The 57,853-nt window shown below is 43.8% G+C and overlaps 3 protein-coding genes and 1 pseudogene across 12 annotated transcripts; 2 read left to right on the top strand and 2 right to left on the bottom strand.

Moving 5' to 3' along the window:
- Positions 1 to 20,997: 20,997 nt before the first annotated feature.
- On the bottom strand, positions 20,998 to 23,449 carry pigh (phosphatidylinositol glycan anchor biosynthesis, class H). The gene is made up of 5 exons (XM_036549815.1): positions 23,035 to 23,449; positions 22,705 to 22,914; positions 22,343 to 22,426; positions 21,942 to 22,025; positions 20,998 to 21,468 (listed from the first exon to the last, which is right to left on the bottom strand). Exons 1-4 carry the CDS (start codon positions 23,209 to 23,211, stop codon positions 21,954 to 21,956), a joined length of 543 nt encoding a protein of 180 aa, XP_036405708.1. The 5' UTR covers positions 23,212 to 23,449; the 3' UTR covers positions 20,998 to 21,468; positions 21,942 to 21,953.
- A 495-nt stretch (positions 23,450 to 23,944) lies between these two features.
- Positions 23,945 to 39,315, top strand: LOC118792093 (zinc finger FYVE domain-containing protein 1-like). 9 transcript variants are annotated; one of them, XR_005005586.1, is made up of 13 exons: positions 23,945 to 24,130; positions 24,900 to 25,429; positions 25,632 to 26,127; positions 28,152 to 28,366; positions 28,520 to 28,626; positions 28,705 to 28,813; positions 29,304 to 29,401; positions 29,681 to 29,798; positions 30,148 to 30,318; positions 30,759 to 30,939; positions 31,109 to 31,231; positions 31,540 to 31,831; positions 37,276 to 39,236. XR_005005586.1 is itself a non-coding variant. In XM_036549804.1 (12 exons), exons 1-12 carry the CDS (start codon positions 24,941 to 24,943, stop codon positions 37,299 to 37,301), a joined length of 2,253 nt encoding a protein of 750 aa, XP_036405697.1. In that variant the 5' UTR covers positions 24,139 to 24,940; the 3' UTR covers positions 37,302 to 39,236. The 9 variants fall into 9 exon arrangements, 3 of the variants coding, with proteins under 3 accessions (XP_036405697.1, XP_036405698.1, XP_036405696.1); XR_005005587.1 differs by lacking the exon at positions 23,945 to 24,130 and adding an exon at positions 39,280 to 39,315 and having other exon boundaries at positions 24,139 to 25,429; positions 37,276 to 39,043; XR_005005585.1 differs by lacking the exon at positions 23,945 to 24,130 and adding an exon at positions 39,280 to 39,309 and having other exon boundaries at positions 24,139 to 25,429; positions 37,276 to 39,077.
- On the top strand, positions 38,931 to 40,037 carry LOC118791868 (annotated as a pseudogene).
- A 760-nt stretch (positions 40,038 to 40,797) lies between these two features.
- wdr21 (WD repeat domain 21) lies at positions 40,798 to 48,011 on the bottom strand. Of its 2 annotated transcripts, XM_036549808.1 has the most exons (13): positions 47,354 to 48,011; positions 46,598 to 46,692; positions 46,005 to 46,162; positions 45,692 to 45,774; positions 45,148 to 45,250; positions 44,414 to 44,557; positions 44,141 to 44,190; positions 43,897 to 43,976; positions 42,314 to 42,406; positions 42,127 to 42,224; positions 41,671 to 41,847; positions 41,434 to 41,548; positions 40,798 to 41,063 (listed from the first exon to the last, which is right to left on the bottom strand). In XM_036549808.1, exons 1-13 carry the CDS (start codon positions 47,455 to 47,457, stop codon positions 40,822 to 40,824), a joined length of 1,542 nt encoding a protein of 513 aa, XP_036405701.1. In that variant the 5' UTR covers positions 47,458 to 48,011; the 3' UTR covers positions 40,798 to 40,821. The 2 variants fall into 2 exon arrangements, with proteins under 2 accessions (XP_036405701.1, XP_036405702.1); XM_036549809.1 differs by lacking the exons at positions 46,598 to 46,692; positions 47,354 to 48,011 and having other exon boundaries at positions 45,994 to 46,068.
- Between the last annotated feature and the right edge of the window lie 9,842 nt (positions 48,012 to 57,853).

The following is a 57,853-nucleotide window of genomic DNA, read 5'->3' as shown; positions in this document are numbered from 1 at the left end:
AAGATTCTTCTCCAAAGAGGAGGGTAGGAACACCTCAAAGTGCTGCCTGCTTCAGGGGTGGCCCATCCTACTTTCCATCTTCTCCTTTACCACTAAAACTTGTCATTAAACAGGGAAATCAGGTCGCCAGAACAAATGCAAAACTACTGGATTTAATGCGTTGTGGGTATCCGAGATGGAAAGAACACCTTGGAGACTGTTCAGCCAGCACAGCTCAGAGGGGTCTGGAAGTCCTGCATGAGCCATGATTTATGCACTCTCGATGTGGGACACATAAGAAAAGGTGAATACTGTATTTATGTAACCCCCTGTAGTCTGTGACCTACACCATTGCCCTCACCCCCACCCGAAGAGTGAGGAGTTCCCCCACACATGGCCTACGTGCAGAGCTTAGCATACTGATGATTTTACATGCTCACACAGAAACAAGTTTTATTTTATTGTAATATTTCACCACACTGTTTACACTCCATCTCAGTGTACGAGCTGCTTTGCTGTTTGTTATGTTATGTTAAGTGTAGCCAATGACAACTTTACATTGCAGCATTACAACATTTTTAACTCACAATTGGCCCCACTGTCCTGAGTCATCAACTAAACTGCAGCCAGGGTGTACATCTGTTTGATCTGAGCAGATCTGTTTGATTGATGGTCCTGGAGCCTCAGAATGACTAACCGAATATGTATGTAACTTTCAGTCAAGATGTACTGTAGAACCTGACTTCTGATCAAAAAATGCATGGTGCTCGTGTGTTTTGAAACCAATGACTGTGACTAAACATCCATGGTGACCCCATCACATTTTTCACATGACTGGAGCATATTTCACACAGCCATCATCCTGCAGTATGTCTTCCACCCAGAGGTCCAAGTGTACACCATGGAGAGAAGATCTGTCCAGGTTTACAATGGGTAATCCATTCAAACCAACTGTGCTATAGGAAGTAAATCAGTCCCACATTGTGAGGTACTTAACAACAAGTGACCTCATCAGCTCACACAATCAATTCAGTCAAATCAAAGGACTATGACATCAATGACTCCTGCACCTAAATAAACGATGTTTCTTTGAGAAATGTAGGTCTACAGACAGTCAGTCAGAATACTCTAACAGATTGAATATGAATTCATTCAAATATTTCAGTATAACCCTGGAATGTTTACAATTAATCGTCCTGATTTTGCTTTTAAGATTCTTTGGTCTGGTTTGTTTTTGAAATGTAGGCCTTTCTGTCATGGAGATTTGTCTGAAGATTAATAAACAGTGACTGACTAGAGCAGATCATTACATTCACATTTACATTTATTCATTTGGCAGATGCTTTTATCCAAAGCGACTTACAAGTGAGGTAGAGTACAACCATAGGGAGTCAACAGTAATAGTAGCGCTGCATGACCAGGTTTCAATGGTTAGCCAGACAAAGTACAAGCTGGCTAGTAGAGCTAACAAGCGTGTTAAACCATTATATTACTTTTTTAATATAGTTTAGTAGGAAAAACTTTTGAGACATGAGAAATTCCTTTAGAAGTTTCTTTTAGTGTTTCATGTGCCCAGGTGAGAGCGGAAGAGCTGTGTCTTCACATGTTTCTTGAAGATAGAGATGGACAGGGCAGAACAAATGAAGTGTGGAAGGTCATTCCACCATCAGGGGACAACGGCAGAGAAAGTTCTGGATAGTGGTTTTGCGCCCCAATGTGATGGGACCACCAGACGCCGTTCGGTAGCAGAGCATAGTGGTCGGGAGGGAACATAAGGTTGCAGTAGTGAGCTCAGGTAGGTAGGTGCACTTTTGTTGTACACAAGCATCAAGATCTTGAACATGATGTGGGCAGTTACAGGGAACCAGTCGAGCGAGACCAAGAGAGGTGTAATGTGAGCCCTTTTTGGTTGGTTGAAAACCAGACGCACAGCTGCATTCTGTATTAACTGCAGAGGCTTAATAGAACATGTAAGTAGGCCAGCCAAGAGAGCATTGCTATAGTCCACCCTTGAGATGACCAGAGCCTGGCCAAGGAGCTGAGCAGCATACTCAGATAGGTAGAGCCTGATTTTCCTATTGTTATACAGCACAAATCTGCATGATCTAGCAATGAAAGATCACATGGTGTTTTCTTCCATGGGAAACAGGGAGTGGCCTTGTTCTCACCCTCTGATTCTGGGGATGTTGTGGGGAGTTGGCATGACAGTTTGGTGGCACATAGAGACACAGGCACCCTGTAAACCACTGCCATCCTCTGACCCTTCCCTCCAATGGAACAGGGCGAAGGCACGTGCCTGGCTATTTACATGGGGCCCTTTGTGGATTTCCCACAGTTTGGTGACAGTAAGCCATGAACTTATGCACCCACGTGACAATCAGTTTGGGGCTGCATGGCTTCCAAAAGGCATGTTATAACACGTCATGAATGATTGGTCCAGTGACCTGTTACTCACACTGGGTCTTAGCTTACAGATCATCTGTGCCTGTTTGTCAGTGAGAGTTGGGGTGGTTTCTTTTTATGTGTGCTCATTGTCCATGACAGACCTCTGTGCTGCAATAAGCTGGACAAGGAGAGCTGGCACTCCAAAGCTCTTCCTGTTTTACAGAAAAAAAAAACAATTTACAATTTGGCATTTCGCAGACACTTTTAAACCAGAGCGACTTACAATTGGTGAATCAATCAGGTTTAGCTGACTTTCTCATAGGTAAAAGATCGCAGTAGGAATGCAAATTAATTATTTACAGTACCATGCTCCTGGATATCCTGCAACAATAAGACAGAAATCTCCAAACAAAACCTGCAATATAGAGACAGGGTTAGTACAGAATTATTTTGTTTTAGAGGCCTGAAAGGTTACACAATAGGGGACAGGTGGATTCTGAAAAGGTGGGTTTTCAGGCTCCTGCAGAAGATGGCGAGTGATTCCACAGTTCTGATTGGGTGAGGAAGGTCATTCCACCACTGCAGAACGAGTTCAGAAAAAAGACATGGCTGAGTGGAATGGCTACCAGGTTCCCGAAGTGAGGTAACATGAGAGTGTTTTGGGACATTGAAAACCAGGCCTACAGCTGTATTCTGAACCAGCTGAAGCTGCCCGTTGCAGTAGTCAAGGCGGGAGATGACCAGTGCTTGAACTAGGAGCTGGGTTGCTTGTTGGGTAAAGAAAGGGCAGATCCTCCTGATGTTGTAGAGGGAGAATCTGCAGGACCGGGTGACCGCCGCGATGTGGCTTGAGAAGTTTAACTGGTCATCCAGGGTCACGCCCATGTTTTTGGCTGACCTGGAGGGGGCCACCACAGAACCCTCAATGGTGATCGGAGTGTTGATCATTGGGGAGTTCTTTGCTGGAAAAAAAGACGCGCAGTCTTCTCCAGATTGAGCTTAAGATGGTGAGTGGACATCCAGGAGGCAATGTCGGCTAGGCAGGCTGCAATGCGTGGCTGGACCTGAGAGTTGGAAGGGGAGAAAGAGAAGAACAACTGTGTGTCATCTGCATAGCAGTGGTAGGAAAGACCGTGGGCAGAGATTACCTGACCAAGTGATTTAGTGTAAAGGGAGAAAAGGAGTGGGCCAAGTACAGAACCTTGTGGGACCCTGGACTGGAAAGGGCGTGGGCAGGAGACTGATTCCCTCCAAGATACCTGACAGGAACAGTCAGACAGGTAGGATTCAAACCATGTGAGCACAGATCCTGAGAAGCCCATCCCAGCAAGGGATGAGAGAAGAATCTGGTGGTTCACAGTGTCGAATGCTGCGGAGAGGTCAAGTAGTATGAGGACAGAGCTGAGTGACTTCGCTCTGGCCAAGTGAAGCACTTCTGTGACTGTGAGGAGGGCAATCTCAGTGGAGTGGCCAACTTTGAATCCCGACTGGTTCGGGTCCAGGAGGTTATTCTGGAGGAGATAAGGAGAAAGTTGGTCATAGACTGCGCATTCAAGGGTTTTGGAGAGAAATGGTAGAAGAGACACTGGACGGTAGCTTCTGACATCAGCTGGATTTAAAGTGGGTTTCTTTAGCAGTGGCATGACCCATGCCCTCTTCAGAGTAGAGGGAACTGGAGATTTTGATTTCTGCCATCTCCTTTCAGCCGCACAAAGTATGGCTCTGTCTGCACGAATGTAGTCTGTCAGCCAGGGACTGGGAGGGAGCAGGCGAGCTGGTTTGGTAATAGGGGGACAGGTGGTGACCAGGGAGAAAGACAGCACAGAGAGGACAGTAGAGGATTTCTCCTCAACAGAGAGAAGTGAGAAGGATTCAGCAGAAGGGAGAGAAGAGCACACAGCAGAAGAGAAGGCACTTGGGGAGAGGGTGTGAAGTTTGTGGGTGGGTAACGGGGTGGGAACAAAGGATTTAGGGAAGGATATGAGTGGAAGGGAGAAGAATAGGAAGTAGTGATCAGAGGTGTGGAGAGGTGTGATCGTGAGATCAGGAGCAGGGCAGCCTCTTGTGAAGATAAGGTCCAGCTGGTTGCCAGCCTTGTGTGTTGGTGGGGACTCCACCAGGGTGAAGTCAAAGGACTGAAGGAGGCGGAGGAGACCAGCAGACTGAGTGGAGTTCAGTGGAGGATTGAAGTCCCCAAGCAGCAGGATGGAAGTGCCGTCCTCAAGGAAGCAGCTGAGGAGGGTGTCTAGTTCATCTAGAAATGACTGCAGAGGGCCTGGTGGACGATAGAGAACAGTCATGTGCAGTTTACAAGGGGAAGAAACAGTAACAGCATGAAATTCAAAAGAGATGGGGGAGATGGAAGGGAGGGATGTGACATGGAAACTCCACGAGGGGGAGATCAGAAAACCAAGGGTTTGGGGGAGTGGGAGTAGGTGAAGGCAGAGGAGAGGGCAGCGGGGGTGGCGGTGTTCTCCAGTGCAATCCACGTCTCAGTGAGGGCTAGGAAGTGAAGGGACAGCATGGAAGCCTGAGCAGAGATGAAGTTGGCCTTCTGCACTGCTGATTGGCAGTTCCAGGGGCCACCGGGAATGACAACAGTAATATCAGTAGAATGAGGTGGAAGAATAAGGTTAGACAGGTTACAACTGCAAGGTTGCCACCTGCGAAGATTGGGAGGGGAGATGAATAGTGTATGTGTGGGAGAGGGACAAGACAATGCAGAACAACAGGTGTTATTAGCACCAACTCAGGAGATATACAAAATGGACGAATGAACCAGAAAAGCAACACAACAACTAGAGCACACAGACTGAGAGAAAAACCAACCACAGGGTAGCTAGCGAGCAGACCGCAGTATTGCCCCTCGTCGCCCTTCCTCCATACGACGAGACAAGGAAGACGAGACCACTCCAGCTGCCACCACAGCTGCCGCTGAGTGGAAACACTACTAAAGAGCCTTGTGGCTCACACACTCGCAGCTAACGGGCTGGCTACAGTCCCGCCCCCTCAGGAACTAGAATAAACTGGAAATTGGCCATGGCAAAAAACTACCAAACTAACAAACAAACGCAAATTAGCAACTCAACAGCTAACGCAACAGTAACCAAGACTACCAAGTAACATAAACTAGCAATACTACCAAACAAGACATACGGTTATAAATTGACAATGAATCCTAACCAGAGTAAACAGAATGCATGGCTACTCTAAGCCAAACTACCAAGCAAAGCCTTACCTAGATCCTGCTCTGAAAAAGAAACACAACCTTCTATGATGCACGCACTGACAGCAAACGCGTTAGGGAATGGTATTAAACAGGCTGGCTACAGTCGCCCCCTCAGGAACCAGAACAAACCAGAAATTGGCTGTGGCAAAAAAATACCAAACTAACAAACAAATGGAAATTAGCAACTCAACAGCTAACGCCACAGTAACTAAGACTACCAAGTAACATAAACTAGAAACGCTACCAAAACATCTTGACAGTATAAGTCAGCTAGGTTGTGACAGGAGAAAATTAATGATACTTTTGAATGACAGTGTTGCAAAACTGACATGACAACACAGTGGTAAAAATGACACAACATTCCCAATTTGTCAGCTTCTCAGACTTCCTCTCAGAGCTTTTCCTTTTTGCTCTAAATTGACCCAGAATTTCTTTAATCTGTAGATCCCAGAAAACAATTTTCAGAATATGCACTGGCCTCTTTCTTTAATTTAACTTTTGCAGTCAACATTTTAGCACATTATGCTCTGTGTTGCTAAAACACTGTTGAAAGGCTTACTTTGATGCACCATCACGTATCATTTGTGGCATGTTTACCCGAGACGGTGATGTCATGACGGATGGGTGACGCAGTGTAAGAATGTGGAGAGAGCAGCCATTAGCAGCGTGCATCAAGGCAGAGCAGAAATTTACAGACCTTGGGTATCTAGGCCACATGGTTATGTGACATTCTGATATTGACTAAACTATTGGCACATGTGTAAAGAATAAGTAGTATGTGGGACTGCAGGGTGATGCCAGCTGTTGTTATGCTGCCTCTGACAGTTCTGGGCTCTGGGTTCTGGTGCAGGATGATTTTGTTGGATGAGCCCAGTACATTATCACATAAATGGATGGTGGTGCCTCCCACACCAAGACAGCCAAATGGAGTGACCTCTCATCCCTGGTAACACCTGTGACCTTGTTACATATTTAAACCAACAGGCACAAACAACAAATCATAAGGGAGGAGATGTTTTACCAAAAATGCTTAAAGACAATCACTTGAAAAGCGTCATAAACTTAATGTTAGGCAAAATAATGGAATTGAGAGATCTGAAGTTCTCAACACACCTTATCTACTGTTACTACAACACAATCTAAGTGATGTATCTACAGTGGCATACAACAACATTAGGCCAGGGAATTCTGTCTTCAGACAGTTGTCTCCATTTGAGCATCACTTGTTTAAAAAGCCCCTATATCACTTATTCAGTCACCTTCCATTCCAAGGATGATCAGCAGTGGGATAAGAAATGAAGTCACAGTCTATTGCAGTCAAAGGTGTTTTCTACACCACCTCATAACCTTTTCCGTTCTGTGTATTCATGTGGTCACAATTTATGTCTTATCCCTTGGTGATTTCTATCATACCTTGGACTATCAGTGGCCAAGGTCTTGTTTACATTTAGATTCCATTTTTCTAAGAAGATGGCCTTATCCAGAGCAACTTACACAGCTTACAACTCTTCAACATCATTGCATATACATACTATGTATGGATACTGTGACAACTGGAGTCTTAAAAGTATGTTACCCTATTGAGTACCAGGAAAAAAACACTTAAGGTACACTATATGGACAAAAGTATTTGGACACCTGACCATTACATTGTAATGACATTGTATTCAAATACATATACTTTAATACGGAGTTGGTCCCCCTTTTGCAGCTAGAACAGCTTCCACTCTTCTTGGAACGCTTTCCACAAGATTTTGGAGTGTTTCTGTGGGAATTTGTGCCCATTCATTCTGTAGAGCATTTATGAGGTCAGGCACTGGACGAGAAGGCCTGGCTCGCAATCTCTGTTCCAGTTCATCCCAAAGGTGCTCAATGGGGTTGAGGTCAGGGCTCTGTGCGGGCCAGTCAAGTTCTTCCACACCGAAAACATCAAACCATGTCTTTATAGTCCTTGCTTTGTGCACTGGGGCACAGTCATGTTGGAATAGAAAAGGGCCTTCCCCAAACTGTTGCCAAAAAGTTGGATGTATAGCATTGTCCAAAATGTCTTGGTATGCTGAAGCATTAAGATTGCCCTTCACTGGAGATAAGGGGCCTAGCCCAAACCCAAAAAACAGGTGTGGCCAAATACTTTTGTCCATATAGTGTATATTAGTCATATGTTAGCCCATTGATACTCTCATCAAGTCCTCCTCTCACCCAACCGGTTCGACAAGGCACTGAGTTATGACAGCGGGCTCCACAAGCTGTGTTCTTTTCAGAACGACTACACTGGATAGAGTGGGGACTTCCACACTAGTTAGGGCCCTGCCACTCCAATTAAAGAGGACACTGCCATGGTAGTTAAGACACTACCATGCCAGTTAAAGAGGGCACTGCCATTACAGAGGGAGCCAGAATGTTAAAACTGAGCACTGTGTCAATGTCTGTGTTCCCTCAAACCTATTTCTGTATATAGCAGGGCTTACCTTTGTTGTGTAGCCACAGTCATAACTGTTGCAGACCGCTGCTGCAGTACAATATGCTTCTGTCATTCATAGTGATTTTCATCCTTTCTTTCAGGCCACTATAGTAAAATTCATGAGGGAGGCCAGACAAATGGTGCCAAAGGCCTATGTGATCTTGTGACTACTCTCATGGACTTCCAAGGGAGAGGAGCACAGGGTGTGCATTTGGGCTTTCATGTTAAAACCCAGTGAGGAAATCTCATTAGATCATCAACATATTTTTGATTCATTGACAGCTTTACAATCCTGTTGCTGTACCACTGTCTCACTTAAGGACAGCACTGCTCTAATAATAAACTGAAAATGTTCTCCACCTTGGTGGCAAACCAAGGACACAGAGATCCTGTATAAGAGTGCACCCAAGAACACCTTTGAGTATGAACTGTACCTGTATAACCAACAAGAGCTCAGTTTACTCTTTTAATATGCAAATCTGCCCTCACAATATACAGACTGCACCTACTTTGTATAATTGGAAATCAATCTTCAACATAATATCGATCTGTCCTAAACTCCCACTCTGCCAAATTTGCATGGCCAGCTGGCATCCAGGCCTGGAGTTGACCACATCCTCCCATAGACTGCAGGTGTGCACCATGACAGGCATTTAAATAGGCTAGCATGAGGGGGTCAGACAGGTGAAGCACCACTCCACAGACCCAATGGAGAAGAAAGAAGCCCTGCCACCACCAGCACCACCACCCCCACCACCCTGAAGCCCATACTGTGTGTTCACAGCAAACAAAGATCTCCCGATGCTGATGGTATTGTCCACAGAAAATAAGAGCTGAGCCCATAGGCGAGTTTAGGCTATTTTCAGGGGTGCTGAAGCACCCCTAAATCTCAGCTCAGCACCCCTGAAAGATAAAGTGATTATCATTATGATTTTGTGAAGTCGTGTAGTCCTAAAACCTTAGATTATGCGGAATTGCTTTAGGTTCAAATGGACCAATAAAATAAATGAGATTACGTGCAGGAGTCGGATGTGTCTCTGATTGGTGGGCGTCTGGGAAACTGACTGTTCAAAATTCAAATTGTCATTCTGCGCTCGTAACTTTGAGTTAACGTGGAACAATCAGAACTGATGGCGATTTTTCATCAATAAAATGTTAAGGTAGTCCTAATAACTGAAATGTAATGGAAGTACAAATGTGGACATTTATGTAAATGGTTTATTGATTATTAGCCTGTTTATTACGTAGTCTATTTCTGCAGACTTGGTTACAGTAGCTTACTGACTATTAGCCTACAACGAGTTTTAAGGTGGGCTATATTGCCGATAATGTTTAAAGTAATGTTAGATGCTCATTTATCTTCATGTAAGCAAAATATGACCACTTTTGTTTTGTAAATATGGCTGTTTCATTTGTCCTTTGACTAAACTGCGGGACTACTTGATTAGTTGATTACAATATGTTTGTATGTGATTGCCAGTGCAAAGAGAGAGAGAGGAGGATGGAGAGGGAGAGGACAAAGAGAGAGAGCAAGACCTGGAAGAACCAGGTGAGAAAGTGGACACACTGTATGAGGTTGTTATGGGGGCAAAACAGTTAACTGTTTAGCTTAGAGAAGAAAGCATTCAATTCACATTATATTCACATGCATTTCATGGATGACTCTTCCTACTTTAAAAGCTTTTTGCTTGTTTTACTATACAAGGAGAGAGAGAAGAACAGGGAGAGTATCTGGCAAGTGCGAGGGAGAGTGAGCAGACCAGAGAGGAAAATGAAGAAGCAGAGAGAGCAGCATACTGGACAGCAAGCTGAAGCATCAGTATCTGCAGATATGTGTTATGATTTAGGGGACAAAGACACAGGTCCTAAACAGCTTAAACTGTATCAGTACCCACAAGATCAGTTTGGCACACAAAAGAGAGCCTTCCAGCATAACTGGTTCCAAAGTTTTAAATGGCTGGAATATTCCTCTAGGAGGAATGCAGCATTCTGCTTTGCTTGTAGGGTGTTAGGCAAAAAAAATTAAAACAGGATGTATTTGTGAATGGTGGACTAAAAAATTGGAGAAAGGCATTGAGCTTGTCTCAAAAGCATGAAGGCACACAATCTCACAAAGACAGTGTAGTTTGCTGGCAGAGCTATAAGGCAAGTTTGTTGAAAGGCAGTGTTGTGCATCAAATAGAGACCGCAAGTTCTTTGGAGATAAATGAAAGGAGGGAGTACTTGAAATGTGTTGTAGCAGTGACCTGTATGCTGGGGAAACAGGGGATGCCATTTAGAGGTCATGGCCTGAAAGCCACAACAAAGGCAGTTTTTTGGAGTGTATGGCACTTCTGAAACAGTTTGACCCTTTCTTGCAAAGGTATGCTCCCCCATCAAATAGCACCAATCTCTCATCTGCCAGTCAGAATGAAATGATAGAGTGTTGTTCACAGGAGGTAATGGCAACTATTGTTAGTGAAATGAGGGAGTCAAAGATGTATGCCATCATGGCTGATGAGGCCAGAGATGGAAAAACAGAACAGTTGGCACTCTGTGTGAGATATGTTTCTGATGGTAATTTGAGGGAAAGGTTCCTAGCCCTTACAGAGATGTCCAGTTTTGATGCTGCATCAATAACCTCTGCAAATGAAGATCAATTAGTGATGAAAAGTATTGAAGTCATGAGACGCCTACTGCGGGGTTGAGCTCATTACCGCATCACCGCAATTATTTAGTTATTTTAGGGCTGTCAACATTAACGCGTTAACGCTCGTTCGCGATTAATCTGGAAACTTTAACGCCTTACGCAAATGAATCATATTATCAAATTTGACTGCAACTTGCTTCCGTAATTCCAGTGCGGATATTTAGGCTACCTGGCTGAATTACTGAAAGGCGTGGCAAACGCAGATGTGCTGAAGGGCAAATTTCGTTTTAACCCTTTCGCATGTAACTTATTTGTTATGGTATGTAGCGCGCGTGTTACCTTATATGGTTCGTTATGTTTTCAGTTGCGTTATTAAGTTTCTTATAGATTTCAGTTAGCATTTGCTATATTTTTAGAGTTAAATCGCCGTTTCCTCAAAGCTAAAATTGGCTAGAATTTCTCCAATCTAGTGTTCTAATCGCACCAGTTTTAGCATATGCGCTAAACGGCTAATCACACCGATGTGACCTTAGGCGCAAAAGGGTTAAAACGAAATTTGCCGTTCAGCACATCTGCGTTTGCCATGTAAAATAAAAAGACCTTAAAGTAAAGAATGAGTACATTTCGACTTTTTTCAGCACTTTATACAAGCAGTGATTATAATAGATAGCCTACGGACATCATGAATGTTGAAATTATGAAATTATGCTGCATGGTTAAAAACCATTAGCCTAATGTTCCCTTACCATCTTCTTATTTGTCATTATAAAAATAATGACAAATAAGAAGATGGTAAAATAATTAAAACTGTTTTAATGCGGCTACATATAGCCTACCTGTTCATGCTGCTTCAGACACCATAATTGTATAGCCTACAGAATTATGTGAATTAAAATATAAAATATTAAAATGTTAACTGTAAAAATGTTAAAATGTAAAATATTTGTAAGTTTGCAATCACTTTCTAAGTTGTAATCAGCCTTCCCGAGAATTTTGCAGAAAAATACACAAGTTATGCAAGCGTTATGGGTTGGCTTTTTGTGTTGTGCGGGGGTTGGGGTAAACCGCCAAATCGTGGTAATTTGTTGCTTTATTACCGCGGGAAGAAAAAATCATTACCGTCACAGCCCTACTTGAAATGTGTGGCACAGACTTATGACGGGGCATCTGTCATGAGTGGGGCAGTTGGGGGCGTGCAAGCCCAATTTCGAAAGCAGCACTCTGAAGCAATATATGTGCATTGTTATGCTCATGAATTGAATCTTGTCTTATGTCACACATGCAGAGCAATTCCTGAGGGCACAGAGTTTTTTAGCATGCTGGAAAGTGTCCATTCTTTTTTTAGTGTCTCATTTGTTAATCATCATAAGTTTGTAGTCACTCAAAAGAAATTAGGATTACAGCCAAGTGAACTTGTCCAGTTGTCAAACATACGTTGGGCATGCCAGATTCATTCAATGAATGCAGTAATTGACAACTTTCCTGCCGAGTGTCTCTCTGCCATCAACACACCTATGTCTGTGGGATTGAAGGCAAATTCTCATCAGTGTATTTGCTGTTTGTTTTCCAAGATCTACTGTCTGCAACAGCAGGTTTACACAAATACCTACAGAAGGAGATCTTGCCCAAACAGTGACGTACAAAAATGCAGTGACTGACTCCCTGCTGCAGATCTTCATGCCAAAGCTATGGCCTTATGTGAGGCTAACCAGATAGCAGTCCCAGAGCCACCTTCAGTACAGAGGCGCAAGGTAAAACGAATGGATGGATTTGTTGTTGAGTCGGCTTGCGGGGAAGTTAGTGAACTTAGTGATTGTTCCAAGTTAGAAGAGCTTAAAAGGAAATTATTATTTCCTTGTTTGGACAGGATGGTCTCTGAACTTGAGAATCGTTTTTCTGATGTCAGTGAAGAAATCAGGCCACTTCTTGTCAACACTTCACTTGCCAAAAACTATCTGAGGCACAAGAGAGAGGCTGGTACTTCTGTTGAAGACATGCTCACTGTATACAACTTACTGGATGCTGATATGTTCCCTTCACTAAAAGCTACTATTCAGGTTGCATTGACCATACCAGTTAGCAGCTGTAGCTGTGAGAGGTCTTTCAGTGCCTTGCGCCATTTCCATACCTGGCTCAGGAGGAGCATGGGGCAAGGCAGACTCCAGCACCTGGCAGTGATGTCTATTGAGAGGGAGCTGCTTGAGAGAGTGAATCATGAAGATGTCATTGATAGATTTGCCACCCTTAAGGTCAGGCGACACGGTTTAATTCTCCCAAAGTAGAGGGGATAATTTTCACAGATGTTTTAAGACGGGATAGTGATATTGGATCTTGAATGAAAATGGGTTAGGTTTTGGTTAAGTTACTTTATTTGTCCCAAAGGGAGATTTAACCTGTCTGTGGCAATGTACACACATACACACAGACACACTAGGAGTAGTGAGCTCATGAGGAGCACACACACACACACACACACAGAATGGAGTGAGTTGAGCTGATGTTAAAAAGATCTTCATTCACCATTCATTTATTGTTTATTATTATATTTGACTTTTATTAACAGTCATTTGTTTTTTATTTGCTTCCTTGGATTTACTACCTATGTTGCATAATAAAAACCAAGTGATAGTTGTGTGGCTCACCATCAAAGTAAGTTTTCTCCGATTTGTTGATGTCCTTCTGGTCATATAATTGAATGATTGTTTTTTGTAAGAGCAAATGCTTTTACTATAGGTTCAGGCTCTGAGCAATGGTGGATTTTCCCCATGTGATTCAGAGACATTATTACATAACATTGTCATTTAGTTGACATTCTTATCCAGAGTGCCTTATAGTGAAATAACTACAGTACAGAGACAGTACCCCTTGAGCAATTGAGGGTTAAGTGTCTTGGTCAGAAGCACATTGGTGACAGTCCCCGGGATCAAACTCATGACTTTTTGCTGGTGTTCCCTGCTCCCTAACCACTAGACCACAAATACCACATATTACTAGTGCATCACCACCCAGAGACAAACACATACGAAACATGAGTAAGTTCATAAGTTCATGTTTTACTTAATTCGGACAGTTCTGGTCATTATGATTTAATCTTCTCAACTTACATAAACAAACATTTAGAAAGGGTCCTTTCTAAAACAATTGTATGCTATTGAAATCTGTGATTGTTCACTCTTAACCATTATTGAGAAGTGTTAGAAACATATAAGCCACAGAAATGACAGATTTAACAGGGGGTTGAATGTCAGTGCAGTTCGTCCATATGGGTAGATGGGGAAGGACCCCACGAAAAAGATTCATCCACTTATCATCATAGATCCTTGTTCAATTAGATTTTGTTTGTTAACGTAGGCCTATTATAAAAGTTCTTTATACCGGGTAGCCCCATCTCTCATCTTAAGAATCACTGTCACCTAGCGAGGGGCTGAGCCCCCCTAAAGATGGAATCCTAGAATCGCCCCTGGCTGAGCCCCTTTCAGACATGCACTTGTAGCCAGCGAGCAGCACACTAACAGGAAGGAGCTTTCCTATTGGCTCGCAGACACAATAAAAAAAGTTTTGATCAGGCAGTGAGGGAAGGTCCAATGGTTGCGGTCCTTACCTTGCTGTAGCAGCGCTGCTGGCATTCGGTGCGTGTGGGACGCGGATGTTTAAGGTAGGCGCCGTTTAAATTTAACTGTGTGTTTGGTAGAGCTTTTTGATTAATCTGTCTGTATTTGTATATAGGGTTGCCCTATCCTACATGGTGCGGCAGTCCCGGGGACTATATTTTTGTAACCGTTGTGTGCAGGTAAAGGATCGCGAATTCAGGGCAATCGGGGACGTAGACATACTGTTCGCTTTTCCTTTTCCATCATTTTCCGGTCAAAGAATTTGGAGAGTCGTACGGGAGTGTGCGTGCCGGACCGAGTTCTCTAGTTTCTGGCCGGAATGGTAATGTGGATATTGCATGTGGACATTTTCTTTTAGTTGTTTGTGTATAATGGCTCAAATGTTTTTATTTTTTTGATCTTAGGCATGTGAATGTTCGATCGCTGTTCCTCTGATGTACTGATTTGTAAGTCCAGCTAGCCAGTAGCCACGCTGAGCGCGTTTGTGTAGCGCTCTATCCTTTTGCTATGCTTTGATCTAGAGTTTCGGCGGGCTGGTTAGCTGGATCAACTGCTTTTTTTGCCTAACCATTTCCCACGTTGTCATTGCTAGCTAATCCACTCTGCGGCTTGTGCATGCAGCTATAGAAAAGGGGGTTTACCTTTCTGCGGCTTGCTGTGTATTTTTTTTTTTTTTTTTTTTTTGCGTTTGCTGTGCTGGGCTATCTGCTTTATTTGCATGGCCTCCACATTCTGCTTGCGTGCAGTTTATTTCACTTGCAGTGTGCTGTACCAGTATACACGTGTGACGAGCGACTTCTCCCCTTTTCTAGCAGGAGCACCACGCGGAGCTATGAATCTTGGGGCTAGCTTAGCTCTGAGAAGTGTGGCAAGTATAGTGTGTAAGGGTGTGCGGATGTTTATTGCTCTCGCCTTATCCTTTAGGGTTGTAATAATAAAGTATCATGTTTATATTTACGATTTCAGCCTCTTCATTAAGAAAAAGGGGTCCACGGAGCTCCCTCCTCCTGGTGTTCGAGAGGGTGGCATAGCGGCTTTACTCTGAAGGGTGTTACACACTGAAAGCCAGAACTTATCTGGCCATTAGCCGGAGGAGCTGTATGTGAGAACGCAAATGTCCGAATCAGTCGGACTGGACATGAGACGGACTTCGTTCTGCCAGCTCCCTAGTACAAAGTCCGTCTCATGTCGGAGTGAGTCCATAGCCGTTTTCAAATGTGAATTCCGGACAAAGTGCGGAGAATCAGGTCCGCAACTTGGCCGGAATTGCCCTTTCACACATGTAGCACGCAACAGGAGATTGTCCGTGTGAGACGCGTTCTCACCTACTGGAAATACTCCAGTTTGGTTTAGGTGAGGGGCGGTGCCTGGGTATTGCGTGCGGGAGGCAGGACATGACGCATAAAGTGCGCTGCAGAAATCACAGTGGCTGTATTCGAAACCTACTGCATACTGTGTACTGCGTACTACACAAGTGTATATACTGTATACTGCATGCTATTTTTCAGTGTAGTGCCCAGTATGCGACCATTAATAATTACATTTGTAGTATGTTACATTGTCGCATCATTGCGAGTTTAAGCGGGGTTAACTGACACGACACATTATTGAGTCATTATTTTGTTTTTGTCTTTAAGGAGCTGTGCGGGCAAACGTCAAAGATGCCACAGATGCTGACATCTGTACAGCCAAAAAATTTGGCTGCGGTATGCTAAAAATCGTGAATGAGGGAGCAAGGCGAGGAACGCAAGTTTTAGTTAAGTTCCTAAAAGTAGCCTACTGTATTTTAAATGCAATTGTATTCTAAACATGTTCTGTCATTTGTGTTTGTGTATGTAGTTTGTCATGGTTTAGCCTGTTAAATTGTTTCAAATACATTTCTTAACTTTGTTTTAGCTATTTATTCCATTTTAAAACCCTGTTAATTAAAAAAACGATTTATTAAAAACATTGTTTTTGTCTTTTTTTTTCACGTTAACTTAGTCTAATATAGGCCACTCGTTTCCTCTCCTTGATATCTCCAACAACTACGTTGATACAGATAATCACTTCTCCAACCTTAAATTCTGAATGGAAATTTCTTGTGTAGTGCAGCATTTTTCTGCAAATGTGATATGTTGGACATAAAGGGCATATAATTGTTTCTGCCTGCTTCAGAAGACCAAAATGTTGTATTTATCCTAGTAGACTACCGTGTCGACTAACAAATGCTTCTTTGCTGTAGAAAAAAATGACATTGAAACCAAATGGTAGGCTAATCAGTGACGGTTGGCTGGCGACTTTGGACCACCGGTGTTAGCGTAACGTTCTGTAACCAAATACTGCTCTGTGCAGAATATCATGGATTATAACTGGCTTCCGACGTTAGGCCAACCGTGCAGATAAACGGTTGGGCCACCGTAGTAGGAACGAAAGAGTGTGACGTTGGGCCAACGTCGAACCGATGAGCAAAAACAACGGTTGCCCAACGTTGAAAAATGACAATGGGCCAACGTTGGACCAACGCAAATTGTTTACTGGGAACTAGCCAATTGCTGAAATGCTAAAACTCTGGAAGCACCCCCCACTGGCCATCTCGGCACAGCTGACGATGTGGGACAATGCAAAAGATCCGGTGACTACGAAGACTCTAATCTCCCCCTACTTACCTGATGAGCTGTTGACAAGTTCCTCAGTTCACCAGTTCCTTCAGACTCCAAAGATTCACTGACTTTGAAGACCTGGTGACTACGTGTTGCCAGAATCGCTAGTTCTCAGTATAGCAGGCTTGGTCTACATCCGCCATTGATTGTGACAATGAAAAAGGAATCAGAACCCCTCCGAGACATTATAGGAATTACAAATATTAAATATTATTTTGCTCACCTAACTGCAATATTTATATTTATTTTTTTAGCAGTAGCATATTTTAGGTGCGCACAATGTATCGCAGTTGTTTATCACAACTGCAATTTTACATGGCTACGATTTATTTAATGTTGACATCACGTTTCCTTTTAACGTGAATAAAGTCCTTATTAATAAATACTGACAAAACATAGTAGGCTACAAAACAAAACAAATGCGATGCATAAGCCTATGCTTCACATTTGTAGCGTACTATGTCTACATTAACAACAAATAAAAATACGACATCACTGACTAGGCCTACAAGTATATTAAAATGTTTGGGCTCAGATAGTTAACTTGTAAAACGAAGTTTTTCGCTTCGGGTGGCTCTTTTTTTAGTTTTAGCAAATGACATGTAGCTACTTAGGCTATTATACGTGTTAAAATGTGGAGTTCGTTTTTAGGAAGGTAATAGAAGTATACTTTGCGGCTGCATGATTGTTTGAATAGCATGGTGCAGTTTCACGTAATGAACATTACGATTTAATTATTATTACTTTCATTGACATTTGGTTTCACACGTGCTGTTTTGCCACAGAGCAAGCTAATAATGGACATGATGTTTGGAACAATGTAGAGTAACTTTTAAAATGCAATAAAACTATTTACAGATTCGTGTATGCCGCCCGACCGGATATGGAAATGAACGAATCAGAGTCAAAGATTCCAATCATTTTATTGAACTAAACGAAAGGAACCGAATCAATAAAAATAATCGTTTTGAACACCACTACTGGGTACAACACTGAAAAATAGCATGCAGTATACAGTATATACTTGTGTAGTACGCAGTACACAGTATGCAGTAGGCGGTTTCGAATACAGCCACTGTGATTTCTACAGCATCATGCATCTTGCGTCATGTCCTGTCTCCTGCACGCTCCACTCAGGCGCCGCCCCTCGCCTAAACCAGCAGGAATATTTCCAATATGTGAGAACGTATCTGTCACGGACAATCTCCTGTTGTGTGCTACGTGTGTGAAAGGGCAATTCCGGCCAATTTCCGGACCCGATTCTCCAGACATTTGTCCGGAATTCATATGTGAAAACGGCTCTGGTGAGCTAAATGCCGCAAAGCAAGCTCAGGTGATTTCCAAAACAGAAGGAAGGAGAGCATCTTCCTGGAAGGCAGAATGCTCTCGCAATCCAAAAAGCAGACTGGAATACTGGAATACATAATGAACTTATCATCACAGCTGGATGTACTGAGAGAGGCAGACATGCTGGACGGAGAGGCAGAGATACTGTACAGAGAGGCTGAGATGGCTGAGGCAGAGGTAGAGATGCTGGAGGGAGAGAGGTTAAGACACTGAAGAGAGAAGCTGAGATGCCTGAGAGAAAGGCAGAAATGCTGTATAGAGAGGCTGAGATGCCTGAACAAGAGGCAGAGATGCTGGACGGAGAAGTTCAGATGCTTGATGGGGAGAGTTCCGATGCAACTTGAAGACAGAATTGTTTCTTTGTGAGGTTGAAACAAAGACAGCTGAAAGTAAGGTTTGTTGTGACACTGGCATTCTGTATAAAAGGCTAATATATAGGGTTTTTAAAGGTAGAACCTATAATATTACACATCTTTACTATTCAGAGTAAAAAAATCCATCAGGTGTGCAAAATATTATTTGTATTGTGATTTGTAATTGTACTCTGACTGTTTATATATTGTTTGCATATTTTTTGCATTTCTGTAGTGACTTTATCACAACAATATAGATATGCATATAGGCCTAATGTGACGTGTGTGGCGGTTTACTTCATAAATTATTGAAAAACTCAATTGATGCATCCGGAGGAGACAACAGAGGACATACGTCTCCTACACAGTTGCAGTTGTCCATAAGTAGGCAACCAGTTATCAATTTCCAGGTCATAGTAGATGCAAACATGTAAGAATCAAGAAAAGGATGCAATTTGACACTACTGGGGTGTAGCCCAGCCTGGGGAGCCCTGCCCCCCACCTCCCACCCCCCTCAGGCACACATTGGCAATTATCTTACAACTGAGTAGCCCAAAACAGCCCCAAGAAATTTAACCCCTCCAGGGCTCACAAGTTGGGACTTACTGAAAGTTACTAAAAGTCTGCAGAAACGGAAAGGCTACAAGGTTCATGAACTATGTACAGTATGATCACACTCAAATTGTTTTCCTACTCTGACACGATCCAGGAGTGCTGTTGTGAAGGGTGTCAAGTAATTCTAGTTCTTTAATGAAATGAAGCATTACTGAGTTTCATTGCATAGTGATGCTGGAAGAGGCTTTAGTTTCTGGTAACAATGCACTGAAAAAAAAAACAGGACTTCGATTCTCAGCATGGCCTTCATTTCTGAAACCTGCCTAACCTGTGGAACTGCTTTGGTGAGAGGAAAGATCACCACAAACAGAAAATGCTTTCAAGCTATGCAAAAATCAAAAAACATGATGTTCGAGAAAGTGATAAAAAGGATGAAATGATAAAAATCATTAAAGAGACAGTGATGACATCAGATCACACTAACCACATAATTAGCTTCACCGCTGCCATGTGGAATGGAAGTTGTTGCCCCAGTGTTTTTGGCTTCCTGTGAACAGGGCCATTGAGTAATTAACAGATGGATTAAGGTTAAATCTAGTAAAATGAACAGCATTCGGTTTCTGAAGGGCTGTGCAGTCAGAATCAGGCCTGTAGGTCCACATAGGGAAACATATTCTCCATGCTCAGGGAGCTCTGAACTCCAGCGTGTGACAAAGTCATATGTTCTTGGATTTTTTAACAGCGCAATTCAATTTAACAAGAAAGTTCTTGGAAATTTTAACAGGAATTCAGAGTGACCTAGGAGAGTGTGGATCTCTACCTTTTTTTTAAAACAGTATTTCAGATGAGAGCCTGTTTGGTTCACACAAAAAACACAAACTCACTTTATGCATCTCTTAATTTGCCAGACTCCCATGTACTGCTGCTAGCAGAACAATCAGAAAACACACAGAAAATCCCTTTCAACTGTTGGGACTGTTTTCAGGTGGACAGCCACACACCTAGTTCCTCCTTTTCCACCGTTTATCTAGAGGAAGGGGGGCTTTTGCATATGGCATGCTTAGCAGCTGTTCTAACCCACTCTTCACCACTGGAGTGTATCAGCTCCAGACCCATTTGATGAGTTGCCATTTTATGAAAACCTGAGACAGGCTTGACTGGAATATATTTTGAAAGTAAAATGATGCCATGGGAGGAGCTGCATGTTGAATTCAGCATGTCATTTCTGGAAAATCACAACCACCACTTGGACACAGTCCAAACAGTACACTGAGAAATACTGACTGTGTATTACTGCCAGCATCCAGGATTATGGGAAAGACTGAACCTGAGACCCTATTTAGGCCAAAACCTGTTGCATCATCTGTTTTCTCTGAAACCAACCCTGATAGGATTTCCAAACAGGTTTCCCAAGTGAAACAACTTGCAGCAGCGGTTTACATATTAGCACATTAACTCTTTCAACTGCCCTAATGCAACATGGAGGATAAAGTGGCGTTTGCTGCCCCCTGATGGATAAAAAGTGAAACATTGCTTTCATCCCCGGAAACTGTGACATCTGCATTAAAAGAATGTGTCAGAAACTCAGAGACAAGCTTACACAGTACAAACTAATAGCTTTATTTATTTTTTAATGTACACTTCAAAAAAAGGTAAACCCCCCACACACATTTGACAACATTAGGGAATCAATAGTAATGACTAACTTCAACTACACATTCAAATCGCATCACTTAAGATGTCTTTATAAATACAACACTACAATGTGATGCAGTTATACATGATTAACATTTAAAACGTGGAGCTGTTTTTTTTTCCGTTGGACAGAATGGACAGGTATATAGCTGTGCTGTTTAAACCATTACCAAAATACTCGAGGTAGTAATCAATCAAGCACCGTAGCACTCCTGTGGCCCCAAACATAAGGTCTTACAGTTTGGTTGTAAAGGGAGAAATATGACAGGAACCAAGAGTGCATGTCTTTATTTACTTTACAAAGTTACCTTCATTAAACACACAAAGTCTGTTGAAGGCTATGCAAATGACTAGTCTACCCATCAGAAACACAAGGCAACTGCTCCGCTTACACTTCAAACACAGAATCAGAGCATCCTGTATGCTCAAACCAAAGAGGCATAGGTTGTTTGGGGTGGATTGTTGTTCCAGCCAAAATACCAGACATTTTTCTAGCAGACAGCAATTCAAAAAATGGCAAGCAATAAGGTACAATATACAACAGACTCAGTCCTTCAAGGTACCACTCCATCCAGTCCATTCCTGTTAAGTTAAAACAGTATGCATTGCATTACATTAGATTACATTATTATCATGATGCAGATGCTCTTATCCAGAGCAATTTACAAAAGTTAGAATTTTTATTTGTTATGCATTTACTCAGCTGGATTTTTACTGGGGAGATTCTGGGTTAAGTACCTTGCCCTGGGATACAGCGGCAGTGCCCCAGCAGGGAGTCAAACCAGCAACCTTTTGGTTACTAGCTGTACTCCTTCCCACTACACTACACTGCTGCCCTATATTTGTATAAGCCAAAATATACAATGATGCCAGGGTAGCCAAAGCTCGTCTGCACTGGTCCCTGTTCAATTTGGAATAAACAGTAAAAGATCCAAGTCCAGAGGCAAAGCACTAGAGAGACTTTGGCGGATCACAAATGTGGACAAGCATAACACAGCAACATCTTAGCAAGGGCTGTTAGGAGTGATTCTCACCACGAACATAGTCCAGCATACCTTTACTGCCTGTTAGCACTGAGCAAGGATTTCTTGGCAACTTCTATATACTTTTACCAAGCAATTCAACCTTGGCTTAGAACTCTGGAAGAAAAAAACACAAACAATGAGGGTGTTACCGACAGACATAACGTGGAGCACCACAGGTAAATTGACATTCCTCTATTTTCCATTCTGTAGGCTCTTTGAGGACCTTGTTATGTAAGGCACTACTGCACTAGTTCCAATTCCAAACGATCAGTATGTAATGTATGCTCCTTTCCCCAATAAGATACATTGTGTTGCAAATGATCTCCAGCTGCACTGCAGAACCACAATGCCAGCATGCACTTCAAACAGCAAGCTATGGGAGATGCTCTCATCATAAGTTAGTAAGTTGGACAAATATGAGCTTGATGTACCTGAAAAAGTGGGACCACTGTGGACACTGCATCTGGATCTGAGGGATCTTTTAGTAAAATACATAAGGAGTAGATGACCCTTTGCTGAAATGATAGAAAGAATAAAATAGTACGAGAAAGAAAAGAGTACGACCAATTCACAGCAATAACTTTGGGTTTGCATTCCCATAGGATACACTCCTGTGGCTACATATTATCTGTAGCAGAATTTCGGGAAATATTGCTTCCATAAACGGAATTATTTTAATTCTCACAAATTGACACAGTTCAGAATAGCTGTCAGAGTGGCTAAGACTTTGTGTTTTATGAGCTGAATAGGCGTTATCTGCCAAATTTCTTCGAGATATTTACTGACTCCTTACCATATAAATGGCCTCATTAATGACGATATCTTTGATCTTGCTCATCTCAATGAAGGTGGTGCTTTCCCTGCCGGACGCATAGGACGAGGACACCTGGACGCCCAGGGACCCGACAATGAGCAGCGTCTCGTGGTCGATTTTCACTAAGTGGATATGAAGCATCATTCCCACCAGTGTGATGAATATGGCACTCGACAGGACAGCAGTATTCTGCAACACATTTCACGGATCTTCACTATACACTGAATATATTTGGTTGAAATGTGAACAGAACGTGCATGAAAACAACAGCATGCTTGCTTCGGCTTAGCAGTTTGCAACACATCTTACCTGTGTGAGGAAAAACACAACGTAAGCAACCAGCCACACTGAGCAAGTGTATACCATTATTCTGCGCAGCGATAGTTTGGGAGCGCTCACGGTGAACTCCCTGCAAAAATTTGAATGACTCTGGCATTGCAAAGAAATCGCTTTGCCGTTAATGTCTGTGAATTCGTCTTCTGCCATACTAACTATTCCTTAAAACGTCTCACTAACGAAGATAGCTACTTAGCTACCTAACTAGCCTGCCAGCTAATTTGAACTAAAAATGCTAATGCGGGTTGGAGAACGATGTTAGATAATACTGTCAGCGAGAAAAAGATATCTACCTGTAGCAACAATCTATCGAGACGCAGGAAAAAAAATATACGGTTTTAAAACGCCCAGGATAGGAAAACCCTACTCTAACCCCGATTGGGGACAAAAACATATAACCTCTGAACTTCACAGTGCATACTGGGAAATAGAGTCAGCACTTGTTCCATGTCACCAAAAAGCAACAATGGAGTAGCTAAACTGTGAGAATGGTTTATTTTCCAAAATATGTTATCAAGGAGGCACATTGAATGTACAAACCTCATTCGTATTATTGATCACAATTGAATCGGTTTATATGCAAGTATAAGTATGTATTGATGTGGATAGGCTACACTTGCAGTCCAAAACACACTGCTCAGATCAAGTTTGATCAAGAATATCTATTTAAATAACTCGCTAGTCAACATTTTATATAATAAAGGCATACATTTTTGTAACTCACTTTAGCATATAGTCATCGCTGCACTATTTTCATTTCGATACCCAACTAGACTAACGCAAGCGTCCGATTAGACAGGACTACATTTCCCAGGACACTCTCAGGCGCCTAACTCTGGTCCATGACTCAAAACATCTGATCAGCTGATTTGACGGGCAACAACATCCAGTAAGAAGCATGGAAACTCGTGGGATTAGTGAGGAGACTAATTATAACCAAACATTAATTTTATACTAATAGTTAGGCCTTAATAGCTATGAAAAATACTTCAGCGCTTGTTGTGTGGAAACGGATATCGTAGCTTCGTATCGCCGAAAAGCCGTCTCCAGCCAATGTCGACATAGCTGTGTAAGATGAGTTTGTATGCTAGTTCTTGTCCTGTGATCGCAAATCGGTATGGTCGCGGGTTAAACATTTGACTTCAGATGTCGTCTTGCCAGATGTAACTTGGAAAAAAACTGTGGCCTGCCAGCCGAACAGATTTTCTGAAAATTATTTAAAATTGATTACTACTGGTAATGGGTTGCCTAAAATGAAATTAATTTAGCTAGCAAGAAATGTCAGTCCTCGCTAGCTGCATTATTGCATGAAGAATGGTATTAGGAAATGTCAATTCTATGCTTGTATCTTGTCGTGATCGCCGAGCTAGCCAACTACGCAGCTAATTATCGAGGAAGTAATGACGACCATGTCATCACTAATTGGATTTTTAAAAATAAATCGTCCTGAAAAGGTGGCTTGAAAATCCCACTGAAATAAAATAATTGTCGATTACCAACGATGACAAACGAAGGAGTTGCTGAGTCTTTTCAAATGTAGCGACTGTGATGTGAAAAATTATAAGATAGCTGGGGAATTAAACATGTCATCGTTTTTTGCTTATTCACAGGGCATTATCTACTTAGTGTTTAGGCAGTGATACCTTGTGTGATTTCACGCTGTTTCCATTTTTTTAGTTCAATGAATTTCACTAACTTGTGCAAACTATGATATTGTAAGCTGTCGTATAACGCTCAAACGTCATAGTGTAACTTTACAGTAGTACTGTATATTTAAAAGTGACTAATTTAACAAGTGGTAAATGAGTGTTTGGAGTGTATCACACTTCTTTTGACAGGATAATAATGTGCACAGACAAATAAGCTACGCCTAGGGACAATGAGCGAGCCAGATCCAATGCTGGAGAAGGGAGTGAATAGCGGTTTAGCTTGCCAGGAGAGTTATGCCTGCGGGGGCTCAAACGAGGCGGTGTTTGAGTGTGACGAGTGCGGCAGTCTGCAGTGCGTCCGCTGCGAGCTGGAGCTCCATCGCCTGGAGCGGCTGCAGAACCACGAGCGGATTCGCATAAGGCCAGGGCACGTGCCGCTTTGCGACTCCTGCAAGGACAGCAACGGCGGCCTGGTGAGCAGCGGGCGGCAGAGGGCCGTGGTCCGCTGCCAGGGGTGCAAAGTCAACTTGTGTCTGGACTGTCAGAAACGCACCCACAGCGGGGTGAACAAAAGGAAGCACATGATCATCCCCTACCCGCCACCCAAACCAGAAGAGGGTGGCTCAGGTGCCCCACGGGATGAGGTGGAGGAACAGATGGTCAGACTTCTAGAGAAGGTCTGCTGCTTCCTACTGGTAGATGAAGACGAGGAGATGCATGTGAGTGACAGTTTTTGGACTGGTTTTCAAGTAGTAATACAGCAGCACCTGTCCTGCATTAGCTAATCATTGACAAACCTCTATAAACCTGTTGGCTCACATTGGTTTAAAAATAATTTGAAAGGGTTTCTTCATATTAAATTGTACACAGCTGTTAAATGGAATAACGTATAGCCAGAGTGCACCTGTGGGCTGTTTTCAGGTGAGGAATGAGGTTGAGTTTGTGGAGAAACTTGGCTGTCAGCCTGATGAGCTGCTGAAGGTGGTCTCCATCTTTGGGAACACTGGGGAGGGCAAGTCCCACACACTCAACCACACCTTCTTCCTGGGTCGGGAGGTCTTCAAGACTGCACCCACTCAGGAGTCCTGCACTGTGGGTGTGTGGGCAGCACTGGACCCTGTACACAAGGTGGTGCTTATGGATACAGAGGGGACCGCCTCTGACTCAGGCCAGCGCACTCGCCTGCTGCTGAAGGTGCTGGCTGTATCTGACCTGGTCATCTACCGCACACGCTCCGACCAGCTCCATGACAACCTGTTCAAGTTCCTGGGCGAGGCCTCGGATGCCTACCTGAAGCACTTTGCCAGGGAGCTGAAAGCCACCACCACCCGCTGTGGCCTGGATGTGCCCCTCTCCACCCTGGGGCCCGCTGTCATCATCTTCCATGAGACGGCCCATACCAAGCTGCTGGGCTCAGGTCAGTGAGGCTGTGTGTGGCATAACCTCTGCTTTAATCATACTGATCACTGTCGCTAAGGTCAGTGTGGCTCTGTGTGGCACAACCCCTGGTTTAGCCATGTTAGAGTCATCAGTCAATCTGGATTGGGTCAACAGATGAATTTCGACTTCTCCGAGTCCCTCTCTGTCTTCAAGAAACATCTGAAGACACAGCTCTCCCACTCTCACCTGAAACACCACCCCCTAAAAGAACTTCATGTCTCAAACTGCCTTTTACTAAACTGTAAAATAAAATTGTATATACAGTATCTATTATAAATATCACGTGCAGACCCAGACACTGAACTGCCTCAACCACTGTCAGCCCACCACAACGCGAGACCAGGTAACTAGCAAAAAATAACTTATTTGCACCGGTAGGGCTAAAAACTTACACAATAAAAATTCATTGACAGCACACTCTGGAGTCACCCCTTTTCGCCTGCTCTTCCCACTGTAAGCCCCAGCAGGAACATAACCTCTCCCTCCCCAAGGATAGCGCCCCCACAGGTAAGTGCACACATTCCAAATTCACAGCACACAGTGGTCCCCTCACACCCTCACTCTCTGGCAGGCAGTAAGCACTGCGATTCCCTCACAAGCTGCAGTTGGCGCCTCCCTCTGGCTGGGGTGAGTCAGTCCCGCAACGGGGCTGCCCAGGTGGGGGTCACAGACTGCCACTGGGAGTGCTCACACATGCACGCACGCACACACACTTTTACAGAACAGGCGTTGCTGCTGATCACCCCTCCCCAAGTAGCAGCACCAAAAATAAAAATAAAAAAACAATTAATCTAACGGAAAAAATCCCCCAAAACATCATTGTGTACCATAAAATAGATTCTCTTGGTGTCCAGACGCCAAGCTCCACATAGTCGTGCTGCCGGGTGGAATTGCGCTGCCTCCCTGATCTGTTCCCTCATCGCACTCTGCACTCCTGCAAACGCGAAGAGGGAACTGAGAAGCACAACGGAGCCATCCCTGGTCACACACACACACCTTGTGCAGGACGAAATGCACCACTTTCCTTACAGTAAGCAGGGCGGACGTTCCTGCTGTTTGCGCCAGTCGACCAGCTGGGCAGCAGCTTCTCCACAGTGGGTTCACGGTCGACAATCTTCCTCTTTCCCAGCTCTTGGCTCCAGCGACGCTCCGCCCTGCAGAAGTCCCGCACGAACACAAACATGCAGACAATCCCAAATGAAAGAAAAACCCCAAAAACTAATAACTCAAAAAGCAACTCAAACGATGCCCAGACAGAGCGCTTCCCCATGCACTCCTGCTGCTTTCTCTAGGCGGCTGTCCCTCTCCACCCCAACCCGCTGCCCTTTAAGAGGCGCAAAGCTCCCCTACATGCCCCGCTCACAGGTGCCTGGCATCACTCGCTCGTTATTCTATTATTGAATGAATACTGCGCCCCGCCCACACGCAACTCCCCTGCCCAAACCACCACCCGACATTTCTATGTATTCTAATGATTTAATGCACTAGTTAGCTTTACTTGCTAGTTTGTACCTTGCCTGGCCAACCTTTGAAACCTGGTTATGCAGGGCTTCTAATACTGTTGACTCCATATGGTTTTTCGCTTGTGTTGTATTGTATTGTAAGTCAATTTGGATAAATGTTAGTCGCTATCACTAAGGCCAATTTGGTTCTGCATGACACAGCCCCTGGTTTACCCATGCTGGTCTCCATTGCCATGGTCAGTACAGCTCTGTGTGGCATAGTTCTTGCTTTACCCATGCTGGCCTCCACTGCTGAGATCCTGTAGCTGCTACAGGTGGTCCACACTTTCAAGGTCTTTGTTCTATCACTGGTCTTAAGTACTTAATTGTGGCCATTGTTTGGATAAGAACTCCAGTGTCCTGTTGTTCCAGATGCCAGTCTGCTGGGGGTTGAAGTAAATCTCTGAAACTCTCAGGATTGTTAGTGGCCACTGGATTAGGCAGAATGTCTGTGTTTTCCACTAAGGTGATGCTCACTGCTCTTCATCTCCCCCTCAAGACAAGCCGTCAGAGTCGGTGGAGCTGCTGCTGCAGGAGCGCTTCCAGAAACTGGGCAGTTTCCCAGAAGCCTTCAGCTGCGTCCAGTACCGTGGCACCCGCACGTACAACCCCCCCACCGACTTCAGCGGCCTCCAACGCAGCCTGGAGCAGCTGCTGGATAACAACACCACACGCTCCCCACGTACTGCCCACGTCATCTACAAGGCCCTGCGGGTGTGTATGTGGTGTGTATGTGGTGTGTGTGTGTGTGTGTGTGTGTGTGTGTGTGTGTGTGTGTGTGTGTGTGTGTGTGTGTGTGTGTGTGTGTGTGTGTGTGTGTGTGCGTGCATGCATGTGTAATGGTGGTTCATCTCTGTCTCTTCCCAGGCCCTGAGTGAGCGCTTCAATGAGGAGATCTCGGATGATTGGCTAGGCCAAACCTCCTTCTTCCCTGAAGAGTACTTCACCTGCTCCAGCATCTGCCTCAGCTGTGGGTGGGTTTCTCCCTCTATCCCCTCGGCGCCTGCTTAGTGTCAACATGGAAACCTCACACTTTTGTCTCTCAATCTCAGCTCTGGCTGCAGGAACAGCATGAACCACCTGCGGGAAGGCATCTCACACATGGCCAGACACAACTGTCACTATTCTGAGACCCATGACAACCGCATCCTCACCTGTAAGGTACATCTGCTGACTATGGCAACCACATTGTCATCTCTAAGGTACATCTGCTCACTACGGCAAATGCATCTTCACTTGTAAGGCACATCTGCTCACTATAGCAACTGCATACTCACCTGTAAGGTGCATCTGTTCACTACGACAACTGCAGCCTCATCTTTAAGGTACATCTGCTCACTATGACAACCGCACCATCACCCCTAAGGTACATTTGCTCACTACAACCACATCCTCACCTGTAAGGTACATCTGCTCACTACAACAATCGCATCCTCATCTGTAAGGTACGTCTGCTTACCATCACAGCCAAATCATCACCTGTAAGGTTGCTGACTACAGCAACCGCATCCTCATCTGTGAGGTGTATCTGCCTACTAAAACAGCTGCTGCTCATTATGTCATCTGTAATGTATATACATGCACATATACACAAGAAACTCTGTATTCACTTGCTTTAGTCTGGACTAAGTGTCCATGCTGGCTTCCCCAGGCCTGCTATGAGAGGGGGGAGGAGGTGGTTGTGGTCCCCAAAACGTCTGCGTCCTCCGACTCAGCCTGGCTTGGCCTGGCCATATATGCCTGGTCAGGGTGAGTAGGGATGTGACACCTGAGTTCACAGGGAGAGGACAGGGGTTGCTGTCAATTTATGACATGCAGCCCAGATTCAAACTGCACTAGTAAATGGTAAGACACGATTCCCAGCCCACATCCAGCCTCGTTATCTCCACAACTCAGTACCTGTATGTATCAGACAGCAGTGTGGACCATGAGGTGTCTGCTAGATTTCAGCCTCCTCTTAAAATAGCGCTAAGCTAAAATTGTTCACAGAGAGAGGAGCCTAGTGCCTAAACTAAGGTGTAATTCCAGGTATGTGATTGAGTGTCCAAACTGCTCAGTTATCTATCGGAGCAGGCAGTACTGGTACGGCAACCAGGACCCAGCGGACACGGTGGTCCGCACAGAGATCCACCATGTCTGGTCGGGGGTAAGAAGCGCTGTGCATCACTTCCTGCTCCACTTACTGTTCAGATCGGGGTGCCCTCCAAAGATCTTCACGGGAGCCTGTTTAGTGGATTCTACAGCTCCCATTGGACACTAGAGTCCTTCCAGTGCTAGAAGTTTCATCAGAGTTGTTTAGTAGACTCAACATCTGTAGCCATCCCAGACCAAAACCAGCAGCTTTTTGTAGTTCCTGATTCAGACTGTAGATTCATGATAGAGGTATAAATACTAATGTGTGGAGAGCACCCATTTGCTCATATACAGGCTTGTAAACCAGGACCCTCTAATGAGCAGTGCCATGCCCTGAAAACCCCACTCCCTTTCCCCAACAGTCGGACAGCTTTCTGAGGGACAGTCGCAATGCGGCACAGCGGGTGTTGGACGGGGTCACCCTGGTGGCACAGTCGGTGTCTGAGCTCAGTGTCAGGCCTGCCAAGGCTGTCACCTCCTGGCTCACGGATCAGATCGCTCCGGCCTACTGGAAGCCCAACTCCCTCATCACAGTGAGTGACCATGGGCTCTGAAGACATCCAGCACACATAAATATCAGCAGATCTGTCTGACTCTTGAAAACGCCCAAACAATGCCAAAACTAGGCACGGCCTGTGTCCGAAATCACAAACAAACATACTGCATACTAAAGTGCTGCATATTATGTACTGTATAATAACTCTCTTAGTACATATCACTAAGTATGCAAGTACACAGTATGCATCAGTTTTTCCATTTTGAACTCTGCCATATGCCCGGCCCCTTTTATTTTCCAATGAATTTTGAGGCAGGAGACACAAAATAGTTCAATTCAATACTACAATTGCTAAGTGTACTATGTACTATGCTAGTGTCTGGTTTGGCACACAGCCACAATTCAATATCCCAGAGAGCTCTGGAAAAGTTAGGTGTTGCCAGTGACCCGTTTCCCTGTTCTGGTTACCTCTCTCAGGAGTGCCACCAGTGCGGCGAGGCCTTCCAGGACAGTGACACCAAGCACCACTGCCGGGCCTGCGGAGAGGGTTTCTGCAATGGTTGCTCTTCCAAGACTCGCCCCGTCCCAGAGAGGGGCTGGGGCCTCTCCGCTGTGCGGGTGTGTGACACCTGCTTTGAGCGGAGGCCTGGCAGCAAAGGTATGGCCTCTAGAGTTTGCCTCACCACACCTGTCTCTCCCCCGGGCTAACATATGAATGTGTTTCCACGCTCTGCATTTTCCCTGTGGCTAATATATGAATATGTTCCTGCTGGCTGTGTTTCTGTTGGATGTGCTGACCCTGTGGCTAACATATCAATGTGCTTAAGCTGCAGGGCTGTCCGAGGCAGTGTTGGAAGAAGAGGAGGGCGGGACCCTGATAGCCAGGAAGGTGGGAGAGGTGGTGCAGAGCACACTGGGAGCTGTGGTCACAGCTATAGACATCCCCCTCGGTGAGAGATTCTGACCATGGCAGCCCATGTACTTTGCTGTTCCTAAGACCCCTACAAAAGATCTGCATGTGTGTTTGTGTGTGTGTGTGTGTGTGTGTATTTGTATATTATTTATAATAGAACATATGCCAGTATGTTCATTTTTGATGTATTGCTCCCCTTTAGTGCCTAATGGATGGTGTTATTTGGTATTTATAGTTTTTCCACTTGTATTCAAGTTGTATAAAAATTTTATATAAGTTGTTATTTCATAATGTATTTATCATCAGAAACAAAAGTGTGTCTGTGTGTATGTGTATGTGGTGAAGGCCTGGTGAAGGACGCAGCCCGCCCTGCTTACTGGGTCCCAGACCAGAACATCCTGTTGTGCAGCTGCTGCCAGCGTGACTTCACTGCCCGCATGTCCAAGCATCATTGCCGTGCATGTGGTGAGGGTGTGTGTGATGACTGCTCCCCCAAGCGCCGTGCTGTGCCCTCCCGCGGCTGGGACCATCCCGTGCGGGTCTGTGCCATCTGCAGCCAAAGGCCTGGGGACCTCTAGCAGGGTCAGACCATGAAGGAACACAGCCCTGCTCATCACTGCCCATCACCTCTGTTGATGTAATGGTTCAGCCCTCTGGAGTGGGGAGCCCCTCTGTACAAGCAGCTTTCATGGGAGGCTGTTTTTAGAATGTCGGCACATTTAGGGCCTTTGTGTGTAATGAGTCAGCACAGTTTTGGCTTTTTAGTTTAGGGTGCTGGTGTAGTTAGGGCTTTTCACATAGCACAACCTCTTCCAAGTTAGAGAATGGCAGGTTCTGAAGCAATTTAGTTATCTAAAGACAGTGTCTGTATACAGTAGGCTTGGGTGGTTTCTGTTTTTTTATATGTTCATACCTTCCCGACATTTCACCGGGGTATACGGTATAAGATGGAAAAAATGGAAAAGCTGAGCTACTGGTGTCTAACTAGCCTACAATGCTGTGTGTCTAATATCCAAGTAGCCTACTTAAACAAATTTTTCTGGGCCTGTTTTTCTATCTTTTGTGTTCAGCCAAAATAATAATAATAATGTGTGGCGACTCACAGAAACCCATCGGATGTCACTGACGTTCGATTTTGGGAAAAGGCCAAAAAACATCGAAAATGAATTTTTGGTCATAACTGAGGTGTCATCATAATTTGTCGGTTTAAATTCTATACTTTTCTGAAAAACATTGATAAATATGTTGAAAGTAACACGTTTATTTTAGACATTTTTGGACTGATCAGCCTAGCTAGCTGGCTATCTTCCTCACACTAATGTTAACTACCCGTAGTAACCAAGCTAGCTAGCTAGCGAGTTCGCTTGATAATAATTAGCTACTTATTCTAAATTTGGTTAAATCCTCCAACATAGATTGCTGGCTAGCTAACAAATGCATTCACAAAACATCAAGTCTTGACTATCAAGCAGACTACAGTACATGGTGAATGGTTATATAATAATCACTGGACTGGATGTGACTCTAGCCCGCTGCTATAATAACAGCCCTCAATTCCTTCACAACTACTTAAGGAAAGTTGTGGAATTAAAAAAAAAAAACACCATTTCCACTTTACAGAGGGATCAGGATGTCTGAAGTAGTTATCAGGCAGTGACATGGAAGAGCAGCACCTGCTCAAAGACGAACTGAATGGAATTACAACGTAATGCAATGGAATCTTTAAATGCTGTTTTCTGAGTTTGCTGTGAGGTGTGACTGGAGGTTTGACGTGTTACCCCTTTAGCCACAACTCTCTTGAGGCAAATAGTGCACACAGCTTCGTCCAGAATAGCTGGCTCACCTTTATCATCGGGACGAAACCTAAAATACTCCCAAACCATAGGTGTTTTTTTTTTTTTTTTAACTAGTCCTGTAACGTTATCCCCACCACTCGCATTCACCGTCTCTCTCACCAGTAGACTGACCTCTGGTGGCGTGTGCTGTGCAATACATCACCTCAATAAAACATCTCCGTATCAGTTTAATAGAAAGAGGAGCATCTGTATTTTTGACGGTATTGAAAATCATACCTTCGAGATTTCTAAATACTGTATACTGTAACACCTTGATACCGCCCAAGCCTAGCACTATACAGTAGTTAGTTTAGCTATTCATAATAGTTGTTCCCTAATGTTGGCAGCTAGGTAATTGTCAGGAACACTGTATGGAAACAATTAATTTCTGCCCTGTAGTGACATTAAACAATAGCTGGAAGATGCAAAGTTCACAAGTTAGCAGAAAATTTCATCCCTCTTATATCTAGCAGCTGAAACTGAAATAGCAAAGTGCTAATAGCGTAAAAACATTCTGTATTTGAATTGTTTGTAACTGGAATGTATGTTTGATGTGAAGCAACCATAAGAGTGTCACTGGGTAACATATAATTAGTTACATGACAATAGGACCAGAGATGTGGAGTGAAACAAATATAAATAATTAAATCTGCATCAAACATCAACTGAAACTCCTTTCTGTGGTTCAGGCTTTGACACACACAGTATAGTTCAAATCCAAATGGGGTGGGTGATACACACTCTTTATGGAGGATTCTGCTTTATTCCACTTCATAATTACTATAGTTATGCTTTCCTATCAAGATCTGATCAAAGCTTATCCTAGTTTTAACTAAAGGACTATGTGGACAGATGGTGCTTCATGAAACCTTCATAGTTCTGTACCTCTGCAAATGTTATTTTAAGCCATCCCCCCTCTGAATAATGGACTGGACCGTTCTGCAACACACCTGAACAGAAACTACAGTCAAAGCATGCACAGTCCATGCTGTCATTTCTACAGTCTGCGGTTCCTCCAGACCTCATACATCCTCTCTGAGGGTGCTTAAGAAACACTGTGAGAGGGTCTCTGAAATCTGTCGGTTATACACCAAGCAAGAACTTCAGCCATGTTTTCTGAATCTCATATGCTGATACATTAAAACCTAAGAACATGTGGACACATTTGTGAGCTCATGTGTGATATCACAGCATTTTCCAGACATTTTCCAGTTCCAATAAAAAATTATGCAGGCGTTCAACAGTCATCATATAATAGATAAGTGTTTATTACTTTCACATCGCTTCAAAAAATGGCAACACATTGGAACTCACAAAACACATTCTTGCAAACCATCACTTATCATTCTTTATTATTATTTTTTTAATCTAGATAATTACCAAAAACTGAACATGTTTAAAACCAACAAATTCATCCATCATAATGGCACTTTCTGAGGTTGTCTTTATAAGGGTTTCACTTGTGGTAGGTGCAAATGCAACCATGTGGGGCTTAATGCGTGGGCTTCTGAGTAATTCTCCAAAGTGTTTTCCACACACCAGGGGAAAGACCCAATGTCATTACCAGATCCGTGCCTGCTGCCCTATCTGTTCTGCACATGCGTGTACATGCGTACTCGGCAACACAACATATTCTGATCCATGCCTGCTGCCCAATCCATTCTGCACATGTGCTTGCTTGCACACTCGGAAACACAACATATTCCTGCCCGATTTGTACCAAGCATGTGTGAACATTTTACGGTGTTGAAACACTTGACGGCCGCCAGCGAGTTTACGTAACCGGAAACACCTGGCAGTTCACAGCGAGAGTGTTTAAAAATATTTAATGCTTGTTATTGAAGATCTGAAACCGCTTCGTGTCGTCTATGCATTACCACTTTTTTTTTTTTTTTTGTGACGTGGCCGATATCAGCCAAAATAAAAGCACAGATAGGTTGTATGACTGTTCTTGTTTTATTAACATCGATTGTGAAAAGATGTTTTACTAAAATTATGTTGTGATCAATACAGAAATGATCACACAAGGCCGCTGAAAAGATGTCGCATCACACACTGCCATTTAGGCTACCTGCCTTTACCTGTGGTGAATGTACCATAGAGAATGGAGTCTGACCCTCTCCCACTCTTTCCGTGAGCACCTTTTGGCAACCCATTCTCCAAGGGCCTCCTACCTGGCTCTCCCCACTCCCCTTTTGCCCCTTTTCCACCAAGGCAGTTCGAGGGCCAGTTCGTAGCCTGTGCCTAATCTTGAACCAGTTCTTTGTGTTTCGACAGCCAAAGAACCGGTTCTTGGCCAGGAAAACTGGTTTGAGAGCGGCACCAACACTTTGCTGGTCTAGAACAAAGAACTGCTAGGCTGGGGGCGGGAAACTTTTTGACCACCATTAAAAAAAAAAGCAGAACTAGTGTAACGTCTAGTCTGTCTAAAAAGAAGAAGAAAAACCAGTGTTTTATTTTTCAAATGTTTCGCCATGTTGCCAGCCAGCTATGTATTTCTTAGCTGTCTAGCAAGCTACTAATGTCTCACATCAATGTTACGGGCTAGCTAGCTGTTGGTCACCTAACATTACCCAAGCAAGCATAGCTACTAATTTCTCACATCAATGTTATGTTCGGCATTCATATCATTGATGTGAAAAATTAGTAGCTATGCTTGCTTGGGTAATGTTAGCTGACAAACAGCTAGCTAGCCAGCTACCGTAACCTTGGAAACAGTAGCTAATGTTAGCATGCTACTTTCTAACATTGCCATTGACTCACCTAACAATGTCACTTAACATTTGGTAGGTGAAGAAAGAGCTAACAATGGCAATTTGAATAATTAAGTGGCAAGTAATCCCAAAGCTAGCTTTAGAACACAGACCTCACAAAAGCTGTGATGTGTCATGAGCATTTAAGGTAATTTAAATTGATAAATGCCATCCTTGTTAAACAATCCTTGTTAATCTCACGTTGTAGCTTTCGCAAGCTCACAAACTACAGACAATCTGCACTGTTTCGCGAGCATAATCATTTCCTCTATTCACGCGATTGGTGTCAATTATTTTGTTTTATTGTTAATCAAGGAGGATAAAGGGGAATGGTTTGAAAGTAATGACAGATTTAAAGGTAGTGTTTGGGCTTCCCTTGTGTCCAGCTCAACAGCCACCACTGCTAGCTTGGTGCTAGTGTGAAAGCGGAGACGTATACAGTGACATAATGACGTGGCTCTATGGTGGCTCTCTAGCCCGTGGAAAAGCAAACTGGTTCTTAGGTTTGCAAGTTGAACCAACTCCGAACTGGCACTAGCACCAGCCCAGAACTAGCACCTAGTTCACGCTGGTGGAAAAAGAGGCCTTTGTGATGGAATTTGCTGTTGTGGGGCCCTACTGACTATCACTCTATCATTCCACTGTTATTAACCCTCAAATTAAAGATAGTTGCTGTTGGATGCTTGTGATACTGTCACCCTTATCAGTGATGGACATGAACACTGATTGAAATAATTTTGTCATGTATTCTTTTTAAGATTTTTTACTTCATACATTATCATAGACAAATGTGATCATACACCAACACAGTGTTTAAATGATATACATTTATTGACACACACACAACAGTTTACCTAATTACACCATATCCCATCATTATACGAGCGAGAGAATGCAATCTATTTATTGCAGTTCTTATTTATATTCACATGTGATTTCCAGGCCAGATTTAACAGCATTGGGTTTGGTGAGGAGTCTTGATCTATGTCTTTCATAACGAGGGCCTCCATTCTAATCCAGTACACTTTTTGTCAAATTCAGCTCACAGTTTGTGGTTACACTTTGGGCCGAAAGACTTTGGCTGGTGCAAATGATAACTTTAGAAATCAACTATTGATAACTTAGCGACAGTAGCTGGTGGGCCAGAACGTTAACTTCAAGCCCTTTTTTGACTAACGTCAGGGAACGTTAACTTAGCTAGCGATAACTGGCTAACGTTAGTTAGCCTACCTTTTAGGACATAGTTATCAGCCACCCGGGTGACTTTCTTTCGCCCAACCTTGTCTAATAGTGATGCTGTTATTTTCCGGCTCTCTAGATATTGCCGGAGGTCTGCGTAGAACTCACTTTCAGACATATTTGTTGTACAGCATACACATACAGCTAATTTACCTTTTATTCTTTCTCACATTTATACTTGCATCAGCCAGAAATATGTGTTTTCAGTAAATCCCAGTCATTCTAAACAAAAGCAGCTCTCCTGTCATTCACAGGAGGAAACGCAATCGAGACAACCTGAGGCCTCTCCCTGCTCCCTCAGATGTACCCTTCTGCTTCCCAGTTGGCCTCTGGAACTGTCAGTCCGCGGTCAACACGGCTGACTTTATCCCCGCCTTTGCCGCCCAGTCCTCCCTCCAACTCTTGGCTCTGACCGAGACCTGGATTCGTCCAGAGAACACAGCAACTCCAGCAGCTCTCTCTACCACCTTCACCTTCTCCCACACTCCTTGCTCAATTGGGAACAGGTTTGCTGATTTCCAACACCTGGAAATTCAGTCCTCTCACTTCTCTATGCAACAGTACCTCCCTTGAATACCATATAATCACTGTTTCTGAACCTATCAAAATGTATTTTGTTGTTGTCATTTACTGTCCTCCAGGTCAACTGGGTAACTTCATCGAAGAGCTGGATGTATTACTGTCCTTGTTCCCTGAGGATGGCAGCCCGCCTGTCATCCTCGGTGAACTGAACATCCACCTTGACAAACCTCAAGCTGCAGACCTTCTCACTCTTCTGGCTTCTTTCGACCTGAAACGTGTCGGCACTCCAGCAACTCACAAAGCAGGAAACCAGCTGGATGTCATCCTGACACGTAACTGTATCACTGACAACCTCCTTGTCACTCCACTACACATATCTGATCACTACTTCATTTAGTTCATATTGTGTCTCCTTCCATCTCCACCATCCTCCCCTCCTCCTGTTTCCTTTAGCCGCAACCTCCGCTTCCTCTCACCCACTTACTTTTCCTCCCTGATCACTGCCTCTCTGCCCCCTCCCAGCCACTTCTCCTAACTAAATGTAGATGACGCCACAACATTCTCTGCTCCACCCTAACCGCCTGCCTCAACACCATCTACCCTCTCTCGTCCAGGCCTGCATGCACGACAACCCTCCAACCCTTGGCTTTCTGAGGTTGTCTGCGACCATCGGACTGAGCTCAGGGCTGCCGAGAGGAAATGGTGCAAATCCAGGGACCCCGCTGATCTGACTACGTATCAGTCTCTCCTTTCCTCTTTCTCATCACACATCCCTTCTACTAAGGCTGCTTACTACAAGGACAAAATCAACAGCACCTCAGACGCACGCAAACTATTCACAATGTTCAACACTCTCCTCTGCCCACCACCACCCCCACCCCCCACCTCACTGACTGCTGATGACTTTGCCACTTTTTTCACTGGAAAGGTGGATGCCATCAGCAGTCAGTTCTCCACTCCACACATTCACAGTCTCCACCCACATGCAATAAACTACTGTCCACTTTCTCTCATATCTCTGGGACTGACATCTCTAAGCTGCTACTCTCCAACCGACCCACCACCTGCCCCCTGGAACCTATCCCCTCCCATCTCTCTCCCCCACACTCTTGCCTGCACTCACTCACATTATCAACACATCACTCACAACTGGCACCTTCCCTTCCGTGTTTAACCAGGCTAAGGTAACCCCACTGCTCAAAAAATCTATGCTTAGCCCCTCCCAAATAGAAAACTACAGACCCATCTCACTCCTCCCGTTCCCCGAGCTGTTTTCACCCAGAACAACTTGTTGGACTCCAATCAGTTGGGATTCAAAACCAGCCACTCCACCAAAACGGCCCTCCTGTCTGTTGTCGACACCCCGCAGGTGGCAAGAGCTGCCCCCATGTCGTCCACCCTCATCCTTCTAGACCTGTCCATCGCATTCGACACCGTGAACCACCAGATCCTCCTGTCCACCCTTGCTGAACTGGGCATCACCGGCACTGCACTTTGCTGGTTCGAATCCTACCTCACAGACAGATCATTTCAGGTATCCTGGAGGGGAGGGGAGTCCAAGCCCCACCTGCTAACCACTGGGGTACCTCAGGGATAGGTGCTTGGCCCTCTCCTCTTCTCTCTATATACAACTGCTCTGGGTCTGATCATCCAGGCGCATGGCTTCTCCTACCACTGCTATGCAGATGACACCCAGCTCTGAGCTGTCTCAGTGCGGATCTCTGCCTGTCTTTCAGATATCTCAGCCTGGATGGGAGAGCGCCACCTTCAACTCAACTTACCCAAGACTGAGCTCCTAGTGATCCCAGCCAGCCTGACGATCGAGCATGACATCACCATTCAGCTCGGCTCAACGACACTGACTGCATCCAGGTCTGCAAGGGACCTGGGGGTAGTGATTGATGACCAGTTGAAATTTACTGACCACATCGCTACGACTACCAGATCATGCAGATTTGCGTTGTACAATATCTGGAAGATCAGGCCCTACCTATCTGAGTATGCTGCACAGCTCCTTGTCCAGGCACTGGTCATCTGAAGACTGGACTACTGCAATGCTCTTTTGGCCGGCCTACCTGCAAGCACTATCAAACCTCTGCAGTTGATACTGAACGCAGCTGCACGTCTGGTTTTCAACCAACCAAAAAGGGCTCATGTTGCACCCCTCTTAGTCTCACTCCACTGGCACCCTGTAGCTGCCCGCATCATGTTCAAGTCCTTGATGCTTGTATATAGGGTGACCAACAAAACTGCACCTAAGTACCTGAACTCACTGCCGCAACCCTGTGTTCGCTCCCGACTGCTACACCCTGCCACCGAACGGCACCTGGTGGTCCCATCGCATCGTAGCATTAAATCACTATCCAGGACTTTCTCCGCCGTTGTCCCCCGTTGGTGGAATGAACTTCCATACCTCATCCGTTCTGCTGAGTCCCTATCTGTCTTCAAGAGACATCTGAAGACACAACTCTTCTGCTCTAACCTGAGCACCTGAAACGCCTCCCTCTATGTCCTATTAAACTATATTAAGAAAATGTAATGGTTTGACTGCAGCAGTCTAACGTATTGATTTGGTGTAATGGTTTGGTTGTAATGGTTTAAACGTAAAGGTTTGGTTGTAATGGTTTGGTTGCAATGACTTTAACACACTCACTAGCTTTTCCTGCTAGTGGTACCTTGCCTGGCCAATCTTGAACTTTGTCATGTAGTACTTCTAATATTGTGACTCTATACGTTTTTTTGCTTGTGCTGTATTGTACCTCACTTGTAAGTCGTTTTGGATAAAAGCGTCTGCCAAATGAATAAATGTAAATGTAAATGGAAATCCAACCGATACCAACTCCTGCTGAGAATTAAAGCGATGTAAAAAATCCTGCATGCGTGGGATGGATCGGGCAGTGTCGTAAAGGAGGTTAAATTCTACGCATGCACTTACTTTTGCGCATGTGCAGAACGGATCGGGCAGCAGGCACAGATTGGGTAATGACAGCCAACCTCTCTTGTCTTTCCCTGCAGAGCTCCACTGCTCGCCATTCTTTCCCTGTGTGAGTCTTCTCTTCCATGATCCCCTTCAACTCTGTCCATCTCTATCCTTTCCCCATGCAACTCCGCCTCTTTGTGATCCCTGCATAGCACTGCCTTTCTGTTGTTCTCCACATAGTTCTGCCTCTCCCCATCACCACTTATGGAACACAGGTAGCCGTGTGCCAATCTTGGATGTAGATTGGGCTTGTGGCTGTCTCATGTCTCTGGTATTAAAGCAGAGAGCAGTAGGCCTGTTAGCTCCCCCCTGAGGATGCTGAGAGAAGGCTCCCGTCTTGGTAGTCACAGTTGTAGGGGAAGTAGTAGAGGTCGTGTCGGACAGCCATGAGCAGGCCGGGAAGGCCACGCCGGCCACCCAGCTGCGAGGAGAAGACCACACTGGGAATGGAGTCCTTCCCCGCAGGATGGGGGGATGGCACAGTCCGCAGCAGGCGTCTGTCGCCAAGGCTCCAGAGCCGCGTGTAGCAGTCTTGACCCACTGAAGAGGCCATGACACAGAGCTGTCACACACAGACATACACAACCACTCACGCATAAACACATGCTCATACATATAGGGCCATCATGCACACACACTCATACACACATCTTATACAGGCTACACACACACTCAAACACAGAGACATCATGCATTCATAGAACTTACACACATACTGTCATACAGCTTACACACACACGCACTCATAAACACAAAGTGATGACACATTTATACAACTTAGACACACACACTCACATATAAACAATAAAGACAAAAATAATCAACTGTAATAATACTGATGACAGAGCCTACACTGCACTCCACATGGTCTTCAAAGAGTAAAAAGCATGCAGATGGGGGTAGCACTCACCGGCCAGCAGCAGCCCCTCCGGCTCGTTGACGTGCAGCGGCAGGTAAGTATGCTCATTATGGTGGCCCTCGTACTGCTGTACAGCACGGGTGACACGCAGGTCCCACAGCTTAATCTGAGGGACACGCACACAGGAGACAGCATAGTAGGCCAGTGTTAGAGACATAGAACCCACAGACAGGCGCTGTTTCCTCTATGGCCTTGGGGGGGTGGGGTGGGGGGGTGGTGGTGGCTGACCTTTCCCAGCATGTCAGCGGCGAGGAGGTAGTTCTCATCCTGTAGGATGCGGACAGAGGTGATTGCCGACTCCTGGTACAAGCGGCAGCCCTTCCAGCTGGTGCCACGGCGGGCCCTCTGGCGCAGGTCGATGCTGAAGATCTCCCCTGAGCGACAGCCATTGTACAGCACTGGGGCCTGGCGGAGCGAGGCAGACAGGAGTCACCACAGAAGGGCATTTTTCATCACATGCAAACAGAAAGTAATACTGCTTTAATTTTTTTTTACTTATTTTAAGAAATACTTCTTCAAGATGCTGCAATTTTTCTTTGAAAGAATAAATGGCTTCATTAACAAAGAGGAAACACAAGCTGTCATGTTTGTTGAATGAACATATGCTCCCATCGAAGAGAGTCCTCCATAGGGCATATTTTCCCTAAGGAGACCCTCAGTGTGTGATTTTCTGCCACCACTCACCCGCAGGGCAAACTGCTGTGCCAGCACGTCGCTGCTGATGCCGTACGTCTGTCTCCGCCCTGTCACTGCGTCCGTCACAATGACACGCCGTGACAGGCCTGGGGGGGCAAACACACACTCATCAGGGGAGTCTTGTGATCTGAAACAGAGTGGGGCTGCGTGATTATGGGGGAACATGGGTACTCACCCGTGCTGAAGTTCTTATCAGCCTGCGGGTTCAGGCACCAGGCACACGACCAGGCTGTGGATATTTTAAAACTGCACAGCATGCCTGGCTGGTCTGCAGACACATAGAGAATACTGCCATGAGGGAAATATATACACTCAATGACCATTTTATTAGGTACACCTGCTCGTTGATGCAAATATCTAATCAGCCAATTATCTGGCAGCAACTCAGTGCATAAAATCATAAAGACATAGTAAAGAGGTTCAGTTGCTGTTCATACCAAACATCACAATGGGTAGGAAATCTGATTTAAGTGACTTTGACCATGGGATGATTGTTGGTGCCAGACAGGGTGGTCTGAGTATCTCAGAAACTGCTGATCTCCAGGTGATTTTCACGCACAACGGTCTCTAGAGTGTATAGACAATGGTGCAAAAAACAAAAAACATCCAGCGAATGGCAGTTCTGTGGGTGAAAACGCCTTCTTGATGACAGAGGGTCAGAGGAGAATGGCCAGACTGGTCCAAGCTGACAGGAGGGCGACAGTAACCCAAATAATCACACGTTACAACAGTGCTACGCAGAAAAGCATTTCTGAACATACAACACATCGAACATTGAGGTGGATGGGCTACATCAGCAGAAGACCCCTCCAGGTACCACTCCTGTCAGGTAAGAACAGGAAACTGAGGCTACAGTGGGCACAGGCTCACCAAAACTGGACAGTAGACGATTGGAAAAACATTGCCTGAATGAATCTCGATTGCTGCTGCGACATGCAGACGGTAGGGTCAGAATTTAGCATTAACAACCTACTTCCAGCAGGATAACGCGCCATTCCACAAAGCACACGTCATTTCAGACTGGTTCCAGGAACATGACAATGAGTTCAGTGTACTAGAACTTCTACAGTCACCAGATCTCAAAGCAATAAAGCACCTTTGGGATGTGGTGGAACAGGACATTCGCAGCATGAATGTGCAGCTGACAAATCTGCAGCAACTGCATGATGCCATCATGTCAGCATCGAGCAGAATCTCCAAGGAATGTTTCCAGCACCTTGTTAAATCCATGCCACAAAGAATTCAGGCCGTTCTGGGGGCAAAGAGGGGGTTCTACCTAGTATTAGAGAGGTGTACCTAATAAAGTTGCCACTGAGTGTACTTTCACTCAGTCACTAACCAGATGCATAGAAAAGGTCTGAGCCTTACTGTCATGAGGGAAACATCCATCTTTAACTTCTTTGACAAATAAAGCAATGTTTGTATTTCACATACTTGATTTGTCACATTACACCAACAAAGGTTAATTACTGATAGTGAAGCTCACAGATTATTGCAGATAGACTCTTAGTCTGTAATCCTTATCATTTGGGCTTCTGCTTGAAAAAGGGTGAGACATAAAAATGGGTTTCTCTTTAATCTCAGCTTAGTTGTCTTTGCTTTGAGGATGTGACTGGAAGTTGGGAAAACCAAGCGTTGGATGACAGTCAAGGGGTGTTCCATGTATATTTATCTCACTTAAGTGCACAGTTGGCACCTTTGTGGGTGTAGTGTGTGTGTAGTGTATGTAGTGTGTATGTTTTGGGGGGCTGCTCTTACCTGGGTAAGAGTTGCTGAACAGGGAGGCTGGTAGCAAGCTGACGCAACCTGGCGTCTCTGCAATCCCCACCAGACACAATCTGATTCAGGCTGTCAGGGACACACACCCTCTCTGAGACACAACCATTCAATAGCACAGCAATGCACCTAGCAGAGAGGGCCCATCTGGGCTACAACCCTACCCCAGGCAGTCTGTTAGCACAGCAGGGAGATGGCCAAATGCCCACCACTGGGTAAAGGATACAGCACATGGGAGTCGGAGTGGGTCACCGAGGCCCAGCAGATGGAATTCACCTGTACAAAAAGAGCTGTAGTTCTGTCTCTGGAAGCAATCTATTACCCTCTCTTCAATCACAGAGACCACAGAACCCTCCAGCCTGACTCCTGAGTGTCTGCAGCCAAGGCGTGACCCCCCCCCATCTACCTTGCCAATGGTGAAGTACAGGTTGCTCAGTTGCTTGCAGTTGGTACTTTATAGGATGCTCACCTCTCGGTTGGTCATGTACAGGTTGCTCACCTTGCGGTTGGTGAAGTACAGGTTGTCGCACATTTCCACTGAAAGTGAGCCCTTGCTGCAACCACGGAAGTTCATGATGCCGTATTTGCACCCACCGTGCTCCACGTCATTGACGGTGAAAACGCGCTCACAGGCCGAGTCCGCCTGGGTAGGAACAACGTCGCTACTTAGGGGCTAAACTCCATCCCACAAAAAACTGTGCTAACAACCAAATAGGCAGAAGGTGGGTAGTGTCCAAACCAGAAAAACATGACCGCCAGCATCAAGGAGCAAAACAGTAAAAAAAAAAAAAACTAAGAGAAATGACTCTTTACTCATTACACAGTTACATATGAAAAGATTTATGATGGATCCATACAGCTTTACTGTCAAATTACACTTTCTGGAAAAAGACAGAACTATGGAGTCTACAGCCCATAAACAAAGGCCACGACATGTCCACATAAAGAAAGAAATCCTGTTATAAATGTCTTGCACGAGAGACAACACCAGCTGAAGGGCGCTGAATGTGACCCTCTAACCAGTGGTTCAGGAAGTGCATGTCGAGGAGAGTAAGGCACGCTGGTCATAAACAGAATATGACATACAGATAAATACAAAGAATGCCAATACAAACCAGAACCAGATCACAACTAAAACAGAACTGAGTCGCTTTAGAGAGACATGTTTAGACACCAAACTAGGCGGCAAAAGCTTTGAGCCCCGTCTGCTGAGGGGAAGTTGGGGTGACTCACCACAATGAGGCGGAAGTTGTCGGTGTTGGCACTGCTGGCATCGGAGCTCTGCACCTCCAGCTTGTGCCTCCTCATGCCACTCACCTTCAGCTCATGGATCAGCCTGAAACACCCGCGTTCACAAAGCTGGGTCTCTACCACATCATTTACTCCGCAGCTGCTCTACCTTCGATTTCAACATATGATTTCACACCCATTACCATTTGGTGTCCCGACGTTTCCCCCTAACCAAATGTACACTCTCTAATCCCAGCCTTTCAGCCCCTACCTGAAATGCTAGAGATCATGGTGGCACTGCGTGTACAAAGCCACACATGCTGGTAGCGTTACATGGAACCTTGGAACAAGTCATTGAGAAAAACAACTCTGAATGTGATGGACTGTTCAGATGTGGCCTCACATGTTCTGTATGTAACTGTTATTCTTGTGACTTTATTAGATGTACTAGTAAAACTGTCATAAATTGCTCTGAATAACAGCATTTGAAAAGTGACAAAATGTTATTGTTGACAATAAAAGGAGGTGCAGTGTTTTTGCAGTATACCTGCAATAGGAGCTCTCTGGGAGGAGGCCCAGGTGTCTCTTCTGCAAAAGCATTGCTGAGTTCAAGCCAGCTCGGGGAGGCTTCTGGAGAGAGGAGGTGAGACACTGATTACGGGCAAGAGTCATTACCATTGGCCTGCACTTGCCTCAGAGTACTATCTTCTCACACAGTTTTGTCCGCTTCAAAATGTCTTCTGAAAAGAGCCTTGCTCTAGACCATTAATCCATTGCTGGTACACTGGAGCACACATTATAAGGAAATGTGGAGACTTCAGAACCATGCCTCCCCCTCGCCGAGCCCACCCTGAGGTCACCTTCCTGTGTTTCTCATCCTCCTCCAGAAGCCGGACTCGCTGACCCTCCTGCTCCTTCCTCTGGAGGCCTTCTCGGGTCAGGGGGTTGCAGTTGTTGTGGCCTGGCAGGAGGCGGAAGTAGCGGTTCTTTTCTGGATCGAAGTAGAACCCTGGTAAATCTGGAAACATGAGATGCATACATCAGCGCTCCTCTACAAATTCATACAAGAAATCTAATTCAGCTCCTGGAATATCTTGTGCATGCACCTTTTTGGCCCAGACACAATGCATGCAATGACTTGGCCAAGTTAACTACTCATCTTAACAATTTTGTTAAAACTGCACTTTTTGTGTCTTATGTAAAAACCAAGAAGTACCACTCGCTTACTCAGCCAAGGAAACCAATCATACTCTTGTTCTGGTTCTAGGGGGCCTTCTAGGAAATACACGTGTGTAAAGAGATGCCACTAACAAATTCACTCCATCCAGTCACAAACTGGATCTCATGAAAACTGGCATACATGAGAACTTCAAACAACAGAGCTCTGGTGATTCAGTGAAATTTAAGTTGATCAGAAAAGGTGAAGTTCACAATGCTCATAGTAGACACTAACCTGGGGCCGAGGCTGTGCTCCTGGACGATGCACCGATGGTGTCTGCAGTATGAGCCTGAATTCTGTGAGACGGCCCAGCAAGTCCGCTATCAATTCTTCCAAAAGGAAATGCATTCATGTTATACTTAGCACTGGCTCAATAACGAAAAGAAACTGGAAAAAACTTAAGCACATCAGAGAAGCAATGTGTAGCCTATAAGCACACAGAAGGACATCAAAACTACTACAAACTGAAAAACTCAAATACTGGGATAAAATAAAAATTTTGAGGGGAAAAAATTCAGGCGCTCTTATCCAGAGATACTTAAACAGAGGAAGTACAAAGTACTCTGATGAAGTGGACAGGAATACACGACACAGCTGACCACGTCCGAAATAGCGCCAGCCCCTTAGAGTAGCCGGAGAGGTTCACTGGCCAGATAAATCCTGAGATTGTCTCACTATCACATCGTGGTACACGCACCTGGTAACTGCGTATAATGACTTGCATGTCGGTGAGCGTCACTGAAATGGCCGAATCCCCCCCCCCCCCCCCCACCCCCTTTTTTTTTTTAAACAGAAAACCCAAACAGACAACCTCTGTGGTCCAGGCGTTATTTCCAGCGTTGACTGTTATTTTTAACTGCGTAAAGGTGATGGATAACTTTGTAATTATGTACAGTACTTGCTCAGAGTATACTTCTCGATTTGTGATTTCCGGCGTACACCTGAGATTACAAACGCTGTGGCCATAGTGTCGGTGGCATGGATAGCTACCTTTGTTCCTGCGTTCTGTGACCTGAGTTGTCCCTCTGCCATTCCGTGCGACGATGGTATCGTTTGCGGTCACGGCCCCTATCCCACCAGTTCCCTTTCTTCATCCTTGCGATCAATTGTGAATTAAACAATCTATCAACTACCAACAATGCTTTTGGCCATCTGACTAGTACAAGTAGCTACATATCGCACTGTGGAACATAGCTGGTTAGCTAAATCTTCACAAATCAGTATGCAGTAGGCTAGCTAATCATCTGGCTAGTTGGCTAGCTGGCTAGCTTGTTTTAAACAGTCACGAAGCTATAATTTACATGTGTTTATAACAACCACGTCGAATAATAATTAGATTAGGTAACCATAGTTATACAACCAGCTAACAATTTAGTTCAAACGAACAGTCTGATCGCATATTGAACGATATCTGATGCTAGCTAGTTTCTTGTGAGCGATAGCTTGGGCTAGTTTAGTCCATACATCTACAATGTGGCTGTCCAACAAATACATATCGCTAGCTAGCTGACTAGCGAGTTACATGTGGTGGACAGCGAAACGTGTTAGAAACACTGACAGTATAATACACATGAAATTCTACTGATCGCTTTAACAACCACTAAATCACATCTGAAAATTACTGTTACGCGTTACAATCTCTTCCAGGTTCCTGTTTTACCTGCGACAACGTTGCACCCACGTGGTCTCAATTGACACCACCTCTTTCTGCTCATTGGTACCAACAGTGAACGACGTCCTGTGGTCACAACATTGGCCTCTTTAGGCACTGTATTGGTCACTTTACGATTTCTTAGAAAAAGAAGACCAGAAATTGTGGTTTGTGCGTGATTTTATTGGTACAAGTTAGTCTACTTTGGAAGCTTCTATAAAACAATTAAAGTTGCAACCGAGTTTCAAAATCATGAAATTCTTTTCATGTTTAGAATGATTTAGTAATGTAGCCAGCTAATTATTTGCAAAAATAGGGCAGAATTGTGAATCTTTCGAGAAACATTTTGGTTTACGTCCTTCCTTTTTGAAAGAGTTGTTTTAATTATTTGAATGGAAGCACAGGTATATATAATATAATATCAAGTTATTGGAAGTCACCTGTAAATTTAAAAATGTATTTTGTACATTTCCCATGAAGGGCATTTTCGCAATGTAATGTAGTACGTGGTGCTTGAGACAGAATGTTATCAGTAGTAATAATGAAATTCGAAGTCCCATGCTAATGTAGAAATAGGCTATACCCAGAAAGTAAGTCGCCCAATCAATGGCCTTGGAAACCTTTCCCCCACAGAAACCGCCGTATGCATGCTGTCTTTTAGAAATATATCATTAAAATATCCTAATGTACGTCAACAGTGGCAGGCCATTTTGACAGTTTGCCTCAAAGACCACGCCTTACTTCCGAGTACCGGTATTATATTGGTCAGTGAGCTGTACATCTTAACGCCCGATTGGTTGTTTTGTTTTTAAGTAACAAGTAATTCGCGAAATGTTTTACAATAATATATGTAAACTCTTTTGTTTAAATTTATGCCGAACCTTAAAACCAAGGAGATATGAGACGAATTAAACAGGAAATTGCAGTTCTTTATGATGCTTTGCTTTGCATACATTTCTCTCACCGATGAATGCGTAAATAATTACACTCGCTATTTAGGCTATATAATATTATGGGATATACTGTGTGAAATCCGATGACTACATTAATTGGAAATGAACACAATGAATGTCATTTTATATTTTTATTTTACATTATCGATAGATGCATGCATCTATGAGGACAATAGCTATTGAATTAAATAAGTTTATTCCAGTGTTCACTTTTGTACATGACTAGTGTTCTTTTACGTTTTTATAAAGACATTTATGTCTTTAGAGCGAGATTTCAAGAAATAATCCCCGGAATTTACGGAATGGTTCCGGTGTAATTCAATGGAGCTTTGTATTGTTTTACGTGTGCCAAAGTTGATGCCCTCTGTAAAATGAACGGCATCGCTCACTGTTGAAACGAAGTGAAACAGACCGCCTTAGTTTAGTTTGTGCTTACCGTGAAGGGCGAAAAAGTAGGAGGCAGTACCGGCGGGCAGCGTGTGCTATGGCAAGCCGTTTTAACACTAAATAGCTAGATATCCATAATTCAGTACTTCCTAGTCAAAAATGAACACTTCCAACCAATGGGAGACAAGGATAAGTAAAGGATAAGTGAAGCAATTCTCCAAAATGCTCAATTAGTTCTGGGATTCCGACCTATGACATTCTGGTTAACAGCCCTGTTCCATGCAATAGCCTCACATTTAGGTTTGTGGAGGTCTTCCATTTCCTCACAGTTTTCTTAGAATGGTGGTCAACATGAGGTGTGAACAGCTCTAACTCGCATCAATTGCAGCCCAGAATATAGTGAAATGAGTTATAAGTGACTAAAATCAAACATGAGTTCATTCACTATCGTATAACTATTAAGAGAGAGCTCTAAGTTTTATAGTGATAATGAAACTATAGCTACACTTCAAACCATCAGAGATATAACACTTACACCCAGGTCCTGTAACTGCTGGTATGTACAGCTACAGGTGTTAGTAAAGAAGATCCTGTCCTGTTCACTCTGCCAAAGGTCTAACAGATGTCAGGGAGAGAGAGGGAAAACACCACTTTTAAAGTTGTGACATTTCCCATATATTTGTTTCCTCTTTGTTACCTCTTTGAAGAAGTGGATAAAAATAAGGGCATTTGAGTATCTCTAAAATGTGACAAAATTGAAAGTTTGCTCAACAAAATATTTTAATTAAGCTCTCATTCTCACTTCTATGGATCACATACAGGAAGGAAGCACAATCTACTTCCTGTTCCTAACTGTCTTTACTGCGATTTCCTTTGGTTGGCATGCTGAAAGTCTTGAAGCCTGTCCCCCTGGAGTGGTTAGGTTTGCCTGGCTACCATGGGGGCTGTGACAGCCCTCAGTAATGAATTTTGGGTAGGATTGATGGGTATGGAATGTAGGGAAACTGGCCCAAAGTGTGTTGAGGGGAGAATTCGCACATTGGATAGCCCTCCTTTTGTCCGACCAGTGTAAGTGAAAGAGTGCAGCGGTGATAGATCACCCCTCCGCGCCTCTTCTCTGCCTTACTTCCCCCTCAGTCTCTTGGGAAACATGGCAGCTGGCCTGAAAACGACTCCTCAGCGCAGGGCTGGCCCTTGGCATAGGCGGTATAGGCGAATGCTAGGGGCGCCCCAAATGAAGGAAGAAAAAATCAAAAAATTTTAACTTATCTATTTTTTACTAATACTATTTAATATATAAATATAAAAATATAAATATATAATAAAAAAAGCCCACAATCACATAACTACTTAGCCTATTTTCTGGGTTGCCCGCAGCATCACCGTGGTGCAAATGAATCATGAACTGTCAGCAGGAATAGAGGTATGCATTGCGCAAGTTAGGTTGCACGGTGAGAGGTATACATTCAGGCCAGCACGCGGTATTGTTTACAGACACAGTGGCTGACAGGCTTGTAGTTGGAGCAGAATATGCAAAATAAGTGAAATGAGCAACACCGAAGAAAAAGCAGTGTCCATGATCAGCCCGAAGGACGAAGACATCGTCAACAGGAAAGGTCACTCAGCTTCAGTAGTCTGGAGATATTTTGGCTATTTACAATCTGACAAAAAAAAATGGAGCAGCGTGCACTGCAAACTGTGCCGAAGACACGTGCCATCAAAGACAGGCAACACCACAAACCTGTTTCATCATTTGAAACAATATCACCCATTAGAACACGCAGAAAGTAAGAAATTGCAGTCCCAAACGAGTGTTGTTAGTGGACCCTCGACAAGCACCAGGCCAGTACCCAGTGCTACTACCCAGCAGCAAACTATAGTATCAGCATTTTCCAGCACCATGCCTTACGACAAAAAAACGAAAAGACACAAAGACATCACAAATGTAATTGCATATTGCATTGCAAAAGACATGCTTCCCATTAGCACTGTCGAAAATGAGAGATTCAAGAAGCTTATCAGCTGTTACAGGGCAGCTTTAAAACCTGAGACTGTAGACAGACTTGTCTTTCTTGACCGTAACTTGTAGGGTAATGGCTTTGCTTGCTTAAAACTTGTACAGAAGATACTGACCACAGTTGAGATTTGTCTATTTATTTTGTTTACATTGTCAGCTAAAACACTTACAAAATGCTTCACCCCGTCTGTACAAAGGGTTTGGCATGCTGACCAGAATTAAGATTTCTTTGTCTATTTATTGTTTTATTTATTGACATTATCCACGAAAATACTTTGCACTCTGAGTCATTTTACATGTGTGCTGTATCACACTGCAGCACTTAATTTTTCTATTAAGATATTTATTTTGTTGAGGAAAAAGGACTGAAAAAGGATTTTACTTAATTTTACTTACTGCATATTTTGATGTTGAAAAAAGATTTTATCATTATAATTGTTTTGAATGTTCTACCTCAGATTTGTAAAATGTTCCGCTGTTTGGCAAGTGTTTGTCATGTTCTGACCATAAAGAATAGTTTAAAACCACAATTAACCATGGTGGTGGAATTGGCTGCAATGCAAGGGGCACCAGCTAAAATCTTGCCTAGGGCACCAAATTGGTCAGGGCCGGCTCTGCCTCAGCGACTCCAAAATGAAAAGTTATGACAGGCTCAGGGAGGCCTAACCCAACCTCCACTAGGGTACCCCACAGGAATGGAGCCCATCTCCCCTTTTTTCCTCTGCAATTCTGCGCTAGAAACTGTATAATGAATCCCAGAACAGGCAGCTGGATTTGTTTTCCAAGTCACCGTCTGTTGATTGCAGTGTATTGGCTTAACTTCTCATGCTGAGGGGTGTGTTTGGAACATCTTCACTCTGGGCTGAAAAGGTGCAGAAGAAAGAAAAGGGAATGTAACAGCACACCTGCTTCCTCTATTGAGTCCTCTTTTAAAGAGCCTTGAGCCTCAAAGGGATCAATTAGGGGGAGGGTGGAGATGAAGGCTTCCTTTTGAAAAGCAGAGGGAGAGAGAGGAAGGGGGAAAGGGAGGGAAAGAGGGGGAGAGGGAGGGAGAGGCAGAGTGGGGAAGAGGGAGGGTGAGAGGTGGAAAGAATTGGAGGGGGAGAGAGAGAGGCTGAGGGGACACTAAGGAGATCCTAGGAGACATTCTTATAATCACTCTACTGTTAACTGCTATTGTTTGTCAATAACAAATGTACATTGCATAATATTGTGTCTAACTCTATCTGCCCAGTGCCGGCCAGAAGCAGATGGGCCCCCCCATGAGCCCGGTTCTGCTCAAGGTTTCTTCCTGATAGGGAGTTTTTCCTTGCCACTGTTGCCTTGTTGGCTTGCTCTCAGGGGGTCTCAGGCCTGGGAACAATGTAAAGCTGCTTTGTGACAACTTGTGTTGTAAAAAGCGCTATACAAATAAAAATGAATTGAATTGAATTGAATTGAACTAAAAAAATTACGCTGCTCCAACTTAAAGTAAGGAAACAAGCTTTTTAAGTAAACTCAACTTAGGGTGAGAAAGGGTCTAAAATGTGAATTTCTGAGTTAAATGAAATTACAATTTCAGGTTTTATCAACTGTAAAAATGAAGTTTACCAGATTACACATTTGATGCCAGTACTTGTAAGTCTGAGTTGGGAGAACTTGATTTTGTATCAATTCAATTTGTATTTTTAAGTTGTTAAAACTACTGAAAGTATGTTGTCTAAAAGAGGTTAACAAAGTTGAGTTAACTTAAAAAGGTCATGAAGCTTGTTGCCTTAAGATTTCAAGTTACAGCAACTAAAGGGAAAAGTTATATTAGTTGGACCAATGACCTCAATACATGTTAACACTTTAGGGAAAATGTGTCAGGGCTGGGCAGGGACTCAGACGTGGACCACGGGAGCTTCAGGTTCCAAGTGGGTTTATTGATATCGTCAGGCAAATTGCGAATCAAAAGCAGGCAGGGTGGAAAACCGGAAGGCAGTCCGTGGACGAAAACAGGGGGCGGGAACCAGGCGGGCAGGCAATCAGGCAATCGTGGCAAGGCGGCAGGCAGGAACAAGGTCGGTACACAGGCAAGGTTGAGAAACGGGAAAATAAACAGACAGAAACAATGGCAGGTACAAACACACTGCAACGAACTAGCAACAGGACAGAGACATGCAGGGAAGAAATAGGGCAGGGCTGACGATGGGAAGGGAAGCAGGTGAGCGGGCGGGCAGGTGAAGGCAATCAGGCAATCAGGCAGGTGGAGACAGTGTGGGGAGTGGGGCAGGGCTGGAACACAAGGAAAAACAAAAGCACATGGACCGTGATGACAGAGGGGAAAAACAAAACACAACAGCTAGGGGACCGGAGCACTGACAAAATGCATTGCTCCTGGTGACGGTAGTTATTTTGCTTTCTGATGTAATTGGTATTTCATTGTTTTGCAGATACCACACAAACACAAATGTACTACCTGGTAGCAGATTTATTCTATTTAACAAAAAATAGAAAAATTTCTTTAATAAAAGAAAATTCTGCTTTGTCTCCATTCATTTACAAATTGACAGAGGGGCTTTTTTGTAGTTTTTGTTTATGTTTTCTTAAACAATTGCATTTTCTTTCTGGCTATCGATAAAGGATGCTAGGTTTTTCAAAAATATTTTTTTTCTTTCTTAAACAAGCAAGATACATAAACAACAACAGCACAAGAAAATGCTGTGTACATCTTAACATATTTACAACATTGGAATCTGAATCCTCACTGCCTTACTTTTTTTTGTACTTTGCACAGCTGCCCTAAAAACAAAACATATAATCAGCAAAAAGTTGTCAGGGAAGGTAGCTGAGTCCAAACAGCTCTACCTATTCACTTCTATTGGCCTCCTAAACAATAACAATAAAAAGCAGGTCATAGGAGCAGTTCATATATGATATGAAAAAAAATACAATAAAGAAATGTTAATGGATCCTCAACATTTTTATTATAGATACTAATGAACTGCTTAAAAATTGAAGTGCAAATAAACCTTCAGGAATCCGTACTGCATAAGTCTATTTTTAAGGGACTGCACTCTTGCAGAGCACTGAGTGCCAAGGGTCATGAAAATCTTTTGGATCACCTCAAAAGTGTATTTTAAATTTTTGGGGTAATCTATGTTTAGGGCATAAAGCAGTCTAAATAATAGTGCAAATGCATTGGGAAAATCACAGAGGTTTTCAAGAACAACTGCCTCCTCTAACGCTACCACAATGTTGGTTATGTTTTGGTTGGGAAGAGCTGCATCATCGTCTTCAAAGACTGTCAGAATGCTAACTTGCATGCCTTTGGTGTAGCTTTCTTCCGTATCAGTGTCCTGTCACAAAATGAACAGAATTTCCACCTTCCTTCTTCCTGAGTGTATCAGAAAGAGAATTTTGCTTAATGAAAATTAAGGTAGTAAGGCTATAAATATACAGTATTGCACACACTAACTACAAAATACAGACAACAAAGCTATTGGCATCTTCGATGGTTTTGCAGATTTGACTTGTTTAGGGTGAGTATGACTTCATTCTCCCTTTCAGCAAGTGAAATTTATCAATTTAAGTTCAATCAGAAAATATGTGGAAGCGAGTGTAATGTCAGAAGCCCCCAAGCAACAACTGAAGTAAGGTAGGAAGGTGCCCCTATGGAAGGTAGCTATGTAATGCTGGCATTAGCTTTATTACTCGCTCCCTTCACTTGTATTCAGTCTACCATTAGACTCTAAAAACAAAGAACTTCCATGAATATTGTTAATGCTGTCCCCATTACCTCTGCATCAGGTGCAACCACCATGTGGTTGTACAGTAGAACCTCAGTAATCAAAACCCCTAAGGACTTACCATTTCAAGTATCAAGTTTTGTTCAAACCAAACACACACAGTTGTAATTAAGTTCAATCACCTACTTCTGTGATGCAGAAATAGCATAGACTGTATTGATGAGGGTTTAGTCATGGACTGAATGGAAGTGAAGGGATAGAGGAAAAAAATCTAACTGCATTCTGCATCTAACTTCATTAAATAACATGGGGAGTAATGATGGGATGGGATGATATACTGTCCACTCAAATGTTCAACAAAGTGAGCTAATCCTTTAAAACACATATTCAGACATAATTACCAGGCAAGTCCTGAATAGGTGGGCTGAACACTTTCTAAGAAACAACGGTAGAGCCTGGGGAGCTGTAGACCTCCTGTGGGTCATGATATTTGTTGTCTGAAATAGAAAGAGATACAGCAATATGAGTTCAAACAAACTGGATGCTTCGCAAACAAAAGGGACTCAAACTTTAAAAATTAATCAAAAATGGTTGTAGTAGTAGTGTCATGGTTTGGGGACAGCTTTTCTGCATCAGGACCTGGCCGACTTGCCATCCATGAAGGAAGCATGAATTCTGTGCAGTATCAGTTTTACAAGAGAATGTCAGGCCCTCTGCCCATGAGTTTAAGTTGAATACCCAAATGACAATTTTTTGATGATGGATTACACAGAGTGTCTCCTCCCTGAGGGCCCTGACTCAACTGACTAAATTCAGGTAAGCTCCTGAATCCTCACCTAAAGACTACACCATTCTACTACACCATAAATAAATTAATATTAAACTTTATTAATTCATTAATTTATTAATATTAAACATAATATTAAAATATATTCATACTAAACATAATTAATACACAATAATAATAAACAATATTAACTTGTATATACACTGCCTTTCAATTCCCATACACATATATATCATTTAAAACCATGACGCTGAAATAATAGATCATAATTTATCACAATACTTACCGCAAAGCTATTTACAGGGAATCCCTAACCCAAGCTTAAAAAGCAAAACAAAAAAAAAAGACTTCTCAAAGGAAGGAAGTGGATCAACGTGGGAAAACACCATGGGTATGTACTTGCTTTAGATTTAAATATTACTTTCCTTTCAATAATGACATGTCATTTCATAAGATTCTTTACATTAACAAAATACATTCCTACCAACAAGGATGACTTTGTAACATTACACACTCACAAACCAAACATGTAATAAAGACCAGATGCCTATAATCTAAGTTGACTGCTGGCTTTCCGACCATCAAGTTTACATTCTGTATTTTACAGGTAGCAGATGAAGAATCAATGGTCAGAACATGGCGAGAATGCACACTTATGTCCATAATGGTGGTAATTAATAAAGATCACAACTTGTGAATTAATCTATGTGTATGTGTGGGTGTGTGTGAGTGTCTTTAAATGTTCAGAGGAAACAGAAAATGCACTCCATGACAGGGGGTTATACTGTCTACACCATTATTTACAGTATTTCTCAAATGTGCCATGCAGCATTAATGTACCACACACAAACAACAGTTACCTGTTCATCCAATTTCTCCAACAGAGATTGAATCTCCTGTCCCAGAGCACCTCCCCTTGCCCTGTACATCTTTAGGAGTGGTCCCGTATAGTTTCCAGAGAACTGAAGAATGTCTTATACATGAAGTCAATACATGTAATGCGGTAGAATTCAGAGCATATCTGGAAAAGTAATGCAATTTGTTAATAGGTTTTCAATATTATGGGCCACAAATTGATGAAACAATCATCAACCTGTGTATTAACCTGATGCTCCATGAACAGTCCAGGCCATCTCTGCCTGATGTCACTGACCATTGGCCGCTTATCCACAGTTTCCATTCTCCGGAGTGAGAAGGTTACATTCATCATATTGCTGATCAAAGTCAAGTTTACATTCTTTTTATTCATTTCTGCCTGCAAATTTATTCGTTCCTGCTCAAGACTTATCACTGTGGCCTGTGGAGTGGTCTGGGAGAAAGTTGACCTCCTATCTTCTAGGTTTTTTAACAGAAAATTTCTGCCCTTCACCTCCTCTCTTTGACATATTCACTGTCAACTCAGAGCAGCCTGCTGTTTGTAGCTTCTGATGGTAGTTGCCCATCTTGAATTTTAAGCTCAACTTCCACCCATACCACCCTTTTTCTGACCCTGGCCCCTGGAGACAAGGATGTTTACGAACAAGTGCAGCAGCGACGTCATCCATCTCAGAATTGCTTGGATAAGCTTTAAGAGAGAATATGGTCTCTGAAATTTTGTCTAGGATCTCCAGCTTCATATCCCTGGCGATGCTGAGAAGTGTTCCATTTTTGACTGTCTGATGAAGAAGACTGAGAGCTGTGGGTGGAGGCAGATGACTGTGAAGGAGACATACTGGCAGTGTCAAGGGTAAAGTCAGACAATTCAGTGTCATCAGGTTCTCTATGAGTAGAGAGTAAACTGAAGCACTTTTAGGGTGGCTTTTTCAGGGGGTAGCTCAGTTATGTCTGTCAGATTGCATAGTTCATCTCCAAAGTCTTGAAACTGTAAAGAAAATCCTTCACAGAGATTCAGCTTTTCAGAAAGAATTGCTTTCAGGTGATCAAGTGAGTTGAGCTCTTTCAAAATGTGAACTTTCCTGATATTATCAGGGCTGATTATCAGCTGT

This window comes from Megalops cyprinoides, chromosome 17 (assembly GCF_013368585.1).
Source record: "Megalops cyprinoides isolate fMegCyp1 chromosome 17, fMegCyp1.pri, whole genome shotgun sequence".
NCBI lineage: Eukaryota > Metazoa > Chordata > Actinopteri > Elopiformes > Megalopidae > Megalops > Megalops cyprinoides.
The sequence above is the reverse complement of the archived record's forward strand: the minus strand, read 5'-3'. Positions and strand labels throughout refer to the sequence as shown.

Coding starts and splice junctions, on each gene's coding strand:
- pigh (XM_036549815.1), bottom strand. CDS start 23,211: ATGGCAGAAGACGAATTCACAGACATTAACGGCAAAGCGATTTCTTTG. Junction 22,915..23,034: donor TTGTGTTTTTCCTCACACAG/GTAAGATGTGTT, acceptor AATGTGTTGCAG/AATACTGCTGTCCTGTCGAG. Junction 22,026..22,342: donor CAGTGGTCCCACTTTTTCAG/GTACATCAAGCT, acceptor TTTTTCTTCCAG/AGTTCTAAGCCAAGGTTGAA.
- LOC118792093 (XM_036549803.1), top strand. CDS start 24,941: ATGAGCGAGCCAGATCCAATGCTGGAGAAGGGAGTGAATAGCGGTTTA. Junction 26,128..28,151: donor TACCAAGCTGCTGGGCTCAG/GTCAGTGAGGCT, acceptor CTCCCCCTCAAG/ACAAGCCGTCAGAGTCGGTG. Junction 28,367..28,519: donor TCATCTACAAGGCCCTGCGG/GTGTGTATGTGG, acceptor GTCTCTTCCCAG/GCCCTGAGTGAGCGCTTCAA.
- wdr21 (XM_036549808.1), bottom strand. CDS start 47,457: ATGAAGAAAGGGAACTGGTGGGATAGGGGCCGTGACCGCAAACGATAC. Junction 46,693..47,353: donor CACAGAACGCAGGAACAAAG/GTAGCTATCCAT, acceptor TCCTTTTGGAAG/AATTGATAGCGGACTTGCTG. Junction 44,558..45,147: donor ACAACTTCCGCCTCATTGTG/GTGAGTCACCCC, acceptor GTTCCTACCCAG/GCGGACTCGGCCTGTGAGCG.